General features: G+C 38.2%; 1 protein-coding gene across 1 annotated transcript; it reads left to right on the forward strand.

Moving 5' to 3' along the window:
• Positions 1-27,411: 27,411 nt before the first annotated feature.
• On the forward strand, positions 27,412-53,665 carry LOC139709990 (phenolphthiocerol/phthiocerol polyketide synthase subunit C-like). The gene is made up of 5 exons (XM_071621943.1): positions 27,412-27,718; positions 32,598-34,057; positions 36,799-36,892; positions 48,036-50,296; positions 50,810-53,665. Exons 1-5 carry the CDS (start codon positions 27,412-27,414, stop codon positions 53,663-53,665), a joined length of 6,978 nt encoding a protein of 2,325 aa, XP_071478044.1.
• Positions 53,666-61,190: the final 7,525 nt, after the last annotated feature.

A 61,190-nucleotide genomic window follows, 5' to 3' on the forward strand; every position in this document is an offset into this window, starting at 1 on the left:
GTTTTGCCTTTCTCCTGATGTTGCTGCCAGTAATTGCCGGCAGTTGCGCCCGGTGCGCCCCCAGCCCTTTTATTTCCAAAGCGTACAAAGCGACTGTAAAATGTCAAAATTTTCTAGCTCGCTCTCTTCGCTCGCTTGCATTAAATCGTTATGCCATTCACCTGATGTTGCTACCAGTTATTGCCAGCAGTTGCGCCCGATGCCCCCCCCCCTTAATTTCCAAAGCAAAAAGAATACGGCTACAAACGACAGTTTTTGGACTGTACAATGTCAAAATTTTAAAGCTCGCTCGCTCCGCTCGCTCGCTCGCATGTAATCGTTATGCCATTCTCCCGATATTGCTCCCAGTAATTTGTCGTTTCATACCGTCATTCCATAATCCATTTATAGGGGGACAACCCTCTCCCACAACCTCCCCCTCGGGATCGCCTGCTCGCGCTCGGTCGCGTTCATGACATCAGTGTAAGAATCAATACCAGAAGTTTATTGAAATGATATAGTTTATAGGCACATTGTTCAACAACAATTTCCATCAAAATGTACTGCTACCTTAAACAAGTGGGACTGTTTCAAGTCGATAAAAACACGCAAAAAAAACCTGCATCAAATTGCACAATTTACAACATCAAAATGCAAAAAGTTCTCACCGTGAGAGGAGGGGGGCATAACAGGCACTTCCACACCTCCCCCTTCTTGCTCGCTCCCTCGCATACTAACACCCCCCCCCCCCCCCCCCCAAGATGAAACCCAGCTGCGCCGGTGCCCTTTCCCCGCTTGGTTCCACTCAAAAAACAGTAAAAGTCTAGGAATTGAGAGCTTCCTATATTCCAAATGTCTGTCCAAAAAAAAAGAAATAAAAATCTCGTCACATTAGGGTCAAAACGCACCCCCTTGAAAAAAGCTGGTGACGCCCCTGAACGACAATACTTCTGTATTAAAAAAAAGATACAAAAAGAAGAAAATCCTGCTCACTGTACCAGACCTGATCTTTCTTCACCAGTAGACAATGGGTGGGAACGTTTTGATCTGGCCTACAGCCTGTACTGGTGTATCTAGCTCCGATCCTGCAAAGTTGCCCTGAGATGATTTCATGTGCATGCGAAATCAATGCAGAACACTTCGATGCAAATGTCACAAATCAGGTCTACGATGTACAGCAGTGTGTGCATGTTAGCAACAATGTGATAATGCAAACCTTTCATGAATGTAGGTCAACTTAGCTCGATTGAGAAATAGACTTTTCGACTCAGATTATGTTTCTTTTCAGCCAAAATAAAGGTGCTGATGACTAGAATTACAAAGTTCATCCTTCGCTTCTGCTTCAGACACTGTCCGAGATATCAGGATTTTTCTTACATTTTGTTTTTGCTTGAGCCTGCAGAGTAGCTGATGATATATATATATATATATATATATATATATATATTGATAAGGTAGTCCACGTGTTGGCAAGATAAAAAGATAAGTAACCAAGCTGCAACAAAGTTCATGCTGTATTCACCAACGGTTTATTTCTTCACACAAATTTTCGGGCGTCTCGCCGCCCTTTCTCAAGTGTTGATACTCTTGAGAAACAACACTTGAGAAAGGGCGGCGAGACGCCCGAAAATTTGTGTGAAGAAATAAACCGTTGGTGAATACAGCATGAACTTTGTTGCAGCTTTGTTACTTATCTATATATATATATATATATATATATATATATATATATATATATATATATATATATATAAGTAAGTTATGTTATGCAGACGAGATTTATGAAAGTTGCCGCTTGATTTGAAATTCAACGGATTGCAAATAATTATAAACCAATCTATCTAACGAAAACGACAAAGTACAAGGAAGGATAAAGTGACCTTGCACTAATCCATAGAGTAATCTATGGAGATGTGATTGCTCGATAAATTTGATTGCAGGACCTTGCTTTGGTGGTAAATATGCATAGAAAATGGTTGAATATTTGCATGATTTATCATGCAAATGCGATAATGGAGGTGTGTTGTTTAGTAGTTGCAGTTAATTCTTGCATCTCTAAATCACACCAGGAATCATTAACAGGTCTTCATGTAATAATTGTTATGAAACATATTCATATATTGCGGCAGTGCGGTGTAGAATCTCGAAACCTGCCTGGTCTACGGCCTCTTGAATATCAATTTGCAAACATATTTCCTTTTAGTATACATTCACTTCCTCTTTATCGATTGATTCCAGTACCTGATTTACTTCGAACTCTGACGACATCGTAATGTGCAACTTGTGCCCGATAATTTAGCTGTATTTCAGTACTCCAAGGTAAATTTCGATAGCAAGACTTTGTTTTAGGGAATATATCCACAGAAATGGCCAACTCTTTGTATAATTCATTATGCAAATCAGACTATTGGGGTATCTGTAATAGCTGTTTTTTTTTCTTGTATCTCTTTATCACAAAAGAATCATCAACTTATGTCTTGATATTATGACTATAATGATTCGGATTCATCTATGTATATCGCAGCAATGTGTTGTAGACTCTCGAAGCCTGTCGTAGTATAGCATCTTGTATACCAATTTGCATACGTTATTGCAAATGAAGAGTTTGTTCGCAAAAACCGATAAGTCCATTTTTGAAGATTTTGAAGTGCGGTCTCGGTCATTAAGTACAAAATAATACCTTTAAATGACATATTGGTCCCTACATATAAAGGTACATTTTTGAAGTTATGGTCAAAAGAAGCAAACATTTTCTTATTGTTCTCTTTATTTTTCCTGACCTTTAATCGCAAATATCTCCCTTTGGCAAGTATGGACTTATCGGTTTTTGCGAACAAACTCTTCAAATATTGTTATTGTCTTTTTATTCTGAATTGGTTGATTCCAGAACTTGATTTTCCTCGGACTCAGATGACACCATGTACACTTTGTTTGACCGATAGCATGTCTATTTTTCACTACGCCAAGGTACATTTTGATAGCAAAACTTTGCTTTAGGGGAAAATATGTTCAGAAAATGGGGAAAAATATTTGCATAATTTATTATGTAAATGAGATGCATGTTTTATTTTGATACTTAATGTTGGTTTTTGTATCTCTATATCACACTAGGGATCGTGAACCAGTCTTGATACAATGATAACTATTATCAGAAATATGATTCAGATTCATATATTGCGGCAATGCGTTGTAGAATCTAGAACCCCGCCAGTTATGTATCCTCTTGTATACCAATTTGCATGGATATTCGCATAAGTGTAATTCAGTTTTTTTTTAATTTATTGAATTCTTTTGAAGCGATTAATTTTGATTCGACTCTCGCGACACCAAGTATACTTTTTGTTTGCCCGATAACTTGTTAAAATGATTACAAACAGAAGTGAACACGTAGGTACTATACATGTGCATAATATAATATATGCGGTAATGCATTGCTGTATCAGCGGCAACTCCCAATTTGCATATTTCACTTCTTAATTTGCATATATAAGTGAAAGTTATCAACAATTGACGACCTAGCTATTGTCTTAGCACCTTAATTTCTGAAAGTATTACTATTTCTGCATGTCTAGGGAGATTTTAGGAAAATTAGATCATCGAAACACCTTTAAAAGAAATGAATTGGCGGCCATTTTGTTCATGCAAATTAGATGTTCTTAGACTCAAAAATCCGCTTGGAAACCGGAATTTTTGGATTCAGCGTTCTTGAATTATGCAAAATAGACCGGTTTCCAACTTTTACTAAAAAATGCCTCTGACAGTCATATTTTCCCCAAATCCCACTAGACTATAAAGGAAGGTATCATTTTCGAATAGTTAAATGCATGTAAAAGTTGCAGCAGTTGTACTTTTAACACATGATTTGACTTAATCGTACAGGCAAATGTAGGTCCTAGCAATGTATGGACACAGATTTCCCTTCAAAATATATGTGAATACAGAGAGCAAAGACAATGACAATTGTTCATGTTCTTACTAAGGAAGTTTATTCAAGAATGCAGATAAATTCCTTTCTAAAGAAGGAATATACACGTACGCTGTATTATCTACCGAAGGAAGTAAAAGCGTTCTTTTGTGTTCGTAAACTATTATAAAAAAAAAAAAATAGAATAGAGTGGAATATCATCTTTTTTTTTTCACTTCATCCTACTTTGTTGTGGCAAAATTATAAATGACTATGGTAAAATAGAAAGTTGTCTGACCCCGAAATTATTGGATATGTAACATCATAATTTATGCTTGTACACCAATAGAGTAACATACAAGAAAAAAAAATGAAGGGGACCTTCAACATGGTTTTCAATAGTTCAATATTGTTCGAATGCGTATGAACACAAATTAATAGATAGCAAAATCATTTTTTTCCTATGGCAATTTGATCAAATTATAGGTTAAGAATTAACTTTCACGCAACACATTAACGACAACCTTGACACATGGCTGCTATCTTGAATTTTTGTGTGGATGTTATTTTTGTCCTAAAATATGACACATTGGAAATATTGATGCCAAATTTCAAGCTTTTATCTCTTTTTGAAAGATACTTTCTGTTCAATCGTATATGCTTCTTAACTATACTCTGAAATGACAGCGAACAGCGTCACCTATACCACTTGGCATGAAAAGTAAAGGCCGTACTATCACACATTTCCGGGCCTTTCCGGCCAAGCTACGCGGGCTTGTTACGTGTGGGGATTTTCCAGTACACAGGACATTTTTTAAATTTATTTATTTATTTATTTATTTTTTTTTTTTTGCGGGCGGACAACGCTTTGGGCGAGTTTCACGTGCGTCCTACATGCTTTCTGGCACCCGTGCTACTTACATGTACGTTTGTCTTAAGTGCATTCCATGTGACCTGCGTGTCAGGCGCATGGGTGGCGAGTGAGGGATGACAACTTGGTGAAGGAGTCCTTCTGAAGGAAATTGATTTGCATAGATCCATGGGCAACTTACGTACTTCAAGCCGGTCAACTGCATGTGACTTGCGGCAGCTACGGGTCTCCTACTGGACCTCTGCAGGCAATCCCCGCGACTCACTCGGAAAAAGTTTTGGTCATGCTCAAAACTTGGCTGCGGGTAAATCGGACTAGCGTGCTCACTTCCGGGCAACTACGGGCTAGATACGTGCGACTTGCAAAGAACAATTTTGATTACCCAGAGGTCCCCGTAGATGATCCGCACATGACAGTACCTAACATGTATCTCAAAAGTAGTCGCCCGGAGGTGCGCACGCATATTTTTTTTACCCGCAACCGTGTTTAGGCCCTGTCACACCTTTCCGGGCAAGCTACTCGGGCTTGTTACGTGTAGGGATTTTCTAGCATACCGGACATTCCTGAGGGCGGAAAAGGATTTGTGCGAGTCAGCGCATGTGTCTTACTTGCTGGACGCGTTATACTTGCGAGTATACTGTGTGACCTTTGTACCAGTCGCGTGGGGGCTGACAACTCAGTGAAGGAATTCCTCTAATGGAATGGCTGAAATCTCACAGAATTTCATTATCTTGGCTGCATACGGGACTGCGAAGTACCTGCGTGGGAATTGCCTGGGAAGTACTGCCGCTAAGGGTCTCCTACTGGCGTTCTGCGTGGACCTCTACGGGCATTCCCGCGACTCACCCGAAAAAAGTTTTGGTCATGCTCAAAACTTGGCTGCGGTTAAATCGGACTTGCGTGAGCACCTCCGGGCAACTACGCGCTAGATACTGTCAGGTGCGGACCAACTGCGGAGAGCTCCGGGGAGTAAATTTGTTTCCCCGAAAGTCAAGCCGCAGAAGTTCCCCCGTACGGTATGACAAGGCATGAATGAAAACTGCAAACATTCTTGTTCGCCCGCTGAAAATCTTCTACGTGCTGGAAACTACCTCCTCGCCACAAGCCCGCGTAGCTTGCCCGGAATGGTGTGACACGGCCTTTAGTGGCTACACCTCGCAGGCAACTAACACGCAGGTACTTCGCATTCCCCGCATGTCGCTCGTAACTGAAAACGGGTTGGTTTCGAAGCTTTTACGCAGGACACACGGATTACACGCAGGTACCAGGTAAGTAGCACGCGTCTTGCAGGTAATACGCAAGTACCAGGTAAGTAGCATGCGTCTAGCAGGTAAGACGCAAGTACGGATATCGCCAACATCCTTGTCCGCCAGCAGAAAATTCTCCTGCGTCCTGGCAAAACCCTACTCGTAACAAGCCGGCTTAGCTTTAATACCCGGAAAGGTGTGACAGGGCCTTAAATTAGTTTGCAGGCACAAACCCTGTTTTGGTCGAAAAAAGTCAAGACTACTAGACGCACCACTGACGCTGTACTTAGAGCTTCCTGCAATTTGTGCCAGTGGTGCGTGTAGTAGTCTTAGCATGTGCAGACTTCTTTACGTTTGTACCAACTAATGATAATGAAAGATGGCCTGCAAATTTCTATTGATACAACAATTTTGAACCACATACTACTTGGGGGTGTTCCTGGAGGTCCAATCTACCACCCAGTGTAGTCGAACCTTTTCTGCGGGTGGGTTGAACGAACTCTTTAATTAAGCCCCTTACAGGAATTAGCGCTTTGACTACGATTCATGAATATTAAGGAGAGAGAGGAGAGAGGGAGGGAGAAAGACGGGAATGACTGAGAACAGATTATGGAAGGGGTGACATGTCGCATTAATTTGAGTTACCTTGATTGGTTATTTGGTTTCTTATCTATTAACATACATATTGTACGTCTCTTTAAATGAAACAGATATCAATCACGTGTTTGGTACGATGGTGATGATGATGATGATGATGATGATGATACTAATACTAATACTACTACTACTACTACTACTACTACTACTAATAATAATAATAATGTCTTTACCTAGGACAGCCTATTCACTGTTGCCACTACTCTACCAGAGGGCCCTGTCATTATCATTACCCGAGCGTTGCCCGGTACCCATTTATACACCTGGATTGAGAGGGACATGGTAGGTAAAAACATCTTGTAACGTACGTATCTCGTCATACTGGCAACATGTCGCAAATAAACTAAGTTTACTGGTTTGGGGTAACTTGCTTCAAGAGGAAGACGGGGAGAAAGAAAGAAAGACGGAACAAAATGCAATGATAGTGTTAAATTGACCCCAGATCAGGGCAAATCATTCAAGGACTCAATTATTCAAACTTTATTTTCCTTTTTTTTTTTTTCAAACAGAATTTACGATGGAATAATATGTGGAATTTGGCATGCGTGTCGTTGCAAATATACACAGCCAGACAGGGATAAAAACATGTCCATGTCTATATGATCAGTGCAGAATAGAGAAAAAAAGAGATAATCTTATCTGCACAATCTGCGAAAAAAAAGTGGAGGTAACCACTCGAAAGGCTATACTTGTATTATGTGGGTACCTCTCAGGGAAGGGGAAAGGGGGGGGAGTACAAAAAGTGCGAGAAACTAGAGAAATAGGAAATAGAAAATATCAGAAAGTGAAAGTGTAAAAAAAAAAGGAACAGAAAATATGGGGAAGAGAGCATAATACAAGTAATAACTAGGTATGTTCGTTGTCACAAAACAGAAACGTGTGTAGCACCTAGGTTGTTGCAAAATTGCTGTTATACAAACATTACATGCTAAAAATTATGGAATCTTAGGTTTGACAGTAGAAAAAGATGATATACAAAATTTGAGCAAAGTTCGTCAAGAAACATGGCCAGTATAGAGCCCACACCCCAAGCCGGAAATCCACCTTTTAGTGTATAAAAACGGAACAAGCGAGAGCGCTATCCTAGATGAAAACAACAACAAAAACCACCACCACCAACAACAACAGCAAAACGGCTACACCTTTGAGATATACGCCAGTACTCTAGACATATTCTAAGCAAAGTCAGCCAAGAAATGCAGCCCATTTGCCACACGCTATAGACACCACTCAAAATATGAATGAAGGAATGGACTTGAATTTATATTCCAATGCAATGATAGTCATTGTACATGTTAACGAAACGATGCAGTCACATGGATAAATGCAAGAATATGATCTTTGTAACTGAAGAGGTACAAAGCGCTACAAACAATAATAACAAAAAACCACAGCACTATTGTGTAACACAAATATACTTCGATGGAAAGTATACACGGTCATACTGAGAACCTCATTCACCAACACTACATCACACTTCAGTAAAAAAGAAATGTGTGAAATGCCTTATGCATTTACTTTGGACCACAAAAAAGTTATAGTAGGCCCTACGTGTAGAATTCAATGTTGTACATCTCCATCTGTTTTATAATAAAATAAAACATCCAAATGTAATTTATGTTTAACAACCTTTTGTAGGCATAATGTGATGTTTTATTAATGTTTTATTAATGTTATATTCATCTTTAATTTTACCCTATCTGAACTACGGCATTCTCGCCTGGGACAACACTTACTCCTCATATCTAGAAAGAATATTGTTATTGCAGAAAAAAAGCTCTTCGTATTATTTGTAGAGAATCGTGGAGATGTCATACTAATGACTTGTTTTATCAAAATAGTATTTTAAAAATCAAGGATTTGTATTGTTTGAATTTAGGTCAGTTTATGTACAAATTGATAAATCATTCCCTTCCTTTAACGTTTGACTCCATGTTTATTCAAAATAAAACTGTACATTCATACCCCACTAGACAAACCAATGAATTCCATTTACCACTGTTTAGGACGATTTTTGCAAAGTCTTTATTCTCCTTCGCTGGGCCTAAATTCTGGAATTCCCTTGACAGCAGCATAAAAGAATCTCTAAGTTTCAACACTTTTACTTTGAATTAAAAAAAAAGAATGTTTATTAATTTTTATATCACTGGGGATTTGCATTTTGAAAGTTGCTAACTGATTTCTTTGCTGCTAATGTGTTTACTTTGTTTAATTTATTTCAGAACCGTTATAATATATCATTCATAGATAGTCCACTTCTCGGTAAGACCAAAGTCTCATGTGCCCTGGCATCGACCCTTGAACTCTTCCTCCTTTGCCCTTTCCTCTGTCTTCCTGTCCCCTTCTGGCCTTTGACCTCCTGTTTATTCCTTCCACGCGTATGTAAGAGAGCAGCTTTGTTTCTGTCTGTGTGTGCGTTTGTGTGCGTACTCGTTTTATGTTCTGTTTACGTCAAATTGTCTCGTTGCATTATTACTATAATTTTCACGACTCAAGAGGGGACTGCATTCTACAAGCTTGGCTTTTTAGCAGTCCCCTCCATTTCCGACCTGTTCTTTGTTATGATTCAGTCACATTTTGTCCATGTATTTCTTCAACTACAGTACGTTTATTGATTCATGTAAACAAATGACGTATATCTAAATTTCATTTGGAAATGTAAATGTTACATTGTACTTAATTTGTTTATATGCAATTGTCACATTATATGCTTTGGCCGGAAATGAAATAAAAATGAAATGAAATGAAATGTACAAGTATCATGGATTACATGCTTCCCCTCCAAAAAGGAAAATCACAGGATGTATTTGATTCATTTTCCCGATTATCACTCTTCTTTTTATTTTTGCAAGAAATACTCAGTGAATAATACTTTTTCATGTGATAAAGTCAGTCTTCTGAAAAAAAAAATAATGGTGTACGAAACTCCTTTTGTCTACAAAAGCAGTATCTGCAAAGTTTTGATATACAACGGCATAGTGGAACAATTGTTCAAATTTGTCTAAGCACTAAATGTTGCACAGATTGGTTTTCCTCATTATGTTTATTTGCTGATGAATAGGTGGCAGGCAAAGTCCTAGAGATGTTTGGTATCAATTGAATGATAAGATTACAAAGGAAAAAGAACACAACTGAGCTTGTGTGGAATTAGGCAACAACAAAGGCATAATTATATTAATAAGAATATGCTGAGACTTATATACACATCAAGTATCAAATCGTATTTCTTTCAAGAAACACGTTTCATTGCAGAGCCAAACTGTGTGTGTGTGTCTCTCTCTCTCTCTCTGTTATCATTTTCAGTAACACTAACCTCATTGACCTTTGACACACTTATGTGACCTCAGAAATAACATCGAGCTCAATAATAAAAAATCACTCCTAAGATTGTCTAGGGATGAAAATCCTAAAATGGTCTTACGGTAACAAAGTTATGACTTCCAGAAGAAACCTCAAGTACATTTTAACTGTCGACAACATTTGACGTTTTACCTACTATCTTTAACCTTGACGTAAATAACCATTGAACTCCAGATATCATTAGCATTGTGTCCTTACAAGACAAATATCATGTAGATCCTGATTACAAACAGCCATACTTTATCATGTACTTACCAAAGTAGTAGAAACTTCGTGGTAAAAGTTTGATATTTGACTACATTGACATTATAGACGTGAGCATGTAACCTCTGACCCCAAGGTATGATTAAACACCCCATAAGGCTCCCCTTATTCAATTTTGATTCCTACAAAGCCTATGGTTGCAAAGTTATTCACGTTTTTGAAAGCAACACGGACAGACGGACAACGGATGGACACCGAATGGATGGACGGCAGAAGGGGATACAGGTTCATCGGTCTTCCTCAACCACATTGGGGAGCAACAAAAGCGTTGTCGTTCCGTCAGTCGATAATTCAAGGAATAAATATCTCCGTATTATTTCATTGCAGATGTCTTTTTTTTTGTTCTTTTTTGAAACTGGCCACAGACTCTGGATTTTCCAATAGTATCTACATTCTTATCAAAAATGTAAAAAAAGGAAGAACAAGTGAATTTCCTATGTATGCCAGAAAACAGACACTAGAAATGTTATAAACAGATAGATAACTAAATTGATAGATAAAAGATGAATACATAGATAAATGAATACATATAAAAAACGAATAAATAAATAGATAAAAACACATTGATTTCGACCTGCTGGGGGAAACATGAAATTTATCAATATCTCACTTCGTGAAAAACAGCGTTTTTCTTAGGGTGGAGGCAGCATGCATGCTACGTATTGTTGATTCTCCCCCCCCCTCTCTCTCTCTTCCTCTCTCTTCCTCTCTCTCTCTCTCTCTCTCTCTTCCACTTCGTTTACATCTACACCTTCTAATCTCCTCATCCATTCGGTTTGGTGCCAAGATCAACCTGCGCCACAAGTAAATTAGGTCAGGTGTCGTGTTGCGAAATTTTAAGTGCCCAGAGAAATTCTGTATTCACATAACAAATTAAGCGTATCCCATTTTGACGTGCGTGGCTCGTAGTCCTGAGACTGAACTCAGTATGGATACCGTGTATGTAATAAACGGTCCAATAAATGGCGACCAAGTAGACGGCAGGCGCTACCAGGCGAAATTGCATGCAGAAGCGTACAGTTTCCACTCTCAATCGCCCCCCACCCCCCCCCCCCCCACACACACACACACTCTCTCTCTCCCTTTCTCCCTCTTCCTCTCTCTCTCTTTCTCTTTCTTTCTCTCTTTCTTCAACTCATGCCTTCTCCTCTAATACTCTTTCCGAAGGTCTCCTTCATTCATTTTCTGTAACTGTTTGATAAAATGTTAGTTATGGCCAATGATATCATGCAGTACAGTACCGTATGTTTCATGCATGACTTGAGTTTTTTACATGATTATTATTGACACCTGAAGCTGTAGATTGCAAATATGAGATATAAAGGAAGAGAGAGAAGGAGAGAGAGGGGAGGGGGGGGGGTAGAGAGATTGAAACAATATGAAGCAGAAGACAGTGGAGAGGAGAAAATAGGAATGAAAAGGAAATCACAGGGGCCGCGGAACGTTTTTCATTGTGGGGGGGGGGGGGCTGCAGCCCCCCCCCCCCCCCCGGTTCCGCGGCCCCTGAATCAGCTCTTACAGTTAACAGTATTATAGTCTGTATACCGACGATGGTTCCGTAATATGTCGAAAGAGGTGACTGTGAAAGGGGTAACCTATATCTCTTGAACTCAAGGAAATGAAGTAGCGTAGAATTAGTAATTCATATGTTCAATAGAAAAAAAAAGTACACTGTGTTAATGGACTTTTATTATGTTGGCTCACATTTTCAAGTAAACGCCTAATCGCGTGATGATACAGAGTAACTACAGGCAATACAATGAGAACGTTGGTGACAGGGCACTTGCATCACATAAATAGTATGCAACATGCGAATATCACAGCGTGCTGGATGCAGACTGAGGCCATGGACACAACAAACAAACAAAGAATCAAACAGACATAAAAACAACAAGAACAACACAGGCGTTACCATGGTAAATTTTCGCAATACACCAGTGTCAGGATATCAAGCGTGTTTCAGCAGGGGTTCCCCCTTATCATACCGGCGTGATACCCGCTCGCTCATGATATATTCAAAGTCACATTCGCCGAGATGAAATAACAGCGCACTGAATGCGTGTACATTGATACACGAGTGGTAGATGTCATTACAAACAATACCTTGATGGGATTTTCCCTTTCCGTTCCCCCAATCCCTCCCAATGGATTGAGATGCACAAAATAAAGGAGAAATGGCAGATGCCATTTGTGACCTTACATTACAAAACAAACAAAAAGTCGCCAGACATGGATTTTTTAGTTCAGGACAGATTCCTAAAGAGCAGACTCTAAGCTTTAACATGATGTGTAACTCATATCAACAATGGACTCTCCTAACCTATCTAAATACTAGAAAGAAAGTGCACACTCTGGGAAAGTGCGAACTGAGAAAGGAGGCTCCGAAGTACAGTCTATTCAAGCACTTAATCTTTACCGAGCCATGCTACCTGTGCAATGAAAGGGACAAAACACGGGATGTTAACCACCGGAGCAACAACAATGAAGGGATTATGAGATTACGCTAAAATCAAGCATGTTCTTTCAACACATTCTACCCATGATTAATGCCAACTTTCAAAGCAGCAGAGTTATCCTTTCTAAAGTTATTAGACTCGAAAGTGAAGAATGTACAAAGGATTTTAAGAAATGAAAAGGGGCCTCTTATTCAAACCTGGTCATTCTTCTCTCCCCAAATGAAGGGGTTGTAGAAAAAACTACTGAAAGCACACTTTCCCATTCGTGTTATGATCCCAAACTAGAGAATGACGTAGAAGAAAGACAACTCTTTCAGAAAATATGAAAAACTCAACATTGACCTCGTTGACCCATTTCACCTGTTTTGAGTCTTCACGTAAAAGCAAGGAGTGCAACCTTTTGTTTGTTTTGTGGTGCACGGTCACATAATATATATAGTTTTAAGGGGTTTTAATACATTTTTCATGAAATGAATGCAACAATTGTGATTGTTTTGTCATTTTCAGTGCCCCCTTAAAATGATAGCGACAAGCGTCACCGACCCCATGGCAGGAAAAGTTAGTTTGCAGGCAAAAACCCTTGTTTACGGAACAAAGAGTCTGCGCACGCCAAGACTACTACACACACAACAGGCACTGGCACCTGTAGCAGTGCCAGTAGTGCGTGTAGTAGTCTTGACGCAAGCAGACTCTATATGAGAAATGAGGTCTTGTCGCAACTAAAGTGCCCTGTAAAATTTTATTGGTACCATAATTTGGAACCACATCTACCTCGGGGCGTTCCAGAGGGTCCAACCAACCACCCCATGCAGTCAAACCTTATCTGCGGGGTGGGTTGAACCAGGGAGGTGAGTCTCACCTCTCTGGTTGAACGAAGTAATTTTTTTCTGGGTCCCTGCGCCTTGACTATCGGAGAACATAAAAAAAAAATGATCTGATGTGGTAACGCAATCGAAGGTGTGCGAGGGAGTAGGCGATTGTGTAGGCGGGACATGTCAGGTTACTGGCGAATGAACCAAAGTTCTACGGAGATGATTTAAGAGTTGGACACTTTCCGGGGGGGGGGGGGGGGGAGGTAACGATTCCCTTTTGGTATCTAGTCTATTGTGGCTTGTCTAAAGGTCCAGTTCCCCATTTCCTTCTATTTTTCAGCTCCTCGCCAGTGCGCATGCGTCTCTGCGTCAGCAGCTTTCAGTGGGAGGAGCGAAAAACACTGGACTCCTTCCTGCCACTGGTGTACCTATAGCCGCCTTCCTTTTGTTTTTATCGTTCCTGCTCCAACCAATCAGAGGCCAACAACCGTTAGACAAAGAAAGAAAAAAAAAAACATCTGACCACATTAGATTCATCTGTAGGGAAAATAGGCGTGCAGAAAGACATTGGTCTTGCAATTCTCTTGGGCAAGGGATATTCCAAATAAAAGGCAGGGCAGCATTAGTTCAGGGCTCACTTGCCCTCACTTCGAAGCTTCACATTCTTCTCTTCGCGGGGCCAGAGCTGCACCTGCACAAAGGGTGAGTGTCGGTTACGTCTTGGCGTGTCAAAGTTCAGGACTCGAGTGTAAGGTAGGATAAGCCTTTACGATTCATCCCTTGGCATGAACAGCTCGCTAGCATGTAATTTCCTCAAAAAGAATAAAATAAAACAAATGCAGATTTTAAAAAGTGTACTGTTACGGTAAATAGGTAGATAATATGTGACCGTGCACCTCAAAACAAACACAAAGTCGCACACACTGATTTTGCGTGAGGACTGAAAATAAGTGAAATGGGTCAACCTAGCCGAACTTGACTTTTTCGTATTTTCTGAAAGAGCGGGTCTTCTTCTACATTGTGCTAAAATTTAGGATCATAAAACGGGTAGAAAAGTGTGTGTTTTAGCAGTTTATCTCGAACATTTTTGGTAGAATAGTGTGATCAGGTGTGTCTTTAGAATCCCTTTTTCATTGCTAAAAAACCTTGTCCACACTCTTCACTTTCAACTCTAATAACTTTTCAAAGGATAGTGCTACTGCTTTGAAAGTTAGCATCAATTATGGACAGAATGTGTTAATAAGGCATCTTTAATTTCAGTTTAATCTGATAACCCCTTCATTGTTGTTACTCTGGTGGTTTACTTCCTGTTTTTTGTCCCATTCATCGCACAGCCAGCACGGTTTGGTAAAGATTAAGCGCTTGAATAGACACTGTACTTCAGAGCCTCTGTTCTCAGTTGACACTTTTCCTGAGTTTGTGCTTTCTTTCCAATATTTAGATAGGTTAGGAGAGTCCATTTGATTTGAGTTATACATCATTTGTGACCGTGCACCTCAAAACGAACATAAAGTCGCACACACTGATTTTGCGTGAGGACTGGAAATAAGTAAAATGGGTCAACCTAGCCGAACTTGACTTTTTCATATTTTCTGAAAAAGCGGGTCTTCTTTTACATTATGCCAAAATTTGGTATCATAAAACGGGCAGGAAAGTGTGTGTTTTTAGCAGTTTATCTCGAACATTTTTGGTAGAATAGTGTGATTAGGTGTGTCCTTAGAATCCCTTTTTCATTTCTGAAAAACCTTGTCCACACTCTTCAATTTCAACTCTAATAATTTTTGAAAGGATAAGGCTACTGCTTTGAAACTTGGGATTGATTATGGACAGAATGTGTTAATGAGGCATGCTTAATTTCAGTTTAATTTGATAATCCCTTCATTGTTGTTACTCTGGTGGTTTACTTCCTGTTTTTTGTCCCATTCATCGCACAGCCAGCACGGTTTGGTAAAGATTAAGCGCTTGAATAGACATTGTACTTCAGAGCCTCTTTTCTCAGTTCACACTTTTCCTGAGTTTGTGCATTCTTTCCAATATTTAGATAGGTTAGGGGAGTCCATTTGATTTGAGTTATACATCATTTTAAAGCTTAAAGTCTGCTCTTTCAGAATATGGTCTTAACTAAAAATTCATGTCTGGCGACTTTTTGTTTGTTTTGAGGTGCAGAGTCACATATGGTCTTAACTAAAAATTCATGTCTGGCGACTTTTTGTTTGTTTTGAGGTGCATGGTCACATATATTGTACTTACATTCCATTCTGAGCAGGTTTTGCATTCGTTGTTCAAATTCACTACACACAATGTCAGCTTGTGAGTGTGCATTTTATCGTGATAACGGGTAAGACAAGACGAAAGAATAGTCTTTGCATGCCGTCTCTCAGGGCACCAAAAGTAGCTACGCCCGACAAGTGTGTTTGTTTGTTTGTTGTGTGTGTGTGTGTGTGTGTGTGCGCGCGCGCGCGCATGCTTGCTACTTAATTTCGTATTTACAGCAGACACACACACACACACATTTAAAGTTGTCAGCGACAGAGGGCAGCATTATATTTATTGTATTGTATTGTATTTATTCAGACAAATCAAAAACAACATGTCTAGAGGTGCAAAAAGAGGTACGAATACCCATGCATGTCTGCACCTCTGGAGTATATCATCACAAAATTAAACAAATTAAAAATTATGATTGGTACATTGAAATACAAACATCTAAATACATATAGGTATAAATATAATACAGTTATTGTAAAATGACTAGAGGTACGCGTTACGGTCGCCACAAAGCACAGCGGACTTAAAAAAATGGCAGACCTCCCCCCTAACCCCAAGGCCCAAGGCGAAAATGGCAGACCCCCAAGACCTAGCTGTCTTCCGGGGAATGCGAGTCGACGAACCGAAGAAATACCTGAATGATCGTGGCATACCTCCCGTGCAGTCAGGAGAGGCGGGCCAAGCCAGCTAGACCAGAAGGCCAAGAAGCACAGGGAGGCTTTGGCACCCCTGGTTGAGTCTGTTTAGAACAACAGGTAAGTAACAATTTGGCATGTGAGATGCCTTTTTTCCAACCAGGTTTGGTGTCTTTTGCCAAAGAAATAAGTCAAAAGCCAAGCCTCATTTTGGAGTGTACATACGTCGCGTCGAACATGCAACACGGAAAAGCCAGTTTGCTGCTAATACCATACCGTATCGATCTATCTCTCGATCTCGCAATTGATATCCGGCCGGCCCAGCCCGGGCGACCGCCCGCCCGGCGCGGCCGCGGCCGGCTGAGCTGAGCTGCGCTGCTGCATGTGCATATAATGCGAGTAAATTTGATGTCGATTTTTTCCCCATAAGGCATTGCGGATTTCGGCCTGTCCACTACAACCGATAGGTGGCGCACCGTATAAGGAATCCACCGAATTGATCAGTGTTTTAGTAGTAGCCATGATAAATTATCATGGGCGTACATACTCGAGCAGGATTCGAACCTACGACCTCCTGATCACCGGACAGGCGTCATCTCCACTAGACCACCGAGCTTTCGCCCGACAGCAAATGTTGGTTCTAATCCTTATAGCATGCAGCGGGTATTGCTTTGTTATTCAAATTCATGATTCTTCCGTCGAGATGTTTTCATTGTATTGTATTGTATTGTATTGTATTGCATTGTATTGTATTTTATTCAGACAAATAAAAAAAAAAACATGTCTACGGGTGCAAAAAAAAAAGGTACGAATACCCATGCATGTCTGCACCCCTGGAGTACATCATCACAAAATTAAACAAATTAAAAATTATGATTGGTACATTGAAATACAAAAATCTAAATACATATAGGTACAAATATAATACAGTTATTGTAAAATGACAATGAAATCAAACTCTGGCCTTCGGAACAGCAATATATTGCACAAAAAATGGGTAACCAGGATAAAATGTAAAAAGGTGATATCGCAAGAGAGGAATAATCATCTAAGACAACAAACCATATTGCAGGGTATACTAGCGGAATATTGTAACATGGACGAATACATAAAAAAAGTCTATATCATAGTATATGCACATTAATATTGCACCAGACAGAGTAAGGTTAAAATTCATCAAATGAGACTTATATCATATACATGATACATTGTAGAATGAATTCACATACATAAAAACTGTCTTAATAAATATTTAAAGCGAGAAAGAGATGTACAGGCTACAATGTTACTTGGCAATGAATTCCATTCTTGTGAAGTCTTGAGATAAAAAGAACATTTGAAATAATCACTTCTTGCAAACGGGATATGTACTTTCTTATTATGATCATTTCTACCAAATCTGTTCTCTCGTGTAATTCTTTGTTGTCCAGTGTTCACTATATCATTTATCATTTTGTAAAACATTATAAGTCTGAAATACTTACGTCTTGTAATTAATTTCGAGAAATGTATCTTTTGCAAAAACGTATCATAACCTTTGCAACTGATTGACAAATTGCCCTACATCGACGTAAATTAAGCACTGAATTGATCAGTGTTTTAGTAGTAGCCATGATAAAAAATCATGGGCGTACATACTCGAGCAGGATTCGAACCCACGACCTCCTGATCACCTGTTTCCCAGTCACAAAACAATAATCTAACAAACCTCTTCTGAACACGCTCAAGTACGTTAATGTGAGATAATCTGTATGGATCCCATGCAGCAGCACAATATTCTAAACATGGACGTATAAGAGAATTATATAAACTGATTGAAACATGTGAGGGACAATGTAAAAAATTCCTTTTTATGACACCAATAATTTTACTACATTTAAAGGGTGTGTACAGTTCTGGTCGAGGTGTAGATTTAGCTTTTAACATTTTGCAAGATATTCAGAAACCACTCTATGAGATGTCAAAGAGCATGCAGTTCTAACACGTCTAAGGGGTATCAAAAGTTTATTCGATGAAAATCGGTTTTGAAATGGCTGAGATATCCAAAAACAAGGTGAAACAAAGAGATCCTAATAAAGTTGGGGCATGTCGCCTTTTATTATTGACACTTTTTTGATATCTCAGCCATTTGAAAACCAATTTTCATCAAATAAACGTTGAATCCTTCTTAAAATTACATGCTCTTTCATATTTCATAAGAGGCTTTTCATTATCTCACTTAGGAATGTTCAAAACATGAATCCCTACCTCAACCAGTACTGTACAGTCCCTTTAACATACGTTTCATTACAATGATCGTTCCAGTTGAGTGTTTCATTGATAATTATTCCTAGATATTTTTCTGAATGAGTTATACTTAATTTCTTTCCACATAAAACATAATCATAATCATATTTTGTTCTTTTCCGTGACATTTTCACAATCTTACATTTATTAACATTAATTAAAGTCAAGATGCCATGTCTTAGACAATTTACCCAAAGCATCAAGATCTCCTTGTACATCGTCACAGTCTTCAAGTGAATGAATACACCTATACAAAATGCAATCGTCTGCATAAAGACGAATATTGGAAGATATATCATTAGTAATATCATTTATGAAACATAAGAACAAAATCGGACCTAGGATGGTTCCCTGCGGGACACCAGACTTAACATCAACCCAGTTGGCACATTCCCCGTTGAGCACAACCCTCTGCTCTCTATGTTCTAAAAAATTCATGATCCATTTCAAATTGGAGTTTACTACACCGTACCTTTGTAATTTAATTTCTAAAAGACTGTGCGGAACACTATCAAACGCCTTGGCGAAATCTAAAAAGACGATATCCACTTGGGAGCCTGAGTCCAACGCACTTGACCAATCGTGAATAGCTTCGATCAATTGTGTCTCACATGAGCGCTTTTCACGGAAACCGTGCTGACCGTCACACAATATTGTTCATTGACAGGTGATTAACCAGTCGACGACATACAATCTTTTCAAGTAATTTGCACACAATAGAAGTCATAGAAATTGGACGATAATTATTTGGGTCGTTTTTCTCACCTTTCTTAAATATAGAGCAAATGTTAGCTCTTCGCCAGTCAACGGGCAGCTTTCCCGAGGACAAAGATTCATTGAATAATTGACATAAGGAACTGGCTAATTGTGCAGACCCTTCTTTCAATATTTTTGCTGGCAAGCCGTCTGGTCCTTGGGATTTACTGACATCAATATTCTGTAATAATCTACGTACTTCAGCGACATCACAAACAATATTTTCCATGACTGGAACACAAGACAACAAATCGTTCAGTCGGGGATGAGTAAACTGGGAATCATTGAATGTAAACTGAAACTGTGTATTCAAAATATGTGCAATCATTTTGTCATCTGTTACGTGAGTTCCATTTACTACCAATGATGATATTGTCTTTTGTTCAATCTTCTTTGATTTAACAAACTTCCAAAATCTTTTCGGATATTGCTTTATATCCTCACATAAGGTATTACACAAATAATTCTTATATTTTTGTTTCAACAATTTCTTAGCTTCCCGTCTTATTTGTGAAAATTTTTCACGGTCATTCTTAGCGTTCGTTGCTTTAGCAATATCATATAACTTCTTACGTTTTTTAGATATTTTCTTCACTTCTTTATCAATCCATGGTACATAAGAACCAATAGTTACATTGCGTTTAGGTATGTTTTTCTCAACTGCATCTAGTAGGCTACTCTTCCATATTTTCTAATTGGACTCAATGTCATTACATGATTCACCGTGCATTTGCGATTGTGACAGATCATTTCTATAAGAATCAAAGTTAGCTCTTGAGTAAAGATAAATCATCCTATCATTCTGATTCATTATCTGTGTGTTACAAAGAATCTTAAAAACAATAGCATCATGATCACTTATACCTGAAATAATTTTCACATCACTTATCATAATTGGATCAGTTGAAAATAACAAATCTAGTGTATTACTAGATGTTATTGTAATTCTGGTTGGTTCCGAGATGTGTTGATAAAAAGAATTCATTTCTATTATATGTAACATTTGATCAGTCAACTGAGAATTGTCCAAATCAGTAACAAACCCGTCTGACCACTTTAACTGTGGGAGATTAAAATCTCCTGTCAGAATAATTTGCTTATTTCTCTTACCATTTGTAGCTGTTTTGGCACTATCCTTTCAAAAGTTATTAGAGTTGAAAGTGAAGAGTGTGGACAAGGTTTTTCAGAAATGAAAAAGGGATTCTAAAGACACACCTAATCACACTATTCTACCAAAAATGTTCGAGATAAACTGCTAAAAAAAAAAAACATTTTCCTGCCCGTTTTATGATACCAAATTCTAGCATAATGTAAAAGAAGACCCGCTTTTTCAGAAAATATGAAAAAGTCAAGTTCGGCTAGGTTGACCCATTTCACTTATTTTCAGTCCTCACGCAAAATCAGTGTGTGCGACTTTATGTTCGTTTTGAGGTGCACGGTCACATATTATAGTGCATGAAATGCGCGTTTCGTGGCTAAAATTTGCTGAAGTAGCAAAATGTGAAGTAATTATGGCTCTGACATGTTTTTTTTTCTATTATTTCCTTTGTTTTTATGTTACAAAAACATAAAACAATATATATATAATAGAGATAATTGAAAACAACGGTATTTTCCACAGATTGCCTTTCTATTTTGTGTCATTTTGATTCCTTCACCAAAGTTATGCCTGTAATACCATTTGTTCATCATAGATTATAATCAATCTGCGAAGTTTAAATTCTAATATTATGGAAATATGAAATGTGATAACTATACAATAACCTATGGCAAACGATACATCGCAGGTCTCATAATATTTATTAATGTTGTTAGCGCCCCCATGCGGTGACTTTGAGAAATTTAAACCATAACAAATAATGAGATTCGACTTGCACATCATTTGGGGCAAATATGTGACCGTGCATCACAAAACAAACAAAAAGTCGCACCTCTTGATTTTACATGAGGACTCAAAACAGGTGAAATGGGTCAACCAAGTCAATCTTGAGTTTTTCATATTTTCTGAAGGAGCTATCTTTCTTCTACATTATTCTTTAGTTTGGGATCATAACACAAATGGCAAAGTGTGTTTTCAGCAGTTTTTGTACAACCCCTTTTTGGGGGGAGAGTAGAATGATCAGGTTTGTAATAGAGACCACCTTTCATTTCTTGAAATCCTTTGTACACTCTTCACTTTCAAGTCTAATAACTTTAGACAGGATAATGCTACTGGTTTGAAAGTGATCATATCATATAATAGAACACGCACAATTTCAGCTTAAAGTCGGACGATCGTCATCCCTAATGGTACGTAAACTCCCGAACGACCGAAGTTTGTGCATGCAATTGCGCAATGACAGACTCGGTGCTATGTCCATAAACGTGTGGGACAATGCTGCCACTGAGACACGTGTGTGTGTGTGTGTGTGTGTGTACGCATCATATACAAACATTGTGAACGCGAGCTGCGGTGATTGGATGAGAGAGGCCAGAAGACGCGTGGCTCTTTTGGCCTCTCTTCATGCACATGCGCACTAAGAGTGTGCGTCCATTCGGAAGCTCTCGTGGCTCGGACAGCGATTTTGTGTCAGGAGATTTGTAGTCTAGAGTGTTGTTCGCTGACCCATTGAGCCAGCGCTATTCTCATTCGGTGTCACTACATTGATACAGAATGGGGGAGGCAGCGTGTTGTGTTCGTCTCCGTGCCGCACAAACCACTCGCAACGATTGTAAGGCTTTGATCTCATAATCCCTTCATTGTTGTTGCTCCTGTGGTTGACATCCTGTGTTTTGTCCCTCTCATCACACAACGGTAACAAAATAATGCAGATTTGATTTATACTGTTTATATATATATATATATATATATATATATATGTGTGTGTGTGTGTGTATGTGTGTGTGTGTGTGTGTGTGTGACCCTGCACCACAAAACAAACAAAAAGTCGCCAGACATGAATTTTTAGTTAAGGCCGTATTCTGAAAGAGCATAGTTTAAGCTTTAGAATGGTGTATAACTCCAATCAAATGGATTCTCCTAACCTATCTAAATATTGGAAAGAAAGCACAAACTCACCAAGTGAACTGAGAAAAGAGGCTCTGAAGTACAGTGTCTGTTCAAGCGCTTAATCTTTACCAAACCGTGCTGGCTGTGCGATGAATGGGACAAAAAACAGGAAGTAAACCACCAGAGTAACAACAATGAAGGGATTATCAGATTAAACTGAAATTAAGCATTCCTCACAAACACATTATGTCCATGATTAATGCCAACTTTACGGTCTATGTCATAAAGTACAAAATAATGCCTTTTAAATGATATATTGGTTATTACATATAAAGGTACATTTTTGAAGTTATGGTCAAAAGAAGCAAAACAATTCTTACTATTCTCTTTATTTTTCTTGACCTTTAATGGCAAATATCTCCGTTTTGCAAATATGGACTTATCGGTTTTTGCGAACAAACTCTTACGTATTTATCTATACAATAGATGCAGATTCAAGAGTGCTTTATTAGCAATTACGCATGCCTAGCTTGCATATTAGTCTCATTCAAAGGCTGTTACAAGGGTTTTCGTGTACATGCATAACATCCCCCCCATAGATTTGAATTACCCTCTAAAATAAGAATCACAAACTATGATAATAACATGGAACAATTTCAATGTCCAGAAAGTATTCAACCAATCCAGGTGCTATTATATTGGTTTTTCCCGGCCAATTTCGCACTTTTGTCAGTCCAATCTTAATTGCTGCATTCAATTTAGCAAAAATTAGCGTAGATGCCATGTTCGGTATTTCAATTTCACTTTGAAGCATTCAAATTACCCTTTAGCCTCATTCTAATTAACACTTTTTCAACTGAAACTCGTCAACCAAGCACGATTACGTTATTCGTTATTCAATTTAGCATGACACAGACACATGATCACGGACATGCATCACTTGTTCATTCGAATTCATTTTTGGGCATCCAATTTAACATCTTTTCCAGTCAATTTAGCACGCATGTCTTTGCTTAGGTTCTTTCTGTATTTTTTCAACATTGTTATTGTTTTGAAAGCGTCATTACATTTCATAATTTAGCATTTATTGTAGAGAATTTGGCAACATTCTTTTTTTTTTTGGGGGGGGGGGGTGGGGGTGGGGGGGGGGGGGGGGGCCTTGATTGGCTTATTGAGTCTTCCAGTCCGAAGATAGTGCATGTGGCTACAACTGGCCGTTGAGCGCTTTATTCCGAGTGTGTCGGCCACTTCTAGGAAGTCAAGGTTATGACCATCAAGTTCCTGTAATTCTTTTTTTATCTTCTTGATGAATACGTCTGTATCTAACTTGTGCTGTCATGACTGTAAGAAGATGAAGTTAATCTGTAGTATTGGCACATGTAGGCCTAAAAAGACATGTGTGGAAGAAAACTGGCAGTACAGAACAACAAACTCGAGTTGTATAGGGTCAAAAATATGATACTTCTGCGTGGATGAAACAAAAAGTTACGCGAAACTGACTGACTGAAATACCCTTTTCCGCCAGTGCTGGCGAGTTTGAATGACTGAAGAGCACGAACCAATTTGAATGCCCGTTTTGCGAATTCGAAAGGTACATGTACAAATTTCATTGATCAAAATGCTTAATTGAACGACCAACTTGCAATTTTGAATGACAGAATGTGCAGTGACGAGGATTTTTGCTAAATTGAATGAACCTTTTATCAAATGGACTGACAAACATGAGAAATTTGACGGGAAAACCTATATTATCGCGTCCTGCTGTTAATGGATTTCTCATTTAACGCACACTAATGTACGTCAAAAACTAAATATATTTCATTGTAAACGCCAAATTTATCCTCTATTTCGGTAATCTTTTCGAATCCGTAGTAAGATGCTTCGCGTCGATTTCTCTTTGGATAAACCAACTTTCAAGGAACATTAATATCCTTTCAAAAGTTATTAAAGTAGCAAGTGGAGGTGTTTAAAGCGTTCCTAAGAAAAGACAAGGGGACTGAAAATCATGGCCAATCAAAATATTTACAAAAATGGGGGTTCTAGAAATACTGCTGAAATACAAATTCCATTTTTATGACCTTACATTTTAGAACAATGTATAAAAGAATTGCTCTTTCAGAAAAAGTAAAAAAACAAAACAAAAGTCAAAATTGACTGAAAATTGACGCGTTTCTCCTATTTTGAGTCATCACGCAAAGTCAGTGCATGCGAATTTATGTTGGTTTTGTGATACATAGACACATACAGTATAGTGACCGAAATTTCTACAATCTGTAGTATCGATTTAATTCTTTTAAAGAAAAAAAAAGACAGATTTTGATCCTGTTAAAAAATCAACGATCGAGAAATTACTAGTATTATGCATTCACAGAGTTGCGGCCATTTTGCATTTCTGTGTAATAGCTCAAGCAGTTTTGTTGCTACGTGTGTGCTTTAAAGTAACCTGATACATATTTTTTTAAAGTTTCATATGATTCAAAGCGTGTATATACTTCCTATGTTGAGATTATTTAATTTTGATTAGTCATGGGAAAAAAAAAAACGGAAAATGACGGCATGACCTCAATTTGATTCACCTTTGACCAACATTTGAGGTTTCGGCTCCTGGTACTTGTTTTTTTTCAAAATCTCCGAGTAAGTGTTTTATGGCTTTATGCGTGCGTGCGTGTGTGTTTGAAACATGTATTCAGGTATTTCATTAACGTGTATTGGGGTTACCTAGTTGAAAAGTTATTGGTGATACCTTTTTACAAAATGATAAGAAAAACAAAACAACAAAATCCCGGTCACTTGGGTCCCATTTCTGATTTTGGGAGGAGATTAAGTATTCTTCTGATCCGAATAGTGAGCATGCATGACTACACGTTTACCTCATAAGTATAAAAGGCTAGGTTGGCTTGTTTTCCCGCCCGCATAGATTGACAGATGCCCCACATGTTACTTAATGATTAGCTGTGAAATGTTTCATTTAAGTGCATACAATTCTTTGGGAAGTTGGAGGAAGCAGGATAATGTGTACAAATAACAAATCACCTCGAAAAATACACAAAGTATGAATAAACAGAAAATTAGTCACTATCAAAACAGCCCATTTGATTTCGCAAAGTATTTCGCTTTTTTATTTTTTTTCTTGTTACCCAAAGTGCTATATCCAAAAAGTCAAAAGAGGTATATCGAATCGTAAAAAAAGCGTATATTTTCCGAGGTATATTGTCTAAAACACATTATCAGCTACTTTGGGGACATAAAGTAGTGGTATGAGAACAATAAGAAGCATGAAAATTAACAACTCAGGTTTTCTCCTTCCATCAAGAGTAGATTTAGCACTTTGGGAAAAGGAACTCTCCATGTGTTCATCTAAAGTGCATGAAACTATATTATAGGTCTTTTTCTCTAGAACCAGAAATGAGTGAGATAGTGCTGGAGCTATGAGTAAAATGGTAACTGTAGTTTCACATGCACCGGTATGTTGATGGTGAATCTGGGAGAACCGCCTTTGGCCCTGTGCAAATGGGAGGGGGGGGGGGGTTGGCCTCAAATTTTACATTTGCATCTTCATTCAAAAAATGCATGGCCAAATGTTGAACAAATTTTGAAGGTATCATCGATAGAGTGAGTATATATTTGCACCGGCTGACACTCCCTCTCTTTAGGTGCCCGAAGGGGCACAATGCTGGGAGAGGGGACGTAAAAAGCCCTCTAATTGAGGGATTGGTTGTTGTTGTTGTTTTTAAGATGTAATGAAAAGATGAGCGCTAAGTCGTAAGAATGAGTGAATAGATTATTGACTGTAATGTAAAGTTTGTCCATGGCAGATGCGATGATGTGTCTGCGTGGGAAGATGTCGAAATTATGGCACAATATTCGTATGTTCATCTTCTTTTCGACAAAACGTGGTCAGATTTTAACCAAACTTGAAAGGTGTTATTGCTAGCGAGATAAATTATGTATCTGTGCAAGTGGGCACGATTGCCCATTTGGAAGGTCCCCATGTATACAATGCTTCACAGGTGATGGGGAGTGAGCTAGGCACCGCCCCCCCCCCCAAAAAAAAAGCAAAAACAATAAAAACAACAGTAAAGGGGTTCATGCCAAATATTTTTCTCAAGAATTGCAGTGATAAGCTCTGTTAGTGTCATGGGTAAGTATATTGGTTACTGTCGTTTCAGCTTGTGTTCACGGCAGATCACACAACAAGAAGTGGGCTCTGTGTGTACTGAGGGGGGGGGGGGGGGGATTTGGTCCCAATTTATACATATTTTTTTTTTTGAAATTTTCCTATGGAAGACGTATGGTCAGATTTTAACTGTCAAGCACTGAGAGGGGCGATTCAAGAAATGTTCGAGATATGACATTAATTTGATGCGTGTACGTCAGTTGCATCACAAAACATTTTACCCTGTAAAATTTTCGCAGTAAAGCATAAATGTAAGGATTTGTCACGATTTTTCTCAATAAACCATGACTGTAGACAGGTTTGTTCAGAAACTTTTTTTATCATATTATAACTATCGTTCACATTCTGAATATTAACAATACTTCATATTAATTATACTGATTCAAATTTTTACATTGGCTGTTTACATCAGAAACTCACATTTTACAACTGTTTTCAAGCACTTAGACTGGTTTTATGTTTCATCTGCAAATGGTGAATAATCCCTTTAACAAGATTGAATGACACTCTGTTTTTTCTCAATGGAGGGGGGGGGGGGGGCGAAGTACAGTAAACCGAGAAGGAAAGTGAGAAGGCCTATTCTTGTTTTCCTCGAAATTCTGAATCATAATGAGTTATCCTTGAGTCCAGCCACACCTCGAAGAAACCTGTATCACAATTTAACTCTGAGTAAGAAAGCATCATTAATACATCTGAAGCCTGAATGGATGTTTATACATTATGCACTATTCAAACAGGTGGATTGCTGACATGGACGCCAGGAAACACATGAACTCCATGAACTTTCCTGCTGACTCCTCGATGCCGATAGAAGACAAAGTTGCCATCGTAGGGATCGGATGTCGATTCGCTAACCGCACCAATGGCGTCTACAAATTTTGGGACACTCTGGCCAAGGGGGTGGACTGCACGACATCCGTCCCTCCTGATCGCTTCGATGAGTCGTTCTTCCTCTGTCCCGGTGAAAAGCGTCCTGGAAAGATGTACAACGTGTGCGGGGGATACCTCACCGAGCACCCAGAGTTATTTGACAGGCAGTTCTTCAAAATGTCCCCAGGTATTTAGTCTTCGTAATTTCCTATAAACATAATGTATAATTATATCCTCCGCTAAGCACTTTCATAGGCTAATTATAGTTGTCTGTTCGTTAGTTTTCCACTTCAATTCAGTAAAATCCCCTTTGACATTTTCCAGCTTGTCCAGCTGGATGAACCTTATGGACTCCGTAAATTACATGGCCGGCGGAGCGTTTTCAAAAGTGGGGCGGTGGGGGCACTGCCGGGTTTCATGAGCTAACAAGAAAAAAAAAAGTTTTCAGAGCAATTCCTGGTGCCACTTCCGGGTTAACTTACCACGCTCACACCTCACTGACTCTATCTAATTTCTTTTTATTGCCACTTACGCTCTTCCCTTGTAAAAATAAAAATGAAAAAAAAAAGGGTGGGGGCCCGAGCCCATTTGATTTGATCTTTGTCTTTCTTCTGCCGCATGATACTTAAAATATGCCTTGTTGCAGTTTGATTACTGAAAGCCTAACATCCGGTCAAGTACCTGCAGATAGGAAGAAAGCAAGAACTACACCTGTTTATGAAGGCAACAGTTCAAAAATGACCCTACCAATTATAGGTCAATATATATAGTTTTCAACATATCTAATCTCTTGTAGAAAGACATCCCCTAAAAAACAAAAGCAAAACAAAACAAAACAAATAAATAAACAAACAAACGGGAATTTCTAACATAATTATCTTCAAAGTAACAATTTATCAATATCGATCAATTTGCTTTTCTTCCCAAGCTCAATCCAAACTCATTTGCATCGTGTTGCGGATGACTGGTACGAATGGTTTAATAACTATCAATTTGTAGTCGCAAATTTTCTTGAAGTATCAAAATGTTTCAATAGCATTGATGTGAATATTTTGCTGACCAATCTGTAATGGTACGACATTCTTGGATATGAGTATACACGGTTCCCAGGTTATTAACATGATCGAAGTCAAAGTTTTGTTATATTAGAGAAGGTGTACATGCCCCAGGGAAGCATTTTTGGACCCGTTTGAGTTTTGTTATTTATGAATGATATATCTCAGTTCTTAGATTCTCATGATGTGATCTATGTGCGGATGACGTATTTTATACCACAAGTAGGAAAGTTGATGAGGCATCGTTACGTTTGCAGTTAGACCTGCATAATTCATACCTTTTTATATAAAGAATAAGTTAAGGATCAATCAGAAAGACCAAAGCAATGCTTTCGAATACATCAAAGAAATATGACCTTAATATTTGACCTTAAATTTGTTCTTCTCTCATCAAAATCCCGATGCGCTTATAAATATGATAAATAAAGAACTTGTTTCTGTTTAATCTTGGATTTTTGCGAACAAATTATCCTTAAACATTGATAAAATTCAGTATATGTTATTCAGTAATTCGCCACCTGTGTTACCTCTCTCTGTCAAAATAAACAACATTGATCTGTCACAGGTCAACAGTACAAAATTTGTGGGTCTTTATATCGATTGTGATTTATCTTGGAGAAACCATGTTAATTATGTAAGCAGAATTATTGCTAGAAATACCGGGGTTCTTAACAAACTTAGCTATTATTTTCCATGTAATATTCTACAGAGCATATATTCAACTTTGATATCTCCCTATTTCAACTATGGGATTCTGGCGTGGGGAAATGCTTCTAAAAACCTTATCGATTCGTTATTTCTTGAACAAAAACGCGCTGTTAGAATTGTTAACCACACTGGATATTTATCCCACACGAACGAACTTTTTGTTAGTAACAAAATTTTGAAAATTCCCGAGTTATTTCATTACAACGTTGGCCTGTTTATGTTTTAATTTCCAACTGGCCAATTACCAGACGTATTTTCCCAAATGTTTACAAGAAATTATACAGTCCATGATTATCCAACTCGTCAACGTTACGCATATCACCTTACACGTACCCGAACAATTTTCGCGAAAAAATAAAAAACATTATGTTCACTGGGCCCAAATATTGGAACGAACTCCCTACGGAACTTGTAAGTTGTACCACTGTAACCTCATTCAAACGAAAACTGAAGCAATATCTTCTTAGCAGCTACATTGTACGGCATCCATAGTGTGTAGTTCTTATTGCTCTTTATGTTACCCCTTGTCTATCCCTTATTAGTAGTCCGGCGGGATCCTAACCATGAACACTATTTTTGATCAGTCTGCCTGTTGCGCTCTTCATGCACCTATTGTTCCACTCGGTTATCGAAATTCTCGCGCGTGACAGCTGTCGGTTACTATGGTCACACGGAATGCTTGGTTTTAGGACCCATGCAGGAATGTTACTCCTGAGCTTTGTTTCCCTAGTACACGGTATTGTTTACATTCACGACAAATCTCACCATTATTCCACCTTCTACTTATGTATTTATGTCATACAGTTACGCCATTTTCTATACTCTGCAACACACCTCTTGAATCTCTGCAATCCCAGTTGTTGTTCTACCAATGTCCTTACTAAGTAGTAGGTTATACTACTGCAACATGTGACCTTCCTGTATTTTTATTTAGTGACATATATTTAATTGGATTTTTTGTTTTGTTTGTTTTAATCGGTTTCCCCAGTTATAGGTGGTCTTAAAAAAACATCCTCATTTTAAACTTCCCCTAATCTGACGGGACCTGCGGCTGTACAAGCTAATGCTTTTACGCAGGACCCATCATATTTTTTCGCATTATGACCACAGTTTAATTCGCATGCATACAGACCTTGTGTTTATACCAAATCAAACTTCTGTACATTCCGATGAAGTCTCATCTAAATTATGTTTTGTATAATTTTCGTATTTATATACTTTATTGTGATATATGTGAGAAATATGAAAATAAATTGAAATGAAATGAAAATGATTTTTTTTTCAATCATTGCGAAACGTATAGAGCAAGTACAAAGTATCAGATATATTTTAGGCAGGGCTCGACACTAACGGTGGCCCGGTGGCCCGGGGCCACCAAAAATGAAAGTCGGGCCACCAAATTTCAAAAAAGGGCAGATTTGGTGGCCCGCCTCGGGCCACCAAATTTTTTTCTAAAGTATGTCAATAAATTCGGAACTTTTTGCGCCGGTAATGCATAAATGCATGCAGTGAGTTAATGTTTTTTATTGTTTTTGTTCGGGCCACCAAATTTTTCTCTCGGGGCACCAAAAATTTGAAATTGATGCTTTTAGTGGCCCCATCAAAAAAAAAAAAGTTAGTGTGGAGCCCTGTTTTAGCTATTAAAATTGCTGACAAGTTGTTATGGTATAATCAGATACATTAGTTCACGAAGAAGTTGGAAAACTTATCTATTACAGAAAATGCGTCAGTTTGGGCATCAAAACGTATTGAACCTTCCTGTATCTCACGTTAATACACACCTTGCATGGACTATGCTCATTCTGTTGGAGCCATTGTACGTCTAAATCATTGGATAATTTGTTATGTGTGCGAAAAAAGAGCAACCAGAGAGGTGAAACGCAATTTGATTATGTTAATAGTGTTGGGGCTGATTTACTCACAGAACTTTAGTTGCAATCATTTCAGCCTCGGCGAGATTATGTCTTAGCAACATTATCGTTTAAATATGTACATATTTTAGCTACAGCTCTTACGGTTAATGAGATAGAAATGGTCTGTGAGGGACATTCTCACAATATTTGTTCAGGTTACGAACTCAGTGTGGTCCTTTCAATACCAACTCTCTCATGGTTCAAAAGTACTTTTGTTTCACAGGGGCACATGTAGGAAATTCATTATTAGACACATTACAAAATGCACGGAATGTTCAGAAATAGTATTTAGGTATAAGCAGATATATTTCCTGTAATATCTATTTCTTGATGTGACCATCTCAGCTGCATCAAAATCTTTTAGGTTAATTTTTGTAGATATTGTTAAATTTTATTTCGGTTCTGAGAATTGTATTTTTCTTGTTTTCTATGGTAAACTTGTCTTTCTGCGAGAGACTGCTAGGGAGTATCCTCATGTTTCTTATCCTCGTGAATCTAATGATTTTTCGTATTTTGCATTGTTATGGTATACATTTTTAAAAGTGTGTATAATGTGTAAGAGAGTAGGTTGATATGTCTGCTCATGACTGTGTGTGCTAAACAATGTATAGTTATCAGGGTCATTGAAAAGTCTGACATGTATGTCGGCATTTATGCCTACATGATTTCTTATGCTTGATCACATGCTTTAAATTGTTTCTTTGTTTTTCTCGGAAGTCTTCTGGGCGAATGATTTGCTAAAACAAATCTGAAGATATGAATCTTATTCCGTGGATATAATTATTCATTTCAGTTGTTATCTTAAATACTGCAGCTGACTTGTACGACTGCTTGCTGATTTGTATGCTGATAACAATTTGTTTGTAATGACTAAATTTCTGTTTGTTCTTTTATGTTTTATCTCAGGACCTTGATGAAAAACAGAGCACGCTGATCAAGAAATCCTGTATAAATTTGGTTAACAAAAAATAAATAAAGATTCAAATAAATAGAAAAATGAATAATGAATTTGCCTGAAACGTGAAAAAAGAAAACATGAGACTATTTTCATACATTTCGTGTCACAATTAAGGTTCTTATTATGCTCTTACTGTCATTACCAAGTATGTTTGTTTTTTTGTTTAGTTGGCTTTTTTAGGGGGGTTCCCTCTCTAAGAGCTATTGTGTATATAAGAAACAAGGCACATTTTTGTTGTTGTGAATTTTGAAACTAGCACTAAACATCGATAAGCTGATTTATGCATTTTACATACAAAATTGCTCGTGACGCAGGTGTAACTTGTCACCTATAGTTTTGGATGTTGAAAAGTAATAATCATGCCAATCGTTTCAACCCAAATTCCCATTGAAAAATACGTCTTTGCCTAACTGGTAATTTTCTCTATTGCAGACGAGGCAAATCACATGGACCCACAGATCAGGCTTCTTCTTGAGGTAGTATGGGAAACCTTGCAAGATGCAGGAATCTCCGCTCAGTCGGTGCGCGGATCGAACACAGGGGTGTATATGGGAGTTACTGCTACTGAGTATGCTGTCATGATATCACTTCCATACGACAACATCAACTCTTACTCGAATACGGGCACAAATTCATGTATGGTATCCAATAGGATCTCTTACGAGTATGACTTTCATGGACCTAGCCTGACAGTGAACACAGCTTGCTCCTCTTCATTGTATAGCATTCTTCTTGCATGTGACGGGTTAAGAAAAGGACAGTGTGACATGGCTGTTGCGGGTGGTGTGAACATCAATCTTATTCCAACGGCAAGTGTCGGTTTCTGTCAAAGTGACGTCGTTTCACACGATGGAAAGAGCAAGACATTCGACAAGTCAGCTGACGGATTCGCTAGGGGGGAAGGTGTAGGAGCCGTTGTTCTCAAGCCTCTACAACGAGCCATTGAAGATGGAGACAGGATCTATGCCGTCATCCGAGGAGGCGCATTAAGCAACGACGGTCGCACATCCGGTATTGCTCGTCCAAGCTACGATGCGCAGGTTGCCCTTCTTGAAAAGGCATATGATGATGCTATGGTCAATCCATGTGACGTAACTCTTCTTGAAGCACACGGCACTGGCACTAAGGTTGGAGACACAATCGAAGCCAATGCAATCGGAGAAGTTATGGGGTTAAAGCGCTCGTTTTATCAGCATCCCCTTTACGTTGGCTCTGCAAAGACAAATTATGGGCACACAGAGGCAGCAGCAGGAGTAGCTGGTGTCATCAAGCTCGCTCTTTGCTTGCAACATGAACAGATTCCAAAACAGGTCCACTTCGTAAGCTGGAAGGACAACGTTGACTACATCAACCTAAACATCCGTGTGCCAACGGAACTGACAGCATGGCCAGAAGGAGCCAAGCGTTTGGTTGGATGTAGTGCGTTTGGCTTCGGAGGAGCAAACGCCCATATTGTCCTAGAAGGGCACGAAAAAGTTCAAGTAGCGCAAAAAGACAGGATGGCGGAAGCCACGTCGATTCTGTTCCTTTCAGCAGCAAGCAAGGATGCACTCAGGAGTTATCTCCGGGACTGGGAAAACTTCTTGACTGAAGTGATACGAGACGACGAGGTGCTCTACAAAAACGCCTTGTACACCGCGGGCGTGCGCTCTACACATCTTGAGCACCGTATGTGCATCATCGCAACTTCACCAAGAGATGCCAAAGAGCAGATTCAGCTCAAACTCAACCAAGACGCCAAGGCCACCGATACTGTCACAGAAGGACGTGCAAGAGATGGAAATATGTCCGTCCATCGGTTGGTGTTTGTTTACTCCGGGATGGGATCTCAGTGGTGGGGCATGGCTCGACGTCTCATGACAGATGATTCGGGGTTCAGGAAAGTTATCGAGGTATTTGCAAATACATTTTCTTCTATCCTTGTTTATTTGCATTATTTTGTAATTTTTCACTCTCATCTGAGTGGTTCTGACAGCATACAATATTGCAAAAGGCATACAATGCCTTTGTACAAATATGAATCATTCGTTTTTGTTTTCAAACTAACGACCGGTCTCTAATCTAGGAAATCTTTCAAAGTCATAGGACATAGATTTATATGTGTATGGATTTATCTGGGTGGTTGTGAAGGGCTAGTTAGGTCTTTATTTGTTGTTTGTGTAATTCATTTTGTGAATTTAGTTTCACGTGCTAAGTAGAAGATCAATGGTACAAGATGTTCAAATGTTTTGCTATAACATGCGGAGTTACGGGGATTGCAGTGCAAGGGAATCATCTGTCCAGAAACTGGAAGAAAACAATATAAATATATACATTTTCAATGATTCGAGCAATTTTTTTTTTAGTGAATTGTCTGAAGGTTCGATAATAGACACTTTGCTTTCTTTCAATGTGCAAGTGACACCACAAAATCATTCTAGCTACTACGAAACATTCATTGTTTTTTGTTGATGACACGATCACATTTTACTCCAACGCAGATTTAAAAATTGTATCTTACGGATCCTCGACGCAGCATTGTTCAATTTACCTGTGTGGTTCAAGTATAACAGATTATTTGAATAGTTTATTTTGATACAGATAACGAATTTCGTGTACTATTTGTTTTTCACTTTTCATTTCTTCTTAATTTCCACCTAAATTATATATACAATCGAAACGCATGATTTATGAATACTACACTGGAACACATATTGCGTCAGCACAAAATTAATTATCACGTATACGCTGATGACATTCAATTTTATTTATCTTTCAAACCTAACCAGGCCGATGCCTTACATGCTTTGAGTCAGCTTGAGAATGCAATGAAAGATGTTTATTCATGGCTGAACTCACATTCTTTGAAATTGAATACGGCTAAATCCTGAGTTTTTTCATGTTTGGTTCGAAGACACATTTGGGCAAAATTGATATAAATTCCATCTCTTTTTCCGGCATGTCTATTAATGTGTCCCAAACCTGTCGCAACCTGGGTGTAATGCTAGATTGTAATATGACAATGTCTCATCAAGTTTCTAGCATTTGTAGATCCGTAAGATACCAGCTTCGCAATATCGGCTTCATTAGAAAATATTTGAACCGATTTTCTACCGAAAAATTAGTCCATGCTTTGATATCCTCTAGGCTTGATTTTGGAAACTCCGTCTCGTAACTTACCACAAACTCAGCTCTCTATGCTACAGAGGCTTCAAAATGCGGCAGCACGCATCATTACACTATCCAAGAAGCACACTCACATCACCCTAGTATTTTGAGATCACTTCATTGGTTACAAGTCAAAGATCGCATCATTTTTAAGATTTTACTTCTGACTTTCCATTGCATTCAGGGCGCTGCTCCTCAGTATAACATTGACCTACTCCACAATTACATCCCTGCTAGATCTCTACGCTCATCCAACTCCGGTTCGCTTGTAATTCCAAGATTCACTACAATATGGGGCACACGTGCCTTTGGCCATGCTGCTCCCAACTTATGCAATAACTTACCTTCAGCCATAAAAATAAATGTTCTTCATCAGATTCTTTTAAAAGCAGTCTCAACAATCACATGTTAAAGGCCTCCATTTGATTACTCATTACAAGTATTTTGATATTTGTATGTTCTTTATCTCCTTCACTTTCTCTTTCTTCCGCGCCTAGAGCACTCTCCTACACAGAGTGGCTTTGGCGCTTTATGAATTCTATCAATTATTATTATTATTCTTTCAAATGTTCACGTCTGTAAATGAAATATTATTGTTTGATATAGGAATTTAAATCAGAATAAACCATGTGTGATTTATAATATTGTCTCAAATTAATCAAACCGTGGGTGGGGGGGGGGAATAGTTAATGGAGGGTACAACTGACGAGCTTATAACTTGCTTATTATTGGAGTCCCTTTAAAAATAAAATCCAGGCAGAAGTTGCTACCCAGGAATAAAAAGAAAAAGTTGTTTTGCCCCAAACTAGGTTTATCTTAAGATTGCTTCCACAATGAAATCACAATCATATCGATCAATTTTCATGTAAATGGACTTATCGTTTTGTTTTGTTTTGTTTTTAACAAATGTCTTATATTTATCAAATAATATCAATGATGAATCAAAAGATATCTGTTCATGGTACTAAAGCTAGGGAACCATTTTTCAGAGCAGTTGCACAACAACCATAACCAAAGTTGTGGTGCCAACTGTAGCCAAAGAAACAAGAGAGTTTCTTACGCCGCTTCTTGAATTCCTGTATGATCAAACCCTGACATAAAAACGACCTTGTTCAATGTACCTGCATTAGGATTTCTCGTAACGTTGGAGTTCTCTGTGAATATTGTGACAGAGTGTTGTACATTTTGCTTAATTCCGCTCAGTTTATGCTTTTTTATATTTGTATTAAATAATTGTATGTTTTCTGTGCTATTTTTGTGTAAAATACGAATAGAAATTTAAATTGAATTTAAAATATGATGACGCAAAGAGACTATAAAAAATTAATTAAATCAAATGTAACACATCAAAAAGTACACAAACTGTAAAGCACAAATTATTTAAATGAAATTGTTATTAAAAATTATTATCATACAATTTCTCTTTGAGCAGGTAAATAATACATATCATAGATCGATTAGTTTAATCCTACTTTTCTGACAACAGAACATCGACAAAATTCTCACCAAGTGTGGAACAAAGTGGTCACTGACGTACATGCTGACGGTTGAGGAAGATCAGAGCAAAATGGAGGCAACTGGTAAATACCTCTCTCTTTCTCTCGTTATATAATGTAAAAATGCAATACATATCCCATATACAGCGTGTCCCACAAAAAAAAAAAACTAATGGCACTATAGATGAGATAATAATATTACAATTACAACATGATATTGTTTATATCCTAATAACCGTAAACTACAATTCATTTTCTACAAATGGAGGACATTTTATGAGGTATGATCAAATAATCATAAAGATATGAACATCAGGAAACGGCTCCATCCAAGTTTTGTGTAGTTAGGTTTACCTAACAAAATTTGTTATCAACTAAGTATTCAAGTGGGGCAAATGATATCTACTGTCGTTCAACCACGGGCGTTAATCTGCAAAGGTTTTCTTTTGTTCAGGACTTGGGGATCCTTCCTGATTCGTTCAGTGAAAAATGGCGAAATCTGATCAAAATCTGAACAGTGTACAAGATGAATTCGAGGTAGAATTCAATCAACGAGCACCATGCAAGGCGACAATACTCAGAAATGTGCTAAAAATATAGGGAAACCGGTTCAAGCAAAAACTTTAACGAGGGCAGATCGGGGAGAAGAGTACAGTTCGACCGCAAGAAAACATTACTATGGACCACGTTAGGCAAAGCCTCATTCAAGATCCCCGACAAAGTTGCAGGAAATTTCTAGATCTTACAAACGTTATAGTTTGTTTTTGTCTGACACCACGCTCCAGTCAACTTTTGGCCTACTTAGTAGATTCTACTGCAGCACTAAATTTGTCCTTGTTAGTGTACGTGAAATCAATGTACTATGCGACAGGCTACGCTGTTACGGCACATTTTGGAAAATTGCACATTTTGGTAAATTACCAAAATGTACAGTTACCAAAATGTGCTGTAACTATGTTACGGCACATATTGGTAACTGCACATTTTGGTAAATTTACCAAATGTGTAGGACATTGACGGCACATTTTGGTAACGTTCTGCTCCTCCACAATCATCACGAAAATAAATTGTAAGTGCAGTTGGTTTTTGTCCCCACCGAATGAGTTCGGCAGTCTAAAGGCCGTATCACACCTTTCCGGGCAAGCTAGGCGGGCTTGTTGCGAGTAAGGTTTTTCCAGCACGCAGGAAAATTATCTCGCCCGTAGTTGCCTGGAGCTGCGCACGCAAGTCCGATTTACCCGCAGCCAAGTTTTGAGCAGCACCTCGCAGGCAACTCCCACGCAGGTACTTCGCAGTCCCCGTGTGCGGTCAGCGCGGCGAAGATAATGACATTCTGTCATTTCTGTCGACTTCTTCATTCCTTCAGATGAATTTCTGAGTTGTCAGCCCCCACGCGCCTGGCACACAGGCCACACAGAATACCCGCAAGAAGAACATAAGTAGCACGCATCCAGCAAGGAAGACACATGCACAACTCGCCCAAATCCTTGTCCGTCCTTAGAAATTGTCCGGTATGCTGGAAAATCCTCACACGCAACAAGCCCGCGTAGCTTGCCCGGAAAGGTGTGACAAGGCCTCAACATGGTTACGGGTAAAAGGATTTGCATGCGCACCTGCGGGCGACTACGGGTGAGATACGTGCTAGGTAATGTTACTTGCAGGTCATCTGCGGGGACCTCCGGGTAGTAAAAATTGTTCATCGCAAGTCGCACGCAAGGCTTGCCCGGAAAGATGTGACACGGCCTGTAAGGCCTGACACGGCCGTGTATGGCCTGTAAGGCCGTGTCACACCTTTCCGGACAAGCTACGCGGGCTTGTTGCGAGTAGGGATTTTTCAGCACGCAGGAAAATTGTCTGCGGGCGGACAAGAATGTTTTCGAGTTTTGCACTTGTGTCTTATTTGCTAGACGCGTGCTACTTACTTTCTACTTGCATGTATTCCGCTTGACCTGCGTGAGAACTTTGAAACCGATCCTTTTCTGTTACGAGCGACTTACGGGTACTGCGAAGTACCTGCGTTGGAGTTGTCTGCAAGGTGCTACCGGTAAGGGTCTCCTACTGGTGTTCTGCGTGTACCCCCGCAACTCACTCGGAACATATTTTGAACATGCTGAAGGCCTTGTCATTCCGTATCAGGGGAAGTTTGACTTGCGGGGAAGCAAATTTGCTACCCGGAGCTCTCCGCAGTTGGTCCGCACCAGACAGTACCTGGCGCGTATCTCGCCTGTATTTGCCCGGAGGTGCGCACGCAAGTCCGATTTACCCGTAGCTAAGTTTACAGCATGACCAAAACTTTTTCCGGGTGAGTCGTGGGAATTGCCCGCAGAGGTACACGCAGAACGTCAGTAGGAGGCCCTTAGCAGCAGCACCTCGCAGGCAACTCCCACGCATGTATTTCGCAGTCCCCGTATGCGGCCAAATTAATGACATTCTATGGTACTTCTGCTATCCCTTTAGAGGAATTCCTTCACTGATTTGTCAGCCCCACGCACCTGGCACGCAGGTCACACAGCATACCTGCAAGAAAAGCAAGGGCAATAGCTTACTCGAGCCTTCAGCTCGGATGAGCTAAATAAGTGTCTTGCCTGTCTTTACTGCAGGACCATATCACCTTAAAGTTCCTTGACCGTATTATGAATCTCAAGCCCATCCATGGGTTTTTAGTTCAGTTACCAAAATGTGCAGATTGTCCAAAATGTGCAGGCAAATCCACCTTTAACTGCACATTTTGGTAACTGTTGATCCCGTCAGGTGTCGGTGCACTATCGGCACATTTTTGTAAATTACCAAAATGTGCCGATTTACCAAAATGTGCCGTAACAAACGCTATATAAACCACAATGTGACACTGCGCTGCTGATTAAGCCTATCCGTAATCTATAGCTTTTATTACAATAAATGCTTAGTTGTCTTGGATCTATCAGATTGATCTCTAGGGTCCGAATTTACGAAGGGGGTACAAATGAAACCATGGTTTAAGCCATAGAAAAAAACAAAACATGGAGAGCCAAGTGTCGCAAGGAATATTTCGTTACGAAATTAGCCATTTGGCGACAAAAAGACCGTTTCGTTAACGAAATTATCATTTTGTGGACGAAATGTCATTTAGTTGCAAAATGTAATTTCGTTACAAAAAAAAAAAAAATCATTTCGTCGACGAAATGACTAATTTCGTAACGAAATATTCCATTCCACACTTGGCGCTCCATGTTTTTTTCTTTCCATGTTTTAAACCATGGTTTTATTTGAACCAACTTCGTGAATTCGGGCCCTAGAGATCAATCTGATAGAAGTTAAATGAGCATGAAGGATAAAACCGTCCATAACAATGACATTTTCGATCCAATCGTATAGACGTTAGAGATAGGCTAAACGCTAACACTTTTACAGTTATTCCGGTACTATGAAGATCCATTAAGTTTATCGTGCTGTTACTAGGCCGAATCGCCGGTTCTTGTGTCTTTAATTACTTCTATATTTTTTAGAATTAATTCAGCATAGACAGTCTTTACGTCTGTAATATAAATACTCTAGAATTTACAGGGTAAAAGTTTTATTTTAACCATTTAGGAATAGATATGAACACCTGAATATAAAAACGACCCAAGTCCAATTTTTGGCCAAATTCAGTTTGACATGGGAAATTGTAGCTTGCGCATGGACTCATCTTGTGTATAAATGATAAATCCTAATTACCCCCGGAAGTGCCTGAAATAAATGAGTTAAATCTTATATGAATGTAAGAATGAAGGACTTGGGTCATTCTTACATTCATATTATAGTGCCCTCTCTCGTCCTTATCTCATCTCTATAGCAGAATATCATGTATATGAATCAAAGAACGACCCAAGTTCATATGATTCAAAGAACGACCCAAGTCCATCACACAACATGGCCTCTCCACAATTAATGTAAATGTTAATTGTCATAATAATAGATGTTCTAATTTGTATATACAATGTTGCCTTCCCATCACAGTAAAAATAGAATATTATTGGACAAATAAAAAAGATATGAAGTTTTTTTAAGTTTACTCGAAATGGTCTTCCATGGACTTGGGTCGTTCTTATATTCAGATACTCAAATAGATCTCAAGATCTGTAGTCTTACAGACGCTAGGGTCCTTTTGTTATTCAAGCAGGACTGTTATGACTTACGTTTTCGTTAGGGTCATTGTCCCAAATGTGTGCAAAACAGTGATTTTCGTGCCGCCAGCATGTTCATACAGTTTAAATTTATATTTTGTTCCTCAGAAATATATCTTTTTTTTTTGTTGAATTCATCTGAGAAGTTAGACCTGTAAAATACATATTAACAAAGCTGGTGGGACATCCGGGATAATTATCATAAATACGATCCGAAGTTTGATGCAACCCTAAATACTCCATGTCGCCAGACAAGGAAGTGCTCATATAACAAGTTGTTACTCGTAATCATATCATTCATATATAATTTTTTGTACCTCATGCCATTGCCCCTCGAGTGCCTGAATGAAAAATATTGATGCATAACAATGATGTTTTGATATTTCTCTAAAAGATAATTTTTACCATGTCGCCAAATCGCCGTCAGATACGTTACCCTTTTTCAGACTTTGGAAAGAAGATCAAAAAATTGCCCAATGGCAGTGTAATTTCATGTGTTAAACAAAGTCAACCTCCACATACATGGAACCATGGATTATCCATTTACTCTCTTGTTACAAAAAAAAAAATAATAATAATATACTGATCCGAAGTCGCGGAAGCCTAAGGTAACAATGCGGGTGATACCAGATATGTTACTTAAGCCTTGCTTCATTTAGAATTTAAAAAAAAAAAAAGATACTGTAAATAAAAAACAACTCAGATACTCTTGGATACTAAAGGTAATGATTAATCACACATTTTTTTTTTTTTGAGAAACTGTTGTGGATAAAAGTGTGAGAACGGTAACGGCGCATCAGATACGTTACCGTCAAATATGTCAGATACGATAACCAATAAAATGTATCGTGCAGTAAGGTCAAACCGCGACGCAGTTTTGCGTGCGGATTTCACCGGTTGACAGCGTGCTCTTTATGACTTGCTACGAGGACATATAGTTCTAAGAGGAATTTGAAGTTTATTTGATGAAAATCGGTTTTGAAGTGGCCGATATATCCAAAATAAAGTCACACCTGATCATTCTACTCTTCCCCCAAAAAAGGTTGTAGAAAAACTGCTAAAACACACTTTTCCATTCATGTTAAGATACCAAACTGAAAAGTAATGTAGAAGAAGGATAGTTCTTTCAGAAAATATGAAAAACTCAACATTGACTTGATTGAACCATTTCACCTTTTTTGAGTCCTCACTTAAAATCTAGGGGTGCGACTTTTTCTTTGATTTGTCAAGAGCACTTCCTTCGTTGCAGGTTTATATCCGGAAAATGACGATAGGATTCGATGTCTAACGTTTTGCATCAGGTTTTTGATCCATGTTTGAGTGATCGGGGTTTGATGTAAATCTGTAGTTTATTATGTCAATGAACATAAGTACTTTGTCAGATACGTTACCATCGCTTATTGGATCTTGAGACCTAATTTATTACAAATAGAAATAAAGGAAAATATTGAATTAATGTGTATCATTTGCATAAGTCCTTTCCAATTTCAGTGTTATCGTCTTCAGTGTATCATAATAACACAATTTCGGAAGTATATCAGAAAAGAAGTATTGTGGAATTGTACCTGCTTGGCTCTCGTATTTCACGTACATCTCAAAGATTTATTGAAGAGTTATCTAATCTACTATCTATGACGAGAACATTCTTTACGTTTAGATGTGCGATGTTTTAACGAAAATAATCATAATGTGATTTTCTTACAAGTTGAAATGGATATATTGGCATAATTGGTGTTTTGGTTTGATCTCGAAGATTTATTGAAGAGTTATCTAATCTACTATCTATGACGAGAACATTCCTTACGTTTAGAAGATTTATTAAAGAGTAATCTAATTTACTATCTATGACGAGAACATTCTTTACGTTTAGAAGTTCGATGTTTTAACGAAAATAATCATAATGTGATTTTCTTACAAGTGAAAATGAATATATTGGCATGATTGGTGTTGGCTTACGATTATATTAAACGGAACGTCTGATGCGTCAGAAACGTTACCACAAATCGTTCTTCTTTCAATACGAGATGTATTTAATCTGGCAGAGATTTTAGCATTTGCTATTTATGAGAAGTATTTGCTATTTATGAGAAGTGCGATGTTTTAACGAAAATAATCATAATGTGATTTTCTTACAAGTTAAAATAGATATACTGGCATGATTGGTGTTTTGATTTGATCTCAAAGATTTATTGAAGAGTTATCTATAAACCTACTATCTATGACGAGAACATTCTTTACGTTTAGAAGATTTATTGAAGAGTTATCTAATCTACTATCTATGACGAGAGCATTCTTTATGTTTAGAACTTCGATGTTTTAACGAAAATAATCATAATGTGATTTTCTTACAAGTTGAAATGGATATATTGGCATAATTGGTGTTTTGGTTTGATCTCGAAGATTTATTGAAGAGTTATCTAATCTACTATCTATGACGAGAACATTCCTTACGTTTAGAAGATTTATTAAAGAGTAATCTAATTTACTATCTATGACGAGAACATTCTTTACGTTTAGAAGTTCGATGTTTTAACGAAAATAATCATAATGTGATTTTCTTACAAGTGAAAATGAATATATTGGCATGATTGGTGTTGGCTTACGATTATATTCAAACGGAACGTCTGATGCGTCAGAAACGTTACCACAAATCGTTCTTCTTTCAATACGAGATGTATTTAATCTGGCAGAGATTTTAGCATTTGCTATTTATGAGAAGTATTTGCTATTTATGAGAAGTGCGATGTTTTAACGAAAATAATCATAATGTGATTTTCTTACAAGTTAAAATAGATATACTGGCATGATTGGTGTTTTGATTTGATCTCAAAGATTTATTGAAGAGTTATCTATAAACCTACTATCTATGACGAGAACATTCTTTACGTTTAGAAGATTTATTGAAGAGTTATCTAATCTACTATCTATGACGAGAGCATTCTTTATGTTTAGAACTTCGATGTTTTAACGAAAATAATCATAATGTGATTTTCTTACAAGTGAAAATGAATATATTGGCATGATTGGTGTTGGGCTTAAGATTATATTCAAACGGAACGTCTGATGCGTCAGAAACGTTACCGCACACCGTTCTTCTTTCAATCCGAGATGTATTTAATCTGGCAGAGATTTTAGCATTTGCTATCTATGAGAAGTATTATACTTGTTCATAAAGTTTCATACCTTATCCATGGCTCGACACTAACTTTTTTGTTTGGTGGCCCGATGGGGCCACCAAAATCCTAAATTTCAAATTTTTGGTGGCCCGAGAGAAAAATTTGGTGTCCCGAAAAAAACAATCAAAAACATTAAAAGTCCTTTTTTTTTAATTAGTCAAATATTTAAGTTTTATGGTAGTAAGAATTAGAAGTTGGACATACTTGCTCATAAATAAACTTCAACAAACTCGCAACACTCACTCTCAGGCACTCATTCAGTCCTTTTCATCCATCCTTTGAACAAATTTAACTGCTAATTTCTGGCGCGAAAAGTTGCGAATTTATTGAAATACTTTTCAAAAAATTTTGGTGGCCCGAGGCGGGCCACCAAATTTGCCCTTTTTTGAAATTTGATGGCCCGACATTCATTTTTGGTGGCCCCGGGCCACCGGGCCACCGTTAGTGTCGAGCCCTGCCTTATCAATGAGATTATTGATATAATTCAAATGCAGGTAAAAGTTAGATTAGGGTAACATATTTTAAGCCAAAATATGTATATGTGACTGTTCATCACAAAACGAACAAAAAGTCGCACCCCTTGATTTTATATAAGGACTCCAAAAAGGTGAAATTGGTCAACCGAGACAATCTTTGGATTTTCGTATTTTCTGAAAGAGCTTTCCTTCTTGTACGTTATTCTTAAGTTTGAAATCATAACATGAATGGGAAAGTGTGTTTTGAGCAGTTTTTCTACAACCCCTTTTTTAGGGGGGGGGGGGGGGGCAGAATAATTAGCTTTGTCTTAGAGGCTCCCTTTCTTTTCTTGAAATCCTTTGCATACTCTTCACTTTAAAGGATAATAACTTTTGAAGAATTTTGGACAGAATGTGTTAATAGAGCATGCTTAATTTTAATTTAATCTGATAATCTCTTCATTGTTGATGCTCCGGTTGTTTACATCCTATGTTTTGTCCCTCTCATCACACAGCTAGTACGGCTTGGTAAAGATTAAGAGCTTGAATAGACCCTGTACTTCAGAGCCTATTTTCTCAGTTCACACTTTTCTAGAGTGTTTGCTTTCTTTCCAGGTTTATGATAATTTTAAAACGTAGAGTCTGCTCTTTCAGAATGTCCTTAACCAAAAAAGCCATGTCTGTCTACTTTTTGTTGGTTTTGTGATGCAGGGTCACATATGTTCTTGATTATTGTTTAGCCTTCATTTTTTTTAAATTACGATCATTTTTATCACAGATTAGATCAAGGCTGACTCCAAAATTTTCCATGATGTTTGTAAATGTTTAAGCTTGGAGTTTTACATAAGCATTGCCATTGTAAAGCAAGAAATAAGCAGACGATCAACAGTTTTCTGAGATGCTACCTCTAGTAAGGTATCTGATATTTTGTTTCGACATGCAAAAAAAAAAAAAAAATGACGCTACGTTTGGAAATGTTCCTAGAAAAAGTATAGGCTCTCAAAAATCACCCATCTTTTAGAGTAATGTCAGGGCTGTTCCAGAACCTCAAGCTTGTGAAAACTTATATATTTTGGGCGAGCATTGTTTGTAGAAATGGTAAATGGTGTTCACTGAAAGTTCGAGCAGGATCATTGTGTACTGCATCATTGCGACGACAGATTTGATCAAATATTTGCGGTTAAATTTGTATTTTATGTAGAAATAAATTGACCCAATTGAAATAAGTGTAGATCATTTATCTTTAATAATTTATTATTACAAAAAATACTCAGCGTGGGCACACTGATTTAAGTGATATGATTAATCTCAACGAGTTCTTTTGCAATAATATTTTTCCCGAAAGGAATTGATGCGTTTGCCCCATATTAAAATTCCACAATTCTAATAGGGTAAAAACTTAAACCATAGATAGTGTGGGAAATGGTAAAAGCATATTTCAGCGTACTAATTGTACCTATATTTCGTGAAGTTTTACAGGGAACACTTATCATGATCTTTTTGTAAGTTGATTATCCAGACAAATACCAAGAAATTTTAGACTATTGACTTGCTCAAGAGAAATAATATCAATTAATATGTCCCCTGGCGGTATTTCTATTGAATTACTGAAAATCATAAACTCTTTCAGGCAGAACTACAATGTACGTATCTCGTTTCCTGGTTAACCACGTGTTGATCAGACAGAACTACCTATCTTGGTCTATTTTCTGCGGATTGTTTAGTATTATTACCTTACATCCCCTTACTAGTCAGCGAATGCAGTGTCCAAACAATGAATATTTTTGATCGAGTACAATTCATTGAATATTTTATTAGTATATGAAATCATCAACCCGGGCACGTGACCGGATACGCAATTCTGCCAGATTATGAACGCTGAAATTTTCCTGCTCGTAATCTGGCAGAACTGTGTATTCTTTTTTAATTCTTAACTATTACTACATGAACTTAAAAAGGTAGAACCACTGTCATCTTTTTGCTAGTAATTAATTCTTCAGACAAATTATGACCAAGAAAAGAAGAAAAACTCAACTCATCGTAAATTAGTTTAGAAAGTGGTAACATTGAATCTTTAGAGCCGATTTCTGGCGTAAAGGGGGAAAAAAAGATGCAAAGTTCTGCCAGATTACGGCCATCATGCGCTAATCTCCTGAAACCAAGCCGTGCTAGCTGGTGTGAAAGGAACAACAAACAAACAAACAAACACTCAATCAGAATGTACAACGTCATAGCAAAAAAAAGAGAGTGGAAAATAACAGAATAACCTGACATTTGGCACGCCAAGTGACACGCATTTCTAATATTAACTTTTAAAGCAGTAGCATCATCTTTGAAAAGTATATAAGATTGGACAGTAAGAAGTGTGTGAGGGGTTTCTTTTTTGAGAAATAAAAAAGAGCCTCAAAAACATACCTTATCACAGTATTTTACAGTATTCTAACTCTAGGAGAAAAAAATGTTAAAATCGCAATTTCCCATTCGCTTTAAGATATCACATCTTGACTAATGGAGCAGAATAACAATTGATCTCTCAGAAAATATAAAGAACTCAAGTTTGAGTACGCTAGCCTATTTCACCTACTTTGAGTCCTCGCGTGAAATCACTTCGTGCGACTTTTTTGTTTTGTAATGCAAGGTCACATAAATTATACGTATATATAAATACAAGTTGCTTCTTTTAAGGGACTGGACATGGGCTTTCCTTAATATTGAATGAAGAACGATTAACAGCAACTCCGACTTCATAATGAGAGAACGAGAGCTCATCAATGAGTGTATGTCAACACATAGCTGTAGCATGGCTCGACACTAACTTTTTTGTTTGGTGGCCCGATGGGGCCACCAAAATCCTAAATTTCAAAATTTTTGTGGCCCGAGAGAAAAATTTGGTGTCCCGAAAAAAACAATAAAAAACATTAAAAGTCAAATATTTAAGTTTTATGATAGTAAGAATTAGAAGTTGGACATATCTACTCATAAATAAACTTCAACAAACTTGCAACACTCACTCTCAGGCACTCATTCAGTCCTTTTCATCCATCCTTTAAACACATTTAACTGCTGATTTCCGGCGCAAAAAGTTACGAATCTACTGACATACTTTTCAAAAAAATTTGGTGGCCCGAGGCGGGCCACCAAATTTGCCCTTTTTTGAAATTTGGTGGCCCGACTTTCATGTTTGGTGGCCCCGGGCCACCGTTAGTGTCGAGCCCTGGCTGTAGTCTGTGGAGGGTATTGGTACCCTCAGTTTGCTTGGGAGAAAAAGACACATCTAGATACTTTCCACCTATTTAGTTGAGTTGTCTTTTTTTTTAGTATCTCATGATAGGTCTTGTAGGAACGATTGTTATCTTTAAAGAACGATAACATTTGGAAGTGCAACGCATGTTTGAATAACTAAAATTGCTACCGATTAATATGTTTCCGTTTATCTATATCACATTTACAGATATTGCACAACCCTGTCTCTGTGCTGTTCAAATTGGCCTTACCGAGTTCTTCCGTTCCCGAGGAATAACTCCAGACGCAATCGTGGGCCACAGCGTCGGTGAGGTGGCCGCAGCCCATGCAGCTGGCTACTTGACTCTTGAAGAGGCAGTCCATCTCATCTACACTAGAGGGTGCCAGCTGAAGAAAACGAGTGGGCAAGGGACCATGGTGGCCATTCTGCATGACGTTGAGGAAATTGAAGAACGCCTCAAAAACAGCAACTACGGAAATGAAATCGATGTAGCAGCAATTAACGGTCGGAGGCAAATAGTTGTGTCAGGAAATACAGAGGCAATCGATGCATTTACTGGACAACTGCGTGACGAAGGAGTCAGGTGTATTAAGCTGAAAGTAAACAACGCCTTCCACAGCTTCCAGCAGGAAAAGATACGCAGGTCTTTCTTAGCCAAGGTGAAGCATCTTAACTCCGCTGCAGGGAAGCACAGTGCGAGGACTTCGCCGAAAGCTCTGTTCGTGTCCTCTGTCACAAACAAGTACTTGGATCAGAACGACGTCAGCAATGCCTCTTATTGGTGGATGAACATAAGGTCCCCTGTTAGATTTATGGGCGCCATCGAGAAGCTTCTACAGGATGGTTTCAACTGCTTCCTTGAGATCGGCCCGCATCCAGTCTTATCTTCTTCCATTAAGGACACAGTCAGATCATCTACCAGCAACAGTAACGTGGTAGTTTCGGGAACCCTGCAAAGACCTGCAGATACCAATACACGTGCGAATGATATGCTTCATCTTCTGCGATCGATCTCAAGATTGCATGTTGAAGGCTACCCGATTGAACACATGCATCTCTTCCAAGATCCACCTTACGAGGTCATATCACTTCCAACCTACCCATGGCAGCATGAGTTGTGTTCAGGTACAACGCAGAAAGCAGAAAAGGTATTTCTCTTTCCTGTTAAATGTCACCCTCTGCTCGGAAAACGTCTGCTTGTCTCACACCTAAGCGATGAAACGGCACCAAAAATATGGCGTTCAGAGTATTCCCAAGTGACACAACCATGGTTGCGTGATCACAAGCTCCAAGGAGTTGTCATTGTCCCAGCAGCTGCATATGTAGAAACGATGCTGGCGGCCACTAGAGAGATCTATCCTGACATGAACCTGATCACAGTTAAGGATTTGAAATTCGAGAAGTTCATCTTCGCGCCAGACAAACAGCCAATAGAAGTCAGTCTGGAAGCGGGAATGAGAGAGGCTTTCTTCACCTTACGGAGCTTTAACTATATTGACAAGACTTGGACTATCAACAGTTTGGCCGTAGTAGACGTTTCAAGCGAGATCAGTAATTCCATTCAACACTTGCAAGAGGTCTCTAAGAGCGTACGGCTGTCAGTGGAAGCTATCAACAAAAAGTACCTACTCAAAGTTGGTCAGGTCGAATTCTACGACGAGCTTTGTCAACGCGGTTTTCATCTAGGCGAAGCATTTAGAGGCATTGACTGCGTCCATTTTAGTCAGGACTACAGGGAAGCCGTCGTCTACGTCTCAGTGCCTGAGGTCATCTTTCGTGACTGCCAGCACTTCAGCTTCCATCCTGCTCTCTTCGATTGCATCTTCCAAGCATTCGGAGGCTCTGAACTACTTCGCCAGACCGCAATAGCGCGACAAAGAAACACTCTGTCAAATTTCCAATTCCAGGTCCCACATAGTGTGGAGAAGATGCAAGTCATGGGCAAAGCCCCAACCAAAATGATAATCCACTTGCATACGTTTGATGTGGATGGCGTTACATACGGGGAGGCTGTTTTAGCTGACGCAGCTACCAAGCAAGTGTTTGCCCGCGTTCACAACATGACGTTTGCAAAGGTGAACAGTGAGTCAGTGGGAGAGGTGCAGCTATGGAGCAGGAAGTGGTGTCCAATCCCTGGTTCATCCATGGAAGAAAGTAAAGGAAATACACATTCGACGTCGAATACCAATGAAGTCAAAATTGGTATTTGTGGGTCAGTTGTTATCGTGAAAGATAAATTAGGTATCTGCACCGAACTAATCAAACGTTTAGAGGCTGAGAAGATAACTGTCTTTGATCCATGGAACTCAGCTGATCTGGAGCGAGATTTCGGAGAATTGTTGCAAACACTGACAGAACTAAATCATGTTATCATGCTTTCAGCTCTCGATGTTCACCAGTTCGACTCCATCGACGGTATCGATAAAGACCAATTCTCAGATGCACAACAGGTGGTGGGACTTATGCCAGTGAGTCTTTACCGTGTTCTATCATCACAATCTTCTGGAACGAAACCTCGATTTTGGATTATCACCCGTGGCGCCCATTCTGTTGTTGAAGAAGATCTATGCCATCCATTGATGGCACCTACTTCATCTCTCTCCCTAACAATAATGCAAGAAGATCCAGAATTCAGTCTCATGACTGTTGATCTACCCTCTTCACAGAACTGTACAGAAGCTGCTTTGTGGCTGTCTCACTTCATGAAAACACCAACAGTGGCAGAAAATAATGTAGCATTGCGACGAAAAAATGACTGTGAGAGCACAGGAACTTGGATTCCATTTGACGTGCATGCACAACGAATTGAAGTTCAGTCCATGTCCAACTTCACGACTCCTACAAAGTCAAGCAGATGCCGTATAAACTTGAGCAAAACACTAAGTAAGAAGCGCTTGTTTGTGGAACAGACAGAAAGACCTCCTGATGATACAAACGATGGTGAAATCCTTGTTAAAGTCTTGGCCTTTTGCGCTCAACAGGTGGAACATGAATCAATGAAATGTGGTTACCTATTTGCGGGAGAAATAACAAGAAGCAATGAAAGGAGTGAGTATGGATTAGGTGAAATTGTGATGGGATTTCGTACAGACGAGTACCTGCCAACCACCATTAGTGCACGAGCATCACAAGTGATTCCAGTCCCTGTCAATACTACCCCCGTCAACGCGGTCAGCATCGTCAAGGAGTACTTACCTTGTTTCCTTGCTCTTCAAAACGCTTTGAAGTCGACTGCTAAGGGCACGGTCATTGTCTGTTTTGAGTCTGAACATGATCATGCTGGTATTGCAGTGACAAAAATGGCTCTAGAGAAGGGTAGTAGCGTGTTTGTCCACTCCAGCTCGGACAAGGCAATCTTAGAACGACAAGGTTTTCTCAGGGGAAAACATTTTGTTCAAGTGTCCGATGGTAATCTTGATGTTCATGTCAATAATCTGTCAGCCGACGTACTCGTACTCTCTGGGAAAATTCATCTTGACAGAAGAAGCCTTTCGGCACTTGCAGGCAAACTTCGCCCATTTGGAACGATCATTCAGTTCCGTGGCACAACATCAGGGACGATGAAAATGACTCAAATTCCGTCCAATGTTAATTTCGTTCCGTGTGACATTCACTTTGGACAGCTAAGTGGATTAGAAGATGAAATATCTGCTCTTCTCAACCTTTTCAATAATGGAGGTGAAGTTCAAGTACAACCGGCATGCATTTCTTCCCCTTTGTCAAAACTGTCTCAGCTATCTGCTTCACTTGAAAATGTTACCGTCTCTATTGACGTAGACACGATTCCAGCTTCTCTAAACTTCGAAACCACGACATTTAAGGCAAATCCAGATGCTTCCTACCTCGTGACAGGTGGGTCAAAAGGCTTCGGCCTCGCGTTAGTGGAGTGGCTTGCACATTGCGGGGCACGCCGTGTTTACGCTTTGTCACGTAATAGCCCGAGTGACGAAACGTCCGGGCGATACAAGCTACTGCAGGACATCGGGGTCCAAATCACGCACTTGTCGGCTGACATTGGCTCACCTCATGACGTTGAAACTGCGCTACTGACAATAAAAGAGGACAGAGACCACCAACTGGAGGGAATCTTTCATGCCGCAACAAAATACAGCGACGAATACCTGCATAACCTCACTAGGGAAATCTGGGATGATGTCATGATGTCAAAGGGGTATGGTGCGTTGCTTCTTCATCAGGTGACTATGAAGCTCAACTTCCCACTAAAGTACTTTGTAATGGTGTCTTCAGTTGCAGAGATGATTGGAAACAGAGGGCAAGGGAATTACAGTGCTACTAACAGGTTCCTTTCGTCACTTTGCACGATGAGACGAAACCGAGGGCTGCCCGCAACGGCACTCGTACCTGGTGTGATCAGTTCCGAGGGATTCGCAGCGAGGGAAGGTCTGGTAGAGATGTGGATGAAATTAGGGTTTGCTAGTTTATCCCCTTCAGAAATCTTACACGCGTTGGAAGGTATACTTTCTTCTGATTACACTGTCATTGGTGTAGTAGGATTCCTTGATGGATTACAATTTTCCAAGGCTTTCCATGTAATGGTCTCTTGTCACTTCTCCCACCCCGATGGTGCATTTTCCATTTTGAAGTCACTGATACCACCTGAGGCCAACGCACAACTAGGCGAACGTGACCTCGTAAGGCAAATCAAGCGGGAAAGTCGAGAGGAAGCCAAGTCCTTGATCAGCACCTCTCTAGCTGCAATTCTTTCCAACACACTTGGCTACAGCGAAGAAATTTCCCAAGAAGCGACTCTCGTGTCTCTCGGTCTGGATTCTCATTTGTCTTCTGACTTGAGCAACGCCATCTATGAACAATTTGGCGTCACTCTGAGTGCAATGTCGTTTCTGAATGACACGTTGACTTTCAGAGCTCTGACGGAGGCCACCTACACACGGATCATGTCTGCCGAAGGGAACGGGGAAGAAAATGCAATGATCAGCCTGACCCAGACTCTACAGGATGAGTTGTGGCTTGATGTGGATGGTAGCTTGGCCACACCATCAGCTCAGCTGATATGCTTCCCTTCTGTTGGTGAAGGTCCGACTATGTTTGCCAAATGGAAGCGCAAGCTAGATGACCGAAATATCCAGATGATCACTGTCCAAATGCCTGGATGGGAACGTAGAGAACAAGAGAAGCCACTACAGAATTTTACAGACATTGTCACGAAGCTTGCAGACTTGATTTTGCCAACACTCATACGCGGTCATTTTGTCTTCTTTGGACATAGTATCGGTGGACTCATCGCTTTTGAGCTGGCACATTACCTCAAAGAAAACTACAACCTCTCTCCCGCCCACCTCTTCATCAGCTCGTGGTTCTCACCAACTCTGGAATATCCCCGTCCAGAGGATCTGAAGGAAAATGGTCACACCTATCGCACGATGCAGCGCATCGTCAACAGCCATGTGGATTCGTCGAGACCTCCGACTGCAAACGGTAACTCCTTCAAGTTCAGTTTCTTTGAGCCTTCCACCTTCAGTACTGCTCGTCGGAAAAATGCTCTCATTCCAAGCATTCAAGCTGCAATTGTCATGTGTAAGAAGTACCGCCATGTCCACAAGGATAAGCTCCATTGCAGTCTAACCGTTTTAGGAGGCAAGGATGATGACTTCATCTCGCCAAACCTCCTGGATAACTGGAAGAAGGAGATACATCCAAGCGCACGATTCCAAAAGATCCTACTCCCTGGCAAGCACATGTACATTCTTTTTGCTTCCAAACCAGTTCTGAAAGAGATCATGGCAGTCATGAAGAAATCAGAAAACGGCTCTCAGAATAAACAAAAGCGTCCTCTATCCCGCTTCTGGGAACAGTAATTGCACACATGTTCTGCTCCGTCTCTTACTAATCAAATATTTAATCATCTTTATGGAATAATAACTGCACTCAGTCTACCATTATCACATTGTAATATTCTACTAGCAGTCTTTGCTTTCATTTTTCAGTATCACACCTCAGCAGCCATCTAATCAAGAATATGTTTGCGTGACTGTCTTCAATGTACTTGTCACTTGTTTTTCTTGTACACCATTCTGATCGTTATCCCTCTTTTCTTGTTTATTTTCTTGGCTTTGCCTTTCATTTACTCTTGTGGTACGACCTATCCATTCCATAAAGAGTAACGGGATTACTTAAGTGTTCTTCCATGAGAACAAAAAAAAAAATGCCATCTTGTGTGCAAACGATTATCTATGGTTTGGACAGATTGTCATTCTTACATGTCTTCCTGCGTTCCATGAAAATACTTATATGAAGTGTTTTTATAACTAACATCCTTCGGAATCTCCTTCTAAACACATTCATACATTTTTTTTTTTTGTTTACCAAAACGTGTTGTCCTTAGAAACCAACTGTTTTTTTTTGTCAACTGTGACATGACAATTTTAGATTATATCTACCTTGATATTCACTACCGCCTACTGCACACTGGTATTGTAATGATCTCGTCTGACAAAAAAAAAAAAAAAAAAAAAAAAAAAAAATCGCCACACATTCATTACGTAAGTACGAGTTTTCCACTGTCTAGGTGAATAATTATCTTGACGATTTACTTCCATAGTGCCTGTTGCAGTACTTGGCATCCATGAAGGACGACACAAATCATGCTCATACCTCCTGTTATTTCAATGAAACAAACTGCTAATTCATATTTTATGCCAAACAAAATCGGTCATGTCACTTTCGTAATCAGAGCAACACATTGTATTATTGGTAGAGGTTAAGGATGGTAATGGTTGATGAAACAGCAAAAGCAATGGTACAAAAGTTTGGATAGTTGTTTATTTATTTCAAGACACTGTTTCTTCAAGTTAAGATATTAGAGACAAATTTGCGATTGTACTTTTTTTTGTTAATAGTGTCTCGATATCTGTCTACAGGTGTTTATAATTTTGATTAGCAAAAACAAAACAAACCCGAAATATAATTAGATTATGTTGTATGTCTTATCGACAGTTTTGTTCTGTTGTATGCATTGCTTTCTTTTCTTTTCAAAGATCTTGCATAAAGATTTCTCCTCAGCATCGTACTCTGAATTGACTTATGAACAGTTGCACAATACCATGTGCTTTGTCTGGGTAATGTTTGTTCAATTTCTTCGAGCGTATCTACTTGTTTGCAGAGAAATACATGCGTTTCATTTCCATTGTCAAAGTATTATACATGTAAATTACTAGTTTTTTTTTTCTTTTAGAAATTAGTAAATAAGTTTTGGAAAGTATGTTTTCAAAGATGATATTAACATTCATCTGTTGTAATTTCTAGGAGAAAATGCCTGAATGAACTAGAAGGTATCATGTCCTGGATTGAATGGAACGCACGATTGTTTGTTTGTTTGTTTTTTCATATGGTATGCTTTCCAAGGAAGTATTAATTTACCGATACGTTATAGCGTGTATTATTTTCATAGAATATCACTACACATGATTCATGGTATGGGTCGATTCACATATATGTCGGCATCGAAGTATTTGCTTTAGCCAAATCCGTTAGCCGTTTATTTTGTGAGGATTACATGTAAGTTTGTTTTCACTTAGTTCCACGTATTGCCTTATTATTCATGTATTTTTTTTTTGTAATGGTACATATTGTGTTCTCGCATGTTACACTGCGTGAGACTAGAATTCATTTTTTCCACGAGTATATTGGAAGAGGACTAAAACAAATTTTATTAAAACTAACGCATGCATCTGGATTCTTTTGTCATACAAGACAAATTGAAAGTAATAATTTGTTTCATAGGAAATCCAAATGATATTCTACTTACATTTCAGGTTCTCTGTTATACATCTAAGGCTGTTGTATGACTTTCCTGAATCACGGAAGGCCCATACTTATACTTATGTTTGCTTGGATATTGCTAAATGAATGACCACAAATCAAGAAATATGCTGATCTAAATGCATAATTTATCATCTTCAATTAGAACAAAATAATCTTTTGTTGCTCAGATTTGGGAAAGATGTGAAAAAAAGATGACCTTGCGATGAGACATTATGTTCCTTTTTTTTTGTATGTGTGCGTGTGTGTGTGTGTGTGTGTGTGTATGTGTAGATATGATTTTAATACAGACACTTTATACGTAATGATGTGAAATTACTTCCATTGCTGCCTTAGTCAATATAAAATGCATTATGTCGCCATGTATAACGTAGCTCTGTTCTTAAGGTTCATGTGTATGCCATGCCGTCAGGTCCTTGCTGTTTTCTACACTTTTCCTCGTCTGAAATCTTTCTGAATGATTTGTCCTCCATCTGCTAACATCATTTGAATTTATCATACAGTTGCAAAATACCGTCATTTTATGCAACGTCATGTACATAATTGTATGCAAGGTTATGTATGTCAAGGTTATGCATGTTTTAATGACGTATGTTTTAATGACGTATGTATATATTGTCAAAGTGTATTCATGTAACTGGAATATATGTATGTGAGTTTTTGAGAGAACCAACTTCAGAGAGTTTGTTTAACAGGATGCAATCACTTTGCCTATGTAATCGGATTGAATTTTCCATATATCTGTCAACTGTATATATTCATGATTTAGTTGAAAAATATCACATTTCGGGTTCATTGGTATCCGAGAGTGGTTTTTACTCCTGTGTATATCATAAAGAAAAACATACTTCTACAAATATATCGACATGCTATATGTCAGAGAAAAATCATCGCCATGTACCAAGAAAGAACAATTGATTACCAGGGCGTCAAAAAACAAGGATGACTTTATTCACGCCACAAAGTTTATTTGGGTCCTGGCACTAAATGAGGTCACACAACCAAACTTATTTTTTACTACACTTATGATATTATGCACAAAAAGGGTAAACGCTTGGGATGATGTTAGAACTGATGGCATTGTAGCAGAGTAATCTTTGTGCTGACAAATGGTAGAATACGTTGAAGTTAAACTTTCGTATCAATGAAATTCACAATTCTCTGCAACGAATCTTTTTTTTTTTTTTTGCTGGAAAACATATAATGTGCAATAATAAAATAAAAATGTGTATAAAGGTTGCCTCATTATCTTTGAACAATAGGGAAAATACAGTGTCCAAGCAGGCAATATTACGCGAGTCTGAAATTCCGCGAGTATATTGGAAAAAGACTGCACTTTTTTTTTATTGATCGTATTGACAGCTATACATGTATCCGAAATAGTATATTTTTGCCATACAGATAAATTGATATCAATAAGTCGGTTTCATAGGAAATAAATGAAATTGCACTTACATTTCATGTTTCTAGCATACATCTGTGCGTGCTGTGACAGTGTGTCTTCACTCACGGTATGCCTGTTGATACCATCTATACATGTTTGTATAGTATGAGAAAAGTGGTATGCTGAACGGAATGCGCATTATCCGTAGTCACAACAAAATAATGTTTTGCTCAGAATTGAGTTACATATGAAAATTGATAACCCTGTTTGGAGACGCTCTTAGAGTTTATACCAACGCCATCTAGGCATACCTTTTGACGTGGCTTGAAGATGTTGATAAATCATATCGTTAAATATCTATGTATGCACGCACACATTATGATCTCGTGTAAAATGTAGCTATGTATGTAACGATCTTCTTATGTCATTTGATGAGCCTTGTTATTATTGACACATTTTTTTTTTCTCGAAGAGAACTATGAAATAAACAAAGATTTGTTTTTCATATGTTACATCTATTGAATTATTGTAAAGTTGCAGAATACCGTTATATTTTCCCTTGTTTTTCATTTGCAAAGTGTTACGCAGGTTTGCTCCCCTACCTAAGATTCATTAACATTGTATATGTACTCGAAATGTGTGTGCTTTTTTTTCACAGATAATACAATGAATTGCTGTTACAGTATTTACCTGGTGACAATTACTTTTAATGTCAGAAGTTTTGCTCTCTATATCTTGGGTAATTTCTTACATTTATTCAAAGCATTTATTTTCTTAGTCTGACAAATTGTCATTGCACATATTGTATAACAAATGATAGAAAAAATATCAACAGCCAAGGAAATTTGTTATTTACTCCGAGATCAATTCCTTGTGAATATACAGTACATATGTTGGCAAGCACATGGAAATGATGATGAGCTTTCAGTATTGAAATGGCATAGGTGAAGAGTGTTACATATTTGTCTAACAACAGCATGAGGATTTCTTTTATACAGAGACCTAACACATCCACTGCATTTTGCCCCCCCCCCCCCAAAAAAAAAAAAAAAAAAAAAAAAAAAACTATATCAGAGAAAAAGTACTTAGCCCCCTCGGCTTCCGGACTAAAACTGTAAAGTACGTGATTACACATGTTATGTTATTATTTGATTGTACACCTTTTTGTGTATTGATGGTTTTGATGTGATTTTCAAATCATTGTTTGCTTGATTGAAAATGTGGCTGAATGATGAACAACAATCCTTCCCCAATCAAAGGAATTTCTAGAGTTTTTTTTTTCTGATAAACTGCCTGTTTTTTGTTAACTATACTACTCGGAATAACTCATTATTGGCTTGTGTATGATGCACATTCAAGGTGCCAGAACATTCCGATATCTGAACATTCCGATATTCTTATTTAGAAAAGTGAACTTGTAAATTACTTTATGGTATCACTTTTCCATTCTGCAAAATTGTCCACATTATATTTTCGAATTAGTTTGTTATACTCATTCATTCACTCAATTTCTCTGTGAAATTCATCTAATTCTGTTTCAATGCTACTCGTAATAACTCATTATCGGTTGGTGTAAGATGCACACTCAAGGTGCCAAAACATTCCGATATTTTATTTTTTTTTAGAAATGTGAACTTGACATTTACTTTTAGGTAATATTCTGCAAAATTGTCCACATTATATGTTCGAGTTAGTTTGTTATACTCATTCATTCACTCAATTTCACTGTGAAGTTCATTCAATTCTGTTTCAATGCTACTCGTAATAACTCATTATCGGTTGGTGTAAGATGCACACTCAAGGTGCCAGATATTTTTCTTTTTTTAAGAAATGTGAACTTGACATTTACTTTTAAGTATCACATCTCCTTTCTGCAAAAATGTCCATATTATATTTCCGAGTTTGTTTGTTGTACTCATTCATTCACTCATTTCCACTGTGGCAATCATTTGATTCTGATACTTACGAAATGGTTATTGCAATGTATTATTGATGTCACGTTCTAATGAGAAATAATTCTATAGATTGACATATGTTACGATTCACCCATTTTTTTTTTTATTCCTTTAACGTTTGACTCTGTACTGTATCTGCCCGAACGTAATATTTTGCAGTTCTTATTAACTCGGATCACTCTTCCGGTCAAATGTTGCTAAGACATATGTTTGATGTGTGGTATTGATATTGTTGTGATGTTATGATAAGTTACTCATATCCACTGCTCTTTTGATTGAAAATGAATTAGACGCTGGATGTCATTGCCATGTACACTCATCATCCCAAATATCCATGTGTCCATGTATACCATGATGCACCATTATTACGTATTACTATGATACTAACAGAAGAATTATACATTTAAAAGAGTTTTAGAGAGTTGTATCCATGTTCAGCACGTGATTGTTGTTGTTTTTCTGTTCTTTTTTTTTTTTTTGGTAATACGATGTATAAGCAATTCTTAGTTTTCTAATAGACTTACACGAGACATAAGGCTTGGCTTTTAGATAGGTTTCTCCCATAGATATGTGTAGGCACTATCTTAACTCAATAGAGACATTGCTTTCTACAGCGATTCCACCCTTCCTATATTACCATACTTTAGAACAGCTTAATAGTACTTTGGCTACGAAACAGTGATTTTTTTTTTTTCAGATAGTGGCACGTGTCTTAAAAAGGACGATGTGGGTGTATATGAATGGATAGAAAAATGCACATGTATGTGGTATCGTCACAATTGTACTTATCAATATCACAGGCTCAATGTGAGTAATGTAAGTGTTCATATTTTTGGTGGTTGCTTGTAAATGGTTGACATGTAGGGCTGCTTGTATTTGGGTTGGATGGAAATAAATGTAATCCCCTATGCATTGGTATTTGGTCACTTCCATCAGTACGTTTTCCATGCTCATCTGTGTTGTTGTTTTTGGTGTGAATGTTTGAATGATACCGTGTATATATATACATATATATATATATATATATATATATATATATATGTATATATATATACATATATATATATAATGTATATATATATATATATATATAATATGGCGTGTATAAAACATAATACATATACTTAATCTAATTCTATACATACAGTACATATTATTTGTGAGTGTGTGTGTGTATGTTTACAGATCCCTTTATGTTGTATAATATGTAAAGCATCATCATGCAAAATAAGTCAAAAAATAACAATATTAAATATAATTATGCGTTTATATTGTAAATATAATTATTTCCATAATAATGTGACCCTGTATCACAAAAACACCAAATGATAGCCAGATATTCATTCTAAGTTAACGGCAGATTCTAGAAGAGCAGACTCTAAGCTTTAAAAGGATATATAACTGAATACAAGTGGGTGTGATTATTCCTAACTATATAAAAAAATGATAGAAAGAATGTACACACTCAATAAAACTGTTTACTGAGAAAAGAGCTTCTAAAGTTTAAGTCTATTAAAGTGCTTAACTTTTAAATAAACAGATTAGCTTTTTGCAGTAAATGGGACAAAAGGAAAATAAGTAAATCTGCATAGCAACAAAGAAGTTACTATCGGAATAAGCTGAAATTATGCGTAGTATTTTAACACATTCTATTTATGATTAATTCTATTTTTCAAAAGCAGCGCTATCCTTTAAAAAGCCATTAGAGCTGAAAGTAAAGCGTTTTAAGAAACGAAAAGAGCTCTCTATAAAGTCGTAGCAATTTTTCCTTTTTTTGTTGTTGTTGTGTTAATCATAATATGTGACCCTGCATTATATAACCAACATATTGTCGCCTGACATGAATTTCAAGTTAAGGGCAGATTTTGAAAGTGAAGACTTCAAGCTTTCAAAGCAATGCCAGCATTGCAACTGATTGACAAATTGCCGTACATCGACGTAAATAAGCACTGAATTGATCAGTGTTTTAGTAGTAGCCATGATAAAAAATCACGGGCGTACATACTCGAGCAGGATTCGAACCTACGACCTCCTGATCACCGGACAGGCGTCATCTCCACTAGACCACCGAGCTTTCGCCCGAAAGCAAGTGTTGGTTCTAATCCTGATAGCATGCCCGTGATTTTTTATCATGGCTACTACTAAAACACTGATCAATTCAGTGCTTATTTACGTCGATGTAGGGCAATTTGTCAATCAGTTGCAATGAAAACATCTCGACGG

This window comes from Diadema antillarum, unplaced genomic scaffold (genome assembly GCF_040938485.1).
Source record: "Diadema antillarum isolate AM-2024a unplaced genomic scaffold, OU_Dant_1.0 seq00001486_RagTag, whole genome shotgun sequence".
In the NCBI taxonomy this organism is placed as follows: Eukaryota; Metazoa; Echinodermata; class Echinoidea; order Diadematoida; family Diadematidae; genus Diadema; species Diadema antillarum.

Excerpts from the sequence above, each read along its gene's own strand:
- LOC139709990 (XM_071621943.1), top strand. The coding sequence starts at position 27,412 with ATGGACGCCAGGAAACACATGAACTCCATGAACTTTCCTGCTGACTCC. Across the intron at positions 27,719-32,597 it reads GTTCTTCAAAATGTCCCCAG|ACGAGGCAAATCACATGGAC; the intron begins GTATTTAGTCTT and ends TCTCTATTGCAG. Across the intron at positions 50,297-50,809 it reads AGGTGGTGGGACTTATGCCA|GTGGAACATGAATCAATGAA; the intron begins GTGAGTCTTTAC and ends TGCGCTCAACAG.